Raw genomic sequence first — 72089 nt, 5'->3', positions numbered from 1 at the left:
CTATCATAACAAAGTCAGCAAATGGCAGTCTCCTTCAGCAGAAGACAGTTTGCTCACTTTCTTTCATGACAGGGTCGACAAATGGCAGTCTCTCCCAGTAGAAGACAGTTTGCTCCCCTAGCGATTGGCAAATGGCAGTCTTTTCCCAAGAAAAGACAATTTGCCTGTTAAATACTCAAGAGATCGACAAATGGCAGTTTCTTCAAACAGTTTGTCTGTTTCTGGGATGTTTAACTCCCCACAGAGTCGATGAATGGCAGTTTTCCTCTTAGGAAAACAGTTCGTTGATTCCCCAGGCATCAGTTGACGAATGGCAGTTTTCACCCCGAAAACAGTTCGTCCGCCTTCAAACAAAGTCATTAGCCCCTCAAAAGATCATGAGGCCATATGACATTCTTTCAAAGACGTCAAGTCAAAAGGGAAGATGGTGAAGTTTCTTTATTACCATCAAATGGTATCTCATCTCCAAGTGATGGTAAGAAGTTTGACGAGGAAACAAACCTTTGAAGTTTCTTTACTACCATCAAATGGCGTCTCGTCTCCAAGTGCTGATGAGAAGTTTGATGAGGAAACAAACCTTTGGAAATTTTCTCTTTATCTGAGATATTGTCCAAACGCAACTGAGACCAGTTTCGAGATTTAGACATCCGGAACGAGAGGAGGTTGTTTACCTTTTTCTAAGTGTTAACACTTAGTTAAGGAAGATGGGTTGCGCATCCTACACTGCCATCCATTCTCCAGAATCCACATCAAGTATTTCTACAGGAGTTTGTCTCCTCATCCCCCGCCAAGTGCGACAACGGGATCAAATCATGCAAAGATTTTATCATCTCAGGAGCGCCCAAAATTCGGGCATTCTTTGATATTTAAGTCTCTTTTACGCAGGAGAGATCGAGATCTCAATCTCTCTCCCTCCAGATAAAAGAAACTTAAATAGGGGCATCTGTCATACCCTAATTTTTGACCCCCCTGAGATGACATATCTTCAGGATTTTCATCAAGTCAAAGCAAGTACCCAGAGCAGCCTGACATTCAATCGAGGGTGTTCAAAGACAAGAAAACTCAGGCAAAGGATCAATCAATAGGAGGATTAGTCTCTAACACAATCATGAGACTCAAGAGCTTCATTATTTCACCTATGATTGATTAAGACACCCAGTCATCTAAACACAGAATTACTCAGATCCACAGACTAGGGTTTTGAGCCTTATCAAGGACTAAAATCAGGGATCACCTTTGGGAAACCATAAAAAGCCCCAGGGGATCATTCAAAGACATCAATCATCTTCAAATAACCCATATGACAAGATCCACTGGACATCACACCTCAATTCAAAGTCTACAGTCATCATTCTCATCTGGTCGACAATTAGGGTTTTTGACCTAATTCCCCAAGATAGTTGACTTTTTTTTAATCAGGGCATGAATCCAAAACTCAAGACATGATTCAAGAGTCTCTACTACCTCAATATAATCCATTTACATCATTCATTTGAGGAAAAGATGTTGTTTCTACACAAAAGCCCAAAAATTCACTTTGTCAGGAAAAGTCAACTGTGTGGGATCATCATTGACTTTTAAGGTTTCTGGTCAAAAAATGACTTTCAAAGATCAATATCATCAATATATGGATGTCAAAGCCATTTGACCAAAGAAATTCAAAGAAATTCATCAAGGAGCAAAAAGTCGGGAATTAGGGTTTTTGAGGGCATGGTGAGAACTCAAAATTTCACCTACACAACTCAAAAAACTTCCAACATGAAAGTTGTAGATCTTGCAAAATAAAACAACATCTCACATAAGAACTTTTTTCAAAAGATCAACCATTTAAGGGTTTTGAAAATTTTGAAGTTTTAGGTCATAAACACTTAGAAAATTTTCTAAGTGTTTTAACCTAGTTTTCATCCAACTTTGGGCTCATTTTTCACAAATTTCCCAAATGATTCTGAAGAAGACATAAACTAATGATTTGAAGTAGATGTTTAGGGCTTTCCAAATTGTGTTCAACCTTCTCCAAATTCAATTTGAGCTAAGAGTTATGCTTGTTCAAAGTTGGCCTCATGAAGTAAAATTATAGGTCATGCATCATTTTTGAACTTTGAAATTTTGTGCACATGACCTCAATTATGGATGCTACACGACCCATAACATATCTGAAACAATGCCATGCATTCATTTTCACCATGCCATAAGAATTGAAGAAGATTCTAAAAACAAGAACATGTGATTATGTAATGATTACATTTGTGAATTTATGGCAAATTGATGAATCACCCAAGGAATCTTCTCACCAACCAATTAGAGCTTATTTCTGGCTCAGAATTGTCCCCTAAGATCAAGCAAAATCGAGGGCTAGGGGATTGATCAAATGGAATCAAAATTCTCATCATTGCACTTGGGATATTCTTTGAATTTCTTCATGGCTAAGAAACCAAAACTCTCCCACTAAGCAAGCTCACTCTCTCAATCAGTACTGAACCAATTGCCTATAAATAGAGGCATCATTCTCATTCAAAAAACACACCAAAGCAACAGAATTCTTGCTTTCTCTTTTCTTTCTTCATACTTAGTTTTTTCAAAGGTCCTTTGGCAAGAAGACTCGGATTCTTCAAACCAAAGCTCTCTCTTTGAAAATAAGTATTCAAACACATTGAGGGAGGCATTTAGAGGTGATCCAAACCTCTGGAACACTTCTGGGCGTGGAGAATCATCACCTCCACCTCTCATTTGGAGCACTTGCAGTTGGAGGACCATGGAGTAATTCAGGAGGTTTCAAGCCAAGCCAATCATCCAGGCACACTCCTCAGGTCATAGTGAAGCTAACCAGATGGCTGCAGCTCATCTGTAACTCCAAATTCAACAACCTCCATGTCTACTTGAAGCTTAAATCGAGGGAGGTCCATAGAGCAATTCAGAAGGATTCAAGCTCCAATAAGCATTCAGTTAGCATCATTGAGTCTCAAGGAAGCTATTGAGATCATTCATTCAAACCCAGGTGCTCTCAATCATCCTCACGACCTCCATTTTCAGAGGTAAGTTCCTGAACTTCACTTCTTTAATTTAAGCACTCTTTGAGTTAAAGCTCGATTCTATCTTGTTTAGCATCATCAGAGGATTGAAAACCCTCTATCATCATTCATTTATCTTTCAGTATAGCCATTTAATTTGATTTTTAAGTTTTAGGGTTCTTCACGATTTCTGGTAAATTAGTTAGATGTAGTTAATATCAGTCTATGTTAGTTACATATTTAGAATCGTGAGTGAATTTAGAACAAGTTTCATCTTTATATCGCTGCAAATGGTTGAGAATTGAGAGAGTTCAGAAATCCAAATCGTTGGAGCTTGAGGAAGAAGATGACAATGGTGGTGGCGCGCAAATTTCAAACCTCAGGGTAGAGTTTATTTTATATTTAATGATAGGTGTTTTATAAACGACTGAATAACTTGCCCCAGTGGCCACACATGCGCTCTTAGTCTCCTCATGCCCAAAGTCTGGGGTTCGAATCCCCCTCGCCCCAGACTTTTTATTCCTTTTATTTTTTTCATGATTTACACGCTTATCTGAAAATATAATGTGTTGGATGTGTATCACTATCACCATGCGCGCGCTGGCCCAGTGGTTTGGTTTTGGGTATGTGACCTAAAGGGCGTGAGTTCAAGCCTTGGTGAAGACATTCCTAATTTTTTATCACTTGTCACACCTATTTTCTTCACAACTTCACACAATTAATTCACCTATCAAATTAAATCATTTTCACTTCATTTTTCATACACCTATTATTTAATATATCTATTTTGTGAATAGTCAAAAAAATCATAAAAATATTATTTATTTCATGTATTTTAATTAGGTTTAAAATAGTATGTTTTTAAGTGTTTTCTTAAATACTTTAAATATATATTGTCACTTTGTTTTAACCTAATCATTTTGTAAATAATTTTATGATAAAACCCTAATTGTTTAGGTCTTAATTAGGTAAAAATCTTTATTTTTACCTTAATTAAGTTGACTTTTTGTCAATTTTCAAAACTGTTTTCAATCTCCGAATAAATCAAATGATTAAGGTTTTCAAACAACAGAACCTTATATCATTTACAAATCATTTTCAAATTGCTCTCATAACCAGTACTGTAAAGTACTGGGCCTCTAATAGAGTGTAAGTCCCAAAAACCTTCTCTTCTTAGCTTGTTTTCAAAACTGTATTTTCAAAATCTTCTTTCTGTTTTCAAAACATTCTTCTGGTATTTGAAGGGCATTATTCCCGGTGAAACTCTTCAGATACCTATGTGACCTTTGTCCATCTTCACTTCTTCTGTTTTCAAAAACCCTTAACTGTTTATCATATATATATTCAACTATTATCAACAAAACAACAAAAATTATTGTTGAGGCCCTGTACATACTTCTCCAAAGGCCTCCACTCCATCCAGGTTAGGCTTTACAAGCTTTCAATTTACAGTCTTTATTTAAATTACTGTCAAATATAAACTGTGCATATATATATTAGTTTAGAACTACGTTTGAGTATAAACCTTAGGACAGTTAAACTATATATATATATATATATATTATAGGAATATGACCTAGGATTGAGAATGTCTTCCCGGTGAAGGCTCTTTCCTAATTAGAGATCTGTAGTTCAAACCCCCAAGATGAATTATTCCCGGTGAAACATCTTGGTAAAAACCTTAGAATCCAAATAATTGGACACATCCACCCAAAGAGGAATTATTCCCGGTGAAACCTCTTACCCATTTGCTTAGAGCCAAAATAAGTTCAAAACTACATAGCTTTCTCTTGTGCTATAACAAGGACCCTCGATTAGCCTCCTCTTGGGCTTTGTACAAGGACCCACAGGCTTCTTAAAAGCATTTCCAACTTCCTCTTGAGCTTGTATACAAGGACCCATCAGGTTTCTTATAAACATAGGAACAGGTCTTTAGTCACCTTTTAGCCTACCCTGGTGAGTTTCTTCTAATTTAAACCAGACTTTAAACAAGCTAAGTTTGTCTCAATTTTGCATTGAGTACACCTTTTGGAATGAGAGACATGGACAGTCTCTGTCACCCTTATCTTCATCAATCTTCCTTAGCAGAGTCTAGGATCTATGTTTATTTTCTCCTCAGCATGTGTCAGCCTTCATCTTGGGCTTTAAACAAGAAGTCTCCATTAGATAATCTTTCTGCCAATCATTTCAATCATAAATTCCCTGGAAAGGGTTAGCTTCCACACATTCTTTCATTTTTAATAAAATCCCTGGAAAGGGTTAGCCTCCAAAGTCAATTAAAATCAATCCATCATTTCAATAAAATCCCTGGAAAGGGTTAGCCTCCAAAGTCAATTAATAAAAATGTCAAAAAAAATAAAGATTCATTTCTCTTAGGAGATAATTTCCCCAAAAGAGTCAAAACCCCTGGAAAGGGTCAGCCTCCAAAAACATGATAAAGTCAGTCTTTTACTAAATAATTTCTCCAGCTGAGTCAAAATCCCTGGAAAGGGTTAGCTTCCAAAGAAAAACAGTCTTTCAATAAATAAAATCTCCTCAGTAGAGTCAAAACCAACAAAAAATAGTTAGCCTCAACCTTGGGCTTCATACAAGGCACCAAACAATAAAACTCCCCTGTCAAGAGTCAGCCTCAACCTTGGGCATTGTACAAGGCAGATAATAGAGTCCCCCCAGTGAGTTCTTCATCATTTAGTAGCCACAACCTTGGGCTTTGTACAAGGCAGATAAACCATACTTTCATGTGTCAAAGATTCCTAACACCTAGGATCTTTTCCCCATAGAGTCATCCATACTCAGTTTATTTAAGAGTCTGCCACAACCTTGGGTTTTGTACAAGGCAGAAAATAATGTTTTCCCTAGCTAGAGTCAGCCACAACCTTGGGCTTTGTACAAGGCACACAAAATAGAGTCATTCATAGTCTCAAAAATTCAGTTATCCTCAGCAGTTAGCCACAACCTTGGGCTTTGTACAAGGCACACAAATAGAGTCTCCCTAAATAGAGTCAGCCTCAATTCTGGGCTTTGTACATAACACAAAAACACAAAAATACCCTGTAATTAATCCCCAGTGGAGCCATCTCCCAAAGTCAATAATAATTAATAAGTCAATCAAAAAGCCTCAAGCTTGGGCCTCATACAAGCCAGCTAAATTCAAATCTTTTATACAGTAGATAGACATAACTTATCTCTATAGAGAGATATTTTTACTACTCTACCACATTCAAACAAACAAACATTTCAATTTCAATTTCATTCAAAGTCTCCCATTTAGGACTCTGAAAGACATGCTCTGGCACATCCCCAGACTTGTACACTTTCCCTAATTTGGATGAGCATCTTTCTTTCATTTTAGAGGCACGATGGCTGTCATACTTGATCAACCAAGTAGACTCCCCTCTTAATGAAACATCATTTTTTTTAGCTTTTCTGTCACTTTTAAATGTTTGTGGTAGAATAGTACAAATACCTCTCTGTAAAGATGATTTCATGTCTCTTTACTGTAAACAGAGATTTAATTCCAAGCTTCAACCTTGAGCTTCAAGCAAGGCACCAAAAAATAATTAATTTCCCTAGTTAGTTCCCCGAACTACATTAAGCTCTGACTTCCACTAGGGATATGTAGGCATGAGGTTCACAAGGAATCTCAGCGAGCTAATAAAATACCAAAAATAGTCAGTCTGTCTATCTGTCTGTCCTTCTTTAATCAATTCAATTCTCTCTCCTAACACAAAGGAGAAACTTTCCCAATCATTAGCAGCAAACACAATCACAATGACACAGAGAAGGTTCCTGTAGAGTACTACAGATATGTAGGGTGTTTAAACACTTCCCTATGTATAACCGACCGCCCGGACTCCAGAATTTCTAGTCTAGGTGAAATCCCCACACTTAGCAAACTCCTAGGGTTTAGTTGAGATCTTTTTTTCCCTTTCCTACTCGTAGGACCAATAAGAAAGTTCGTGTAATATCGTAGGAAGAACTGAAACAAAATTCATCCCACCACGGGCGCATTCTCCTTCCAAATTTCGCGTGAAGGGTCTAGCGTGCCGTCCTCCCAAGTGAAACGGGGAGGTAAAGAAAACGACACCACAACATGACACAGAGAATTGTTGGCCGTATACAATGGGCATGGCCCGCTTTGTCCGATCGATCTGGAGCAATCAAGTCAAGATTCGAAGAATCTCTCAAATGCCAAAAAGGCATACATCCCAAGTGGATTTCAAACTATTTCCCAATCAATCTGGGGCAATCCAGTCAAGAATCGAAGAATTTCTCAAAAAACCAAACAGTCAGGGGCATCATCCTAAGTTTACGATTACCAGGGGCATGTCGCCTATAGTACAGACTTCATAAAGTCCTCGCGAGGTGAATCTCTTCAAGTTCCGACTGGCTGGGGCAAAGTTATACAAGGCATGTTCAACGCTTCGATCAATATTCATTGGTGTTTTCCAATCAATACGAGTCCAGGAATGGCAAGTGCTATAATCACTGGGGGCAATGTTCAAGGCATCCATGCTTCTCCACAGAGTCGACTTCACAAGATCATACCCCCACAGAGTAATCCTCAAAAAGATATCTTCAAACATACTCGTCCAATAAAAGGCATAGCTCCTCAACAGAGTTTACCTCTTCAACATTGCCGATTCCCCGACACCTTTCTCTTCTCCAACATGGGCTACTAATACTTTTTGTCCCCAATCAGGGTACATCAAAGTTACTGATCATCCCCAAGCAAGAATCATAAATCCCCAGCTGAGCATCTTCAAAATAAGATCAGACATCAAAATCACAAAGACGAATAGATTTATTTTCTCAATCGAGATACTTCAAAAAAGCATAAATCATGTTCATACATCATATATCATAGTGAATTCATAACATACATACGTGTCATTGAATATGCATAACACTCTCATCCATTTCAAAAAAAAATTTACGATACATGCACCACGACATTGCATAAAACTAATGTTTCTCTTGCAGTCTACTTTTACAATCAAATAAACATTATCTTCCAGATATAGTGCAGAGATAATCAAGTCAACGATTTAATTCTGACGCTCATTCAAGACAGAGATTTAATTCTGATACTTAATTTTGGATATCTTCCAGAGATAGTTCAGAGATAATCAAGACCGAGATTTAATTCTGATACTTAATTTTGGATATCTTCCAGAGATAGTTCAGAGATTAACAAGACCGAGATTTAATGCTGATACTTAGTTCCGGGTATTCTCCAGATATAGTTCAGAGATAATCCAAACAAAGATTTAATGCTGATACTTAGTTCCGGGTATTCTCACGCTTTGATTTTTGCCCGATCTTTTACCTGTAAAATATAAACAAAAGAGGCAAAATACATATTTTTGGATTTTGGTTAGTATATGTCATACCCCAAAATTTTCCCATCATATTTATTCATATTTCAGTCCCTCCGACTTTTCAAAATACTCAAAGATATACAAGAAGGAAGCATGCAGTCTCTCTCCTACACAACAACCCTCAAACTAGGGTTTTGATCTTCTCAAAGTAAAATCAGTTTCTGATACCTCAAGTGGATCCCATGGTCTCTCATATGCCTCAAAGGACCCTCCTTCCAACTTTTAAGCTCTGAATCAAAAGATTGCTCATCCAATGGCCCAAACAATCAATAATCGACTGGTTGACCTAAAAGTCAAACTATGGTCAAACCACAGTGAAAACTTCTGATTTTTGGTCAACATCCTCATTATGAAGTATCATTCATCATTTGATCAAGGACTGATCATTACTCATCAAGGAAAGCTCTAAAATCATCAAAACCTAAGTTTCTAAATTAGGGTTTTTAAGGAGAAAGTCAACCCAACTTTGACCAGCCATAACTTTTACATGGAGTATCAGAAATTTCCCATCCAAATCTCATTTTGAAGGAAATTGATTTCTCTACAATTTTGTCTCTCACAAGCCAAGTCCAAAATGCTTCATTTGAGAGATATGTGTACATGAACATGGAAACTTCAATGAAGATGAAACCAAAAGGAGTGTTTAAAGGACCCTTTGAGCTTTCTAAAATGATCAAGAACACCTTCATAGGGTTAAAATTGAGAGAGATACGCATCGTTGAAGTCAGGCAATTTTTAGAAAAATGCATGAAGCCAATTTGGAGCAATTTTGGATTTCTTTTCAAATGAGCCATAACTTTTGAATCACCCACAAGATTTTAAGCTTGTAGGAGGCCCAAGGATCATTTGATGATTATTTTATCATTTTTATTATATTTATTTTGGATTTATTCATATAAATTCAATTTAAATCAAATAAAATGAAAATAAAATCAAATCAAATAATGCAAAAGATACCATTCATTGAGTCAAGACTAATTCACATCCTAAGGCCAAATAACACGTGAAAAAAGTTGGAAAATAGATTCAATCCAAAAAGGAAAGATTTTATACAAGAATCAAAGGAAATAATTTTCACTCAAATCTCATGCTCTCTCTCCAATATTTTAAAACCCTAATCCACCTCATATATATACACATTGCTATAGCATCAAAGGACACGAAAAAATCAGGAGAAAAAGGCAAGAGCACAAGGATTCAAAGTTGACAAAAGAATCAAAGAAAGAGTGCAAATTCGTACCCTTCACTCCAGCCACTCTCAATCATTTTCAAGGATCACATAAATCTCCTTGACATCCCAGGAGCCAAACCACGCGTTCTCCATGGCTTGCAGCGTACACAATGGCCTCCATTATCACTCACGGTTTGCACACATTCTTTAAGTTTCATACCTTGAATTCATGTCGTTTAAAGTGTTTCAATATGTGCATATGTGTTTATTATGATGTTTAGACTTGTTTTGAACCATCGTGCATGAGGTTTGGTACAAAAATCAGGTTCCACCATTAGTAGGGTTTCAAAGATGTGAACCATCATTTTCCATGTACAAGCCAATGTTAATTCAAGGCGAGGATACCATCGTACTCAGGACGTCCCAAATAGGTGATCTGGGCGCTTTACTTATTGCATTAACGTGTTTTCTCCGAGTTTTAATTGTATGCAGAATCCAAAGGATTTTTCGCAACAAAAATCGCAGCTGAAGCCATGGAAAAATCCGCAGGAAATCTGGGCTCAGATTTTGTTGAAGACAATGAATAGTAGGGGAACACGCGTGGCACAGAACTACTCGCTGGTCAACAAGTCCACTCCCTCTCTCCACGCGTGTGTTGCGCTGATTGGGGGGTCAATCTGTACGCGCCCTCTCTCCACCTCTGATTGGTTTATCCATGCCCCAGGGGCCCACGGTTGACTGCATGTTTGAATTATTCCATTTAAAGAAATAGTTAATATATATATTATTTGTTTTGTATTCCCTTACTGAATGAAGCGTGTGGCACAAACGTTGAGGTGAAGAATTCACTATCCTCAAAGACCTGGGTTCGATACCCAGGGAAGATGTTTTTTTCTTTTACGTTTTTCAAGTTGTATATCCAGTGCGTGTGATCTCTTCAACTCAGCATACCACCTTCACACATCAGCCGCAAGATTTCCATAAAGCTTAATCCAGTGTCCCTGGAAGCGCAGGACTACCATGGACCTGCAGGGCCATACCACACAGGATCGCATACCAGGTTTTTTTATTGTTTTTTATGTTTGTTATATAATTTTTGTTTTTTTATTCAATTTAGTTTTAAATATAGTTTCTTAGGCTTTTAATTATAAAACCTTTTTATAACTTTTTCTCTTTATCATAAAATCAACATAGTTTATTTGTTGTTTTTAGGTTAGTAATAATATTTATTTAGGTTAAAAATAATTAGACATAGGTTAATTAATCAATTTTTATTTTCTTATTCTCTTATATAAATAATTTAATTAGACTTAGGATTTCACTTAATTTCTAAATTCCATTTTCTCGCGATCTTCTTTCTCATCTCCACTCTATGATTGTCGCATGCGTGTTTTAATTTTTAAATCTCTGTCATTTAAATTCTGCCATTATTTAATTTTTACCTTTATTTATTTAGTTATTTATTTATTTATGATATCTATTTATTTATTTATTTTCTGTCATTTAAATTCTAGAAACTATGTATAGGTCGCAAGGTTTTTTTGATGTAATAGTAATTAGGGCTTTTATACTTTCCGCATTTTATTTTCCGTACACTATAACTGCTATTTTATTTTCCGTAAATATTAACTGCGTGGTTAGTAAAATAGGGAGTGCAAGATAATTAATTGGACGTAGCTCACTAACAATACAAGATAAATATAACTGAATACAATCACGTGATTGCTGCACACACCCACCTTTAGGGTAACTCCTCTCACTGTTGCCTTTCAATCAGAATAGTCAAGTCCCTTCGAGCGTAAGGACTCCTTAGCCTGTTGCCTTTGATAAAGTCATCATAGTCCCTCGATATAAAGATCATAGTCCATTCGAGTTGCCTACGATAAATATGATCTCGTCCCTCGATGTTGCCTCGATAAATGATGATCGTCCCTTCGAATGCTAGGGAGTCTTTACATGTTGCCTAAATGACTATTATATCCTTCCCTTAGACTACCTGCCCCCTTTATGGTAGAGACAGTCTTATGGCGAACGATCCTCTCGATGACCCGATCACATCCAATTGAAAGACTTCCTGCCCTCTCATGGTATGGATAGATCCTTTCGCCTGAAAGACTTAAAGAACACGAAAGACAAACTTAGGGTAGGTAGTTCTCAATTGCTTGATCATTTCAAACAAATCCAAAATACTTTTCACACCTCCTTTCAAAACTATTCAAAACAAGGCTACGCTTATTTACAAGCTAAAGTCCTTAACGAAATCTTTTACTACTCACACACGACACTTCAAACTTTTCAAACAAACAAGTGAGCTAAGCAATTAAGAGCCCATGGATAACCATGGATGCAAAGGATGCCTTACACCTTCCCTTTGTATAACCTACCCCCCGAACTCAAAATCTTTCAAAGGTCTTTCCTGTTCTTTTTGCCTTTCCAATTGGATAAAATAAAAGTCGGTGGCGACTCTTGCTATCCGCAACATTTTAAAAAGTTAATTCACCGTATTACAGAACTGGCGACTCTGCTGGGGATTTTTCGATTAAAAGAGGGGTTACCTTAAAAGTTTAGGAATCACTTAAATGTTTTCTATTGTTTGCTTTGCTTGTTTTATTTTTCAGGGCTGTTTTGGGAAATAAATGAAGGACGAATCCTATTCCCAGATTCAAGAACACTTAAGATTAGGAGCGGCATAGTCATGGAGACCCCCCTTGTGCATGCTTGGGGTTGGTCAAAGTGAAGTTCGCGCTTGAGTTAGGCCTCCACTGGTTATTGTGTACCTCTTTTGCATGAGAGAGGTTTATGCATGTATCTTTGGGTGCGTCGGAGCGCAGGGACCTTTAGTCACCTTTAACCCATCTTAAATTTGAGGAACGTAGTGGGGGGGCTATTCTTGGTGCATGCCAAGTTATGGTCGCTACCCGATACTACAGCTCAGATAGGTTTCTTCCTAAAGTATCATTGCGTGGTATGCATGTACCATGTTCGAGGGTGCTTTAGAGGGGGCTGACAATTCTGAGTCACTTGGTAGAACCCGTTGCTGATATCATCCTTATCCTTAGAAATACCTTTGGGGAAGGGTATCTCACATGATCTAGACTCCATGCAAGCCGATCCTAAGGAAATTGTGTGACTTGTGTGACTTGTTTGTGTTTGCTACTAACCTTCGTTTCCTTGCAGGTTCTGTTAAAAGGACTTGTTTGTCCTTACTATCCCACTATGCCTAATGAACTGCATTCGCATAACATCATGACATCATGACATCATAAGCATAACATGATTTAGCTAACCCTTTCAAGGATATTAGGGATTTAGGGCGCACAATTTCAGGTGCCCTTAACATGGACTAAATTCTCATCAAGGGGCAAGAGGATTTATTTTCCTCTAGCCACATACCTTCCAATTCAAAGACTCAGTACCTAGCAAGGGGTAAGAGGTTTTATTTTCCTCTAGCCATGTACCTTCAAATTCTAAAGTATCCCCGAATCAGAGGCTATGACCCACTCGATATGGTGAGCTTGATTCTCAAAGAAAGACGTTCAAAGACAAAATTCAGATTTCTTCAAACAAAGACGCGACCAAATCATTTTCTAATGTTGCTAACTAAATGCCTAAAGATCCTTGAAAACATTGCATTTTCACTCATAACATCGCATAACAGGTTTCTTATAATAGGTCTCTCATCCGTCCTCGCTGTTTATTTCAGCATCATGAATCTCGAACAATCAGTTAAGGATCTCCAAGCTCAAAATGCTGAATTCCAAGCCTTGATTCTGAATTTGTCCAAGGGGCAAGATGAGTTGAAGTTGTAACATCCCGAAAATTCTTATTTAATTAATTTAATAAAGTTTTAAATTAATTATGGGAAATTAACATTTTGTTGAATTATGTGGAAAAATAATAAAATGTTAAGTTATTGGGCCATGCGGTGGAATTAGTAAAGTGGAGGTGTAATTGTGTAAGAGCCCATTTCTAATTTTATGTTTTTCATAAAATAAAGGAAAACAAGAGGAGAAGGGAAAAATTAGAACGTGAAAACCAGAAGCTGTGAGAAGAGGAACTGAAGAACGTAAAGGGAGAACCAAAGAGGAAGAGGAACCAATTCAGGAATTTGGCTAAGGTAAGGGGGGACTTGTCTAATTATCATCTATTATCAGGTTAGGGGTTGATAATACTGAATAGATGTGGAATTCGGGTCGATTGAGTCATATGATAGGTTTAGGGATTGAGTCAAATTGTATGATGTTTGATCTCTATGTTTGAATCTATGATGTCTGCGTTGTTATGGTCTCAATTGATGTGTAAATGGTGTATTATGAGATGTATTTTGTGTTGTTTGTGCATTCGATTTCCCTAGGTTCGTACTGGTATGAATTGGATGAGTTTGGATTGTATAGAATGCTGTTTTCTGCAGGTTGGGGTTTCTGAAATCGCCGGTTCGCGCCGCGTGCATAGGGTTGGCGCCGCGAACAGGTGGGCAGAATGCCAAGAGGTTGTGATACGCTCAGGTCGCGCCGCGTACCTGTGTTCGCGCCGCGAAGGCGTAACTTTTTCTCGCTTCGCGCCACGTGCAGATGTTTGCGCCGCGAACAGCTTGGCAGAGAGCCAAGGAATTCTTGGAACGCTCAGTTTGCGCCGCGAACTGGTGATGGCGCCGCGTGCTATTGGTGTTTTGAGATATTTTTGAAAGTTCAAAGATGCATAACTTTTTAACTGTTGGTCCGTTTGATGCGCTGTTTCGAGCTAAACGAACCTTATAGACTAATCTATGTGATTATGATTGATTGGTTTTTGGAATGATGAAAATGCATGTATGCTATTCTAATTGAGTATGATGATTGATGCAAATACGTGTATGTTTTGTATATGATGATGATGGAATTGTGATTGAATGATGTTAATATATATGAACATACTTGAATGATGATGATGATGTTGATGATTGATGATGATGATGGTATAAGTATGTTGTATATGTTGCATTCATTCATGTTCATTGATGATACTGTATCCATAAGGGTGTGTTGGATCAGTGAAGGGCATGATTCCCATTGTGTGGAATCTGTGCTGGTAGGGCCGTATCTTGGATGATGTTGGATCGGTCATGGGTTATCCCCATTTGATGATGTTGGTACCACATGCATAGTGTCAGTTCATACATATGCATAATTTATAACATGATTGGATGCATTCCAGTGTTGTAAATGTTGATGATGTGTTGATTGTTGTTTGATTGTTTGAATGTCTGTTTATGAAACAATTGGGTGAATGATACAACTGTGATGTGTTATTGCCTTATAACCTTATAACATTTGTTAATTATGATGAGACTCACCCTTACATGTTGTCATTTTCAGATTGAGGATAGCGGCTGTTCGACTCGGTGAGGATTAGCTCATGAGTCAGTGGTTTAGTAGCGTCAGGTGTCATGCTCTGATAGTTGTAACACTGGGGACGCGATTGTTTAGAGTTTATGATTATGACTCTAGTTATGTTTTGATGTTTTGAAGGATAAGTTTTAAAGATGTTAAACTTAGTCCGTTTTTGATAAATTTCCGCTGTGTGAACATGAAACGTTTTAATTTAGGATGATTACCTCAGTGAATGCATGACATGACTGAATGATGTTTGTTTATTATGAATTGTGGCACCCTTATTTCATGTACTCTGAATAATTGTTTTAAAATTGCCGCGGGGTTAGTAAAGGGTGTTACAATAGTGGTATCAGAGAATAGTCGGTCGTTATGACCAGAGTCTTAGTGTCAGTTTTGTTTCCTGTGTATGCGACTAGTAAGAGTTAACTGTCGATACTTCTGTTCTGATTAAATTGGTTGTGATTTAAGCAGAACAATGGCTGGAAGAGGAGGAAGAAACGATGATGCTATCGTTGAGGCTCTGGGCATGATTGCTGGTGTGCTGGGAGGAAATGCCAATGGAGCTGCGATTGGTGCTGACAGGCAGCTGAACAGTTTTCAAAAGAACAATCCTCCATTGTTCAAGGGCACGCATGATCCTGAAGGTGCTCAAAAGTGGCTTAAGGAGATCGAGAGAATCTTCAGAGTCATCGATTGTGCTGAAGATCTAAAGGTGAGATATGGCACTCACATGTTGTCTGAAGAAGCTGACGACTGGTGGATGACTACCAGGACTGAATTGGAAGCTGATGGTGTGGCTATTTCTTGGGCTGTGTTCAAGAGGGAATTTTTGAGAAGGTACTTCCCTGAAGACGTAAGAGGTCGAAAGGAAATTGAATTTCTGGAACTAGTCCAAGGTAGCATGACAGTACCAGAGTATGCTTCGAAGTTTGTTGAGTTGGCGAAGTACTACGTTCACTACAACAACGATGAAGCTAGTGAATTCTCGAAATGCATCAAGTTCGAGAACGGTCTCCGTGATGAGATTAAGCAGGGTATCAGATATCAGAGAATCCGGAGATTTGTAGACTTGGTGGACTGTAGTAGGATCTTCGAGGAAGATAATCTCAAGCTGAAGTCATCTCACTCTCGTGAGTTAGTTGACAGAAAAGGGAATAAGCCTATGGATAAGGGTAAGCCATATGGTAGAGGTAATCCAAAGACTGGTGGTTGGAAGAAGCCTAGAGGGGGAGACTCTAGTGCTTTTGTCAGGTGCTATAACTGTGGTGAGGTCGGGCACCGTAGGAATGAGTGCAAGCTGAATCAGAAGAAGTGCTTCAAGTGTGAAGAAGTGGGTCATGTTGCCGCTGATTGTAAGAAGAAGATTGTGACTTGTTACAATTGTGGTGAAGAGGGTCACATTAGCCCACAGTGTCCTAAACCGAAGAAGAACCAAGCTGGAGGAAAGGTCTTTGCTTTGTCTGGATCGGAAACCACTCCGGAGGATAGACTAATTAAAGGTACGTGTTTTATTCATGGCACACCTTTAGTTGCGATTATTGATACTGGCGCAACTCATTCTTTTATTTCTTTGGATTGTGCTAAGAGGTTGAATTTGGAAATATCTGAAATAAATGGAAGTATGGTTATTGATACTCCAGCGTCGGGTTCAGTAACTACTTCGTCCGCATGCTTGAATTGTCCGGTTGACATTTTTGGTAGAGAATTCGGAATGGACTTAGTGTGCCTTCCGTTGAAACAACTCGATGTAATCCTGGGGATGAACTGGTTAGAATTTAACCGTGTTCACATCAACTGTTTTTCGAAGACAGTAATCTTTCTTGAAGAAGTTCATTCTGATGATCTGGAGATGACGGCTAGACAAGTGGATGAAGCTATCAAGGATGGTGCAACAGTGTTTATGTTATATGCATTGACAAATTCGAAAGAAAGAGTAGTAAGTAGCGAACTACCAGTGGTATGTGAGTTTCTAGAAGTTTTCCGGAAGAAGTGAATGAATTACCACCAGAGAGAGAAGTAGAGTTTTCCATTGAATTGATTCCAGGAACTAGTCCAGTGTCAATGGCACCGTATCGTATGTCACCGTCTGAGCTGACCGAACTGAAGAAGCAGTTGGAAGAATTACTTGAGAAGAAGTTCATTCGTCCTAGCGTTTCTCCGTGGGGTGCACCTGTGTTGCTAGTGAAGAAGAAGGAGGGTTCAATGAGTTGTGTGTGGATTACAGACAACTGAACAAGGTTACTATCAAGAATCGGTATCCCTTGCCGAGGATTGATGATTTGATGGATCAGTTGGTTGGAGCGAGTGTGTTTAGCAAAATTGATTTGAGGTCTGGGTATCACCAGATTCGTGTGAAAGACGATGATATTCAGAAGACCGCTTTCAGAACAAGGTATGGACATTATGAGTATTCGGCAATGCCGTTTGGAGTTACTAACGCACCTGGTGTATTTATGGAGTATATGAATAGGATATTTCATCCTTATCTCGATAAGTTCGTGGTGGTGTTTATAGATGATATCCTAATATATTCTAAGAATGAGGAAGAACATGCAGAACATCTCAGAATTGTGTTGGAGTTGTTAAAAGAGAAGCAACTTTTTGCCAAACTGTCGAAGTGTGAATTTTGGTTAGAAGAGGTCAGTTTTCTTGGACATGTAATTTCTAAGAATGGTATTGTTGTCGATCCTACTAAGATAGAGGTTGTATCTCAGTGGGAAGCGCCGAAGTCAGTGTCAGAGATTCGTAGTTTTCTTGGTCTTGCAGGTTATTACAGGAAGTTCATTGAAGGATTTTCAAAGTTAGCATTGCCGTTAACTAAATTAACCAGAAAGGGTCAGGCTTTTATTTGGGATGTAAAATGCGAGGAAGGATTCCAAGAGCTGAAGAAGAGGTTGACTAGTGCTCCTATTTTGATTTTGCCGAATCCGACAGAATCATTTGTGGTTTATTGTGATGCTTCGTTGATGGGTTTAGGTGGTGTACTGATGCAGAACCAACAAGTGGTCGCGTCGAGACAACTCAAAGTGCATGAAAGGAATTATCCGACTCATGATTTGGAGTTGGCAGCGGTGGTTTTTGTCTTGAAGTTGTGGCGACATTATTTGTATGGGTCGAGATTCGAAGTGTTCAGTGATCATAAGAGTCTGAAATATCTCTTTGACCAGAAGGAACTGAATATGAGGCAGAGAAGGTGGTTAGAATTCCTTAAAGACTATGATTTTAGTTTGAATTACCATCCGGGTAAGGCAAACGTAGTTGCTGATGCTTTAAGTAGGAAGACTTTGCATATGTCTATGCTAATGGTGAAGGAATTGGATTTGATTGAACAATTCAGAGACTTGAGTTTGGTATGTGAAGGTACTCCTACTAGTGTTAAGTTGGGAATGTTGAAGCTGACCAGTGGTATTCTTGAAGAGATCAGAGAGGGCCAGAAGGCTGATGTCGAATTAGTCGACAAGTTGACTTTGATTAACCAAGGCAAGAGCGGTGAATTCAGAGTTGACGAGAATGGTATACTGAGGTTTGGAGACAGAGTTTGTGTTCTTGATGTTGCTGAACTCCGAAGAAATATTTTAGAAGAAGGACACCGTAGTGGATTAAGTATTCATCCTGGTGCTACCAAGATGTATCATGATTTGAGAAAGCTATTTTGGTGGCCTGGAATGAAGAAAGAAATTGTTGAGTTTGTGTATTCCTGTTTGACTTGTCAGAAGTCAAAGGTTGAACATCAGAAGCCATCTGGATTTATGCAACCGATGTTTATTCCTGAGTGGAAATGGGATAGCATATCAATGGATTTTGTTTCGGGTTTGCCGAGAACTGTTAAGAATTGTGAAGCTATCTGGGTCGTGGTAGACAGGTTGACAAAGTCTGCACATTTCATACCGGTAAGAATGGATTATCCGATGGAAAAGCTGGCTCAATTGTATATTGAGAAGATAGTTAGTCTACATGGTATTCCTTCGAGTATCGTGTCAGACAGAGATCCGAGATTTACGTCTAAGTTCTGGGAAGGTTTGCAGAAGGCTTTGGGTACTAAGCTGAGACTGAGTTCTGCTTATCATCCGCAGACGGATGGACAGACTGAGAGGACAATTCAGTCGTTAGAAGACTTGTTACGTGCTTGTGTGTTAGAAAAAGGAGGTGCTTGGGATAGTTATCTGCCTTTGATTGAATTTACCTACAACAACAGTTTTCATTCGAGTATAGGTATGGCTCCGTTTGAGGCATTGTATGGTAGGAGATGTAGAACTCCATTGTGTTGGTACGAATCCGGTGAGAGTGTTGTAATTGGACCAGAAATTGTACAACAAACTACGGAGAAGATTAAGATTTTTCAAGAGAAGATGAAAGCTTCTCAGAGTCGTCAAAAGAGTTATTATGATAAAAGGAGGAAGACACTTGAATTTCAAGAGGGAGATCATGTGTTTATGAAGGTTACTCCTATGACGGGTATTGGTCGAGCTTTGAAGTCAAAGAAGTTGACTCCGCGTTTTATTGGACCATTCCAAATTTTGGAAAGAGTGGGAGAAGTGGCATATCGTATTGCGTTACCGCCGATGCTTGCCAACTTGCATGATGTATTCCATGTGTCGCAACTGAGGAGATACATTTCAGATCCGTCCCACGTGATCCAAGTGGATGATGTGCAGATTAAAGACAACTTAACGGTTGAAACGTTACCTGTGAGGATTGAAGATAGAAGACTGAAGCAATTGCGGGGCAAGGAAATAGCTTTAGTCAGAGTAGCTTGGGGAGGACCAGCTGATGGAAACGTCACCTGGGAGTTAGAAAGCCAGATGAAAGATTCCTATCCGGAACTATTTGCTTGAGGTATGTTTTCGAGGACGAAAACTCTTTAGTGGGGGAGAGTTGTAACATCCCGAAAATTCTTATTTAATTAATTTAATCAAGTTTTAAATTAATTATGGGAATTAACATTTTGTTGAATTATGTGGAAAAATAATAAAATGTTAAGTTATTGGGCCATGCGGTGGAATTAGTAAAATGGAGGTGTAATTGTGTAAGAGCCCATTTCTAATTTTATGTTTTTCATAAAATAAAGGAAAACAAGAGGAGAAGGGAAAAATTAGAACGTGAAAACCAGAAGCTGTGAGAAGAGGGACTGAAGAACGTAAAGGGAGAACCAAAGAGGAAGAGGAACCAATTCAGGAATTTGGCTAAGGTAAGGGGGGACTTGTCTAATTATCATCTATTATCGGGTTAGGGGTTGATAATACTGAATAGATGTGGAATTCGGGTCGATTGAGTCATATGATAGGTTTAGGGATTGAGTCAAATTGTATGATGTTTGATCTCTATGTTTGAATCTATGATGTCTGCGTTGTTATGGTCTCAATTGATGTGTAAATGGTGTATTATGAGATGTATTTTGTGTTGTTTGTGCATTCGATTTCCCTAGGTTCGTACTGGTATGAATTGAATGAGTTTGGATTGTATAGAATGCTGTTTTCTGCAGGTTGGGGTTTCTGAAATCGCCGGTTCGCGCCGCGTGCATAGGGTTGGCGCCGCGAACAGGTGGGCAGAATGCCAAGAGGTTGTGATACGCTCAGGTCGCGCCGCGTACCTGTGTTCGCGCTGCGAAGGCGTAACTTTTTCTCGCTTCGCGCCGCGTGCAGATGTTTGCGCCGCGAACAGCTTGGCAGAGAGCCAAGGAATTCTTGGAACGCTCAGTTCGCGCCGCGAACTGGTGATGGCGCCGTGTGCTGTTGGTGTTTTGAGATATTTTTGAAAGTTCAAAGATGCATAACTTTTTAACTGTTGGTCCGTTTGATGCGCCGTTTCGAGCTAAACGAACCTTATAGACTAATCTATGTGATTATGATTGATTGGTTTTTGGAATGATGAAAATGCATGTATGCTATTCTAATTGAGTATGATGATTGATGCAAATACGTGTATGTTTTGTATATGATGATGATGGAATTGTGATTGAATGATGTTAATATATATGAACATACTTGAATGATGATGATGATGTTGATGATTGATGATGATGATGGTATAAGTATGTTGTATATGTTGCATTCATTCATGTTCATTGATGATACTGTATCCATAAGTGTGTGTTGGATCAGTGAAGGGCATGATTCCCATTGTGTGGAATCTGTGCTGGCAGAGCCGTATCTTGGATGATGTTGGATCGGTCATGGGTTATCCCCATTTGATGATGTTGGTACCACATGCATAGTGTCAGTTCATACATATGCATAATTTATAACATGATTGGATGCATTCCAGTGTTGTAAATGTTGATGATGTGTTGATTGTTGTTTGATTGTTTGAATGTCTATTTATGAAACAATTGGGTGAATGATACAACTGTGATGTGTTATTGCCTTATAACCTTATAACATTTGTTAATTATGATGAGACTCACCCTTACATGTTGTCATTTTCAGATTGAGGATAGCGGCTGTTCGACTCGGTGAGGATTAGCTCATGAGTCAGTGGTTTAGTAGCGTCAGGTGTCATGCTCTGATAGTTGTAACACTGGGGACGCGATTGTTTAGAGTTTATGATTATGACTCTAGTTATGTTTTGATGTTTTGAAGGATAAGTTTTAAAGATGTTAAACTTAGTCCGTTTTTGATAAATTTCCGCTGTGTGAACATGAAACGTTTTAATTTAGGATGATTACCTCAGTGAATGCATGACATGACTGAATGATGTTTGTTTATTATGAATTGTGGCACCCTTATTTCATGTACTCTGAATAATTGTTTTAAAATTGCGGCGGGGTTAGTAAGGGGTGTTACAGAAATCCCTTCTGACTAAGAAGGAAAAGAAGACCAAGAAACCTAAAGGTGTTCTCAATCTGGGAAGAAGGTTCAAAGGCCCTCTCAAAAAGGTTGAAGAAGCTGAAACTCCCAAAGAGGGCAAGAAGACTCTGGGGAAAAGGCTTAGACCGATCTTGCAACTCAGGGATGCTGAAGCCTCTGAAGACAGTGACGAAGATGAGCAAGATGATGATGCTAGTATCAAGACTGAGGCAAAAAGTAACCATGATTCTTCCAAGCCCTCTGAAGAAGAAGAGGACTATTACCATGAGGATGAACATCCTGATGACAAATACAAGTTGCTGGAGGAGCGTATGAAAGCCATGGAAATTCAGAAGATACCTGGACTGGATTTCGAAGAGCTAGGACTCATCTCTGGAGTTGTTATCCCTCCCAAATTCAAGACTCCGACCTTTGCTAAGTATAATGGAATCTCCTATCCTAAACTACACTTGAGGTCTTATGTAAGGAAGATTCAACCTCATACTGCCGATAAGAAGCTCTGGATCCACTTTTTCCAAGAGAGCTTATCTGGAACTCAACTCGAATGGTACTATCAACTGGAGAGTACCCACATCCGTACCTGGGAAGATTTGGTTGTTGCTTTTTATCAGCAATACCAATACAACGCTGACCTCGCACCAACTCGCATGCAACTACAAAGCATGTCTATGGGACCCGAGGAAAGTTTCAAGGAGTATGCTCAAAAATGGAGAGATCTAGCTGGAAGAGTCAAACCCTCTTTAGCTGACAGAGAATTGGTCAATATGTTTATGAGTACACTGACTGGTCCTTTCTATAGTCATTTGCTGGGAAGTTCAGCATCTGGATTCACTGAACTCATACTGATTGGGGAACGTGTCGAGAGTGGCATTTGAAGTGGTAAGATTCAAGCGGCTACATCCTCAGGTACTACAAAGAAGCATTTCAATGGGAGGTCAGATTCCAATGCAGTGTATGGGCAGAAAAGGATAAACCATGATCAATCTGTTGGGGCAGTTCTGAGCTCCACACCGACGCCTCAACAAGGTCGTCAAAACAAACAGGATGCACCCAGACGTCAATTCACAAAGATCAATATGTCGCTAGCTCAAGCCTTACAACATCTGCTAAAGGAAAATTTGATCACCCTGAGGGATCCTCCTAAGAATCCTAACACCTCTGCTCCTAGTTACAAGCCCAGTGCAAGGTGCGCATATCATTCTAATAGTCCTGGACATGACACAGAGAATTGTTGGCCGTTGAAGAATAAGATCCAAGATATGATCGACGCTGGTGAAATTGAGTTCGACCCTCCTGCAACTCCTAATGTGATCACTGCTCCCATGCCTAATCACAACAAGATTGCTAATGCTGTGGATGGCTAGAAAGATAGACTTTTAGATCATTAGTTTTACTTTAAGTTTGCAATTTCTATTCTGTTTGTTTAAACATTCGACTTATGATAGACATTATATGTTTTAATAATCATCATCAGGGCATTGCATATGTTTGTCTTGAATAAACTATTTCGTTATCACTCATTTAAATTATGTCTTTACTTTGCATATGTTTTTGTGATACTCAACTCCTGCTAAGCTGTAAGCCTTTTTAGGGAGGATGACGAAAACGATATCGTAACCTCATACAGTATGCTTTTGAACGGACTATGTTGACGATGTACAGGCATTGTTTCAATTCCCAAACAGTGGAGATATAAGGATGTTAATCCCTCATCAACCCCTTTTTAGCCTAAGAAGTAGAAGTTTTCTTTCTTGTACTAATTAAAACCCTTGATCATAACCAGGGGCAGGGTAGTTCTCAGTTAATTTAGCTGTGCATTCTATTTTAAGAGAATCATTCAGTACACCTTTCAACAAAGGTTTCAATCACAAGCGTTCATCCGCACACATCAAAGAAGTGTTGGAGATATCAATCAAAAGTCAATGATGGTTCATCAGTCATTAAGCAAGGCAGTCAATATCTTTCAAAAAAAATGAAAAAACATATATACAAAGAAAAGCCTGCTAAGTCAAAATCAAGAGATGACTTAGGCAAAAATCAAGGCATCCCGCTGACTGTAAGCTCAAAATAGACAGTTCAGGCAAAAGTTAGGGGTATCATAAAGATGAAAAAAGATAAGTCAATAAATTCCTGATCAACACAATGTTGTGACTACCAAAAGGAAGAAGTGACTGCCATCTCAAAAGTTCTCTTTGCTTAGGAACCATCATCATTATCAAAGGTGCAAATCCAAGAGTCTCTGGGAACCTGAATGCATAAGTTGAATTAACAGAGCTTAGGACTGAAGAACATCACGAGGATGGGGATGGGTATAAATAAATTTTTGAGCCATTATCCTTTGTTTCTTAAACCGTGAACCAAGCCATGTTACAACCCTTGAAAGTCCTAACTGAAGCATGGTTAGTTCGAAAGCATGCTGTCACCAAAAAGGTATCCTGACTCCTTAAGGTTTACCAAAAATGCTGAGTTGATATTTCATTTTTACAAACATCACGAATATCACGCTTTTACATCTCCTGTTTTAATGTTTTTCAAAAACTCAAGACAGACGTATGCATTGCATCTCATGTATTCATTATTAAACATATTTTGCTACATAATTTCAAATGTTAGCATCAGAATGAATTTGCACAGTATATGGCTAATGACTCAAAGTTATCTCGACAGACAAAAACATTTCAGAAGCATCGCCTCCTACGTATACAAGGGGCATGGCCCGCTATGTCCGATCGATCTGGAGCAATCAAGTCAAGATTCGAAGAATCTCTCAAATGCCAAAAAGGCATACATCCCAAGTGGATTTCAAACTATTTCCCAATCAATCTGGGGCAATCCAGTCAAGATTCGAAGAATCTCTCAAAAAGCCAAACAGTCAGGGGCATCATCCTAAGTTTACGATTACCAGGGGCATGTCGCCTATAGTACACACTTCATAAATTCCTCGCGAGGTGAATCTCTTCAAGTTCCTACTGGCTGGGGCAAAGTTATACAAGGCATGTTCAACGCTTCGATCAATATTCATTGGTGTTTTCCAATCAATACGAGTCCAGGAATGGCAAGTGCTATAATCACTGGGGGCAATGTTCAAGGCATCCATGCTTCTCCACAGAGTCGACTTCACAAGATCATAGCCCCACAGAGTAATCCTCAAAAAGATATCTTCAAACATACTCGTCCAACAAAAGGCATAGCTCCTCAACAGAGTTTACCTCTTCAACATTGCCGGTTCCCCGAAACCTTTCTCTTCTCCAACATGGGCTACTAATACTTTTTGTCCCCAATCAGGGTACATCAAAGTTACTGATCATCCCCAAGCAAGAATCATAAATCCCCAGCTGAGCATCTTCAAAATAAGATCAGACATCAAAATCACAAAGACGAATAGATTTATTTTCTCAATCGAGATACTTCAAAATAGCATAAATCATGTTCATACATCATATATCATAGTGAATTCATAACATACATATGTGTCATTGAATATGCATAACACTCTCATCCATTTCAAAAAAAAATTTACGATACATGCACCACGACATTTCATAAAACTAATGTTTCTCTTGCAGTCTACTTCTACAATCAAATAAACATTATCTTCCAGATATAGCGCAGAGATAATCAAGTCAACGATTTAATTCTGACGCTCATTCAAGACAGAGATTTAATTCTGATACTTAATTTTGGATATCTTCCAGAGATAGTTCAGAGATAATCAAGACCGAGATTTAATTCTGATACTTAATTTTGGATATCTTCCAGAGATAGTTCAGAGATAATCAAGACCGAGATTTAATGCTGATACTTAGTTTCGGGTATTCTCCAGAGATAGTTCAGAGATAATCCAAACAAAGATTTAATGCTGATACTTAGTTCCGGGTATTCTCACGCTTTGATTTTTGCCCGATCTTTTACCTGTAAAATATAAACAAAAGAGGCAAAATACATATTTTTGGATTTTTGTTAGTATATGTCATACCCCAAAATTTGCCCATCATATTTATTCATATTTCAGTCCCTCCGACTTTTCAAAATACTCAAAGATATACAAGAAGGAAGCATGCAATCTCTCTCCTACACAACAACCCTCAAACTAGGGTTTTGATCTTCTCAAAGTAAAATCAGTTTCTGATACCTCAAGTGGATCCCATGGTCTCTCATATGCCTCAAAGGACCCTCCTTCCAACTTTTAAGCTCTGAATCAAAAGATTGCTCATCCAATGGCCCAAACAATCAATAATCGACTGGTTAACCTAAAAGTCAAACTATGGTCAAACCACAGTCAAAACTTCTGATTTTTGGTCAACATCCTCATTATGAAGTATCATTCATCATTTGATCAAGGACTGATCATTACTCATCAAGGAAAGCTCTAAAATCATCAAAACCTAAGTTTCTAAATTAGGGTTTTTAAGGAGAAAGTCAACCCAACTTTGACCAGCCATAACTTTTACATGGAGTATCGGAAATTTCCCATCCAAATCTCATTTTGAAGGAAATTGATTTCTCTACAATTTTGACTCTCACAAGCCAAGTCCAAAAATGCTTCATTTGAGAGATATGTGTACATGAACATGGAAACTTCAATGAATATGAAACCAAAAGGAGTGTTTAAAGGACCCTTTGAGCTTTCTAAAATGATCAAGAACACCTTCATAGGGTTAAAATTGAGAGAGATACGCATCGTTGAAGTCGGGAAATTTTTAGAAAAATGCATGAAGCTAATTTGGAGCAATTTTGGATTTCTTTTCAAATGAGCCATAACTTTTGAATCACCCACAAGATTTTAAGCTTGTAGGAGGCCCAAGGATCATTTGATGATTATTTTATCATTTTTATTATATTTATTTTGGATTTATTTATATAAATTCAATTTAAATCAAATAAAATGAAAATAAAATAAAATCAAATAATGCAAAAGATACCATTCATTGAATCAAGACTAATTCACATCCTAAGGCCAAATAACACGTGAAAAAAGTTGGAAAATAGATTCAATCCAAAAAGGAAAGATTTTATACAAGAATCAAAGGAAATAATTTTCACTCAAATCTCATGCTCTCTCTCCAATATTTTAAAACCCTAATCCACCTCATATATATACACATTGTTGTAGCATCAAAGGACACGGAAAAATCAGGAGAAGAAGGCAAGAGCACAAGGATTCAAAGTTGACAAAAGAATCAAAGAAAGAGTGCAAATTCGTACCCTTCACTCCAGCCACTCTCAATCATTTTCAAGGATCACATAAATCTCCTTGACATCCCAGGAGCCAAACCACGCGTTCTCCATGGCTTACAGCGTACACAATGGCCTCCATTATCACTCACGGTTTGCACACATTCTTTAAGTTTCATACCTTGAATTCATGTCGTTTAAAGTGTTTCAATATGTGCATATGTGTTTATTATGATGTTTAGACTTGTTTTGAACCATCGTGCATGAGGTTTGGCACAAAAATCAGGTTCCACCATTAGTAGGGTTTCAAAGATGTGAACCATCATTTTCCATGTACAAGCCAATGTTAATTCAAGGCGAGGATACCATTGTACTCAGGACGTTCCAAATAGGTGATCTGGGCGCTTTACTTATTGCATTAACGTGTTTTCTCCGAGTTTTAATTGTATGCAGAATCCAAAGGATTTTTCACAAGAAAAATCGCAGCTGAAGCCATGGAAAAATCAGCAGGAAATCTGTGCTCAGATTTTGTTGAAGACAATGAACAGTAGGGGAACACGCGTGGCGCAAAACTACTCGCTGGTCAACAAGTCCACTCCCTCTCTCCACGCGTGCGTTGCGCTGATTGGGGGGTCAATCTATACGCGCCCTCTCTCCACCTCTGATTGGTTTATCCATGCCCCAGGGGCCCACGGTTGACTGCATGTTTGAATTATTCCATTTAAAGAAATAGTTAATATATATTATTTGTTTTGTATTCCCTTACTGAATGAAGCGTGTGGCACAGACGTTGAGGTGAAGAAGTCACTATCCTCAAAGACATGGGTTCGATACCCAGGGAAGATGTTTTTTACTTTTACGTTTTTCAGGTTGTAGATCCAGTGCATGTGATCTCTTCAACTCAGCATACCACCTTCACACATCAGCCGTCAGATTTCCATAAAGCTTAATCCAGTGTCCCTGGAAGCGCAGGACTACCATGGACCTGCAGGGCCATACCACACGGGATCGCATACCAGGTTTTTTTATTGTTTTTTATGTTTGTTATATAATTTTTGTTTTTTTATTCAATTTAGTTTTAAATATAGTTTCTTAGGCTTTTAATTATAAAACCTTTTAATAACTTTTTCTCTTTATCATAAAATCAACATAGTTTATTTGTTGTTTTTAGGTTAGTAATAATATTTATTTAGGTTAAAAATAATTAGACATAGGTTAATTAATCAATTTTTATTTTCTTATTCTCTTATATAAATAATTTAATTAGACTTAGGATTTCACTTAATTTCTAAATTCCAATTTCTCGCGATCTTCTTTCTCATGTCCACTCTATGATTGTCGCATGCGTGTTTTAATTTTTAAATCTCTATCATTTAAATTCTGCCATTATTTAATTTTTACCTTTATTTATTTAGTTATTTATTTATTTATGCTATCTATTTATTTATTTATTTATTTTTTGTCATTTAAATTCTAGAAACTATGTATAGGTCGCAAGGTTTTTTTGATGTAATAGTAATTAGGGCCTTTATACTTTCCGCATTTTATTTTCCGTACACTATAACTGCTATTTTATTTTCCGTAAATATTAACTGCGTGGTTAGTAAAATAGGGAGTGCAAGATAATTAATTGGACGTAGCTCACTAACAATACAAGATAAATATAACTGAATACAATCACGTGATTGCTGCACACACCCACCTTTAGGGTAACTCCTCTCACTGTTGCCTTTCAATCAGAATAGTCAAGTCCCTTCGAGCGTAAGGACTCCTTAGTCTGTTGCCTTCGATAAAGTCATCATAGTCCCTCGATATAAAGATCATAGTCCATTCGAGTTGCCTACGATAAATATGATCTCTTCCCTCGATGTTGCCTCGATAAATGATGATCGTCCCTTCGAATGCTAGGGAGTCTTTACATGTTGCCTAAATGACTATTATATCCTTCCCTTAGACTACCTGACCCCTTTATGGTAGAGACAGTCTTATGGCGAACGATCATCTCGATGACCCGATCACATCCAATTGAAAGACTTCCTGCCCTCTCATGGTATGGATAGATCCTTTCGCCTGAAAGACTTAAAGAACACGAAAGACAAACTTAGGGTAGGTAGTTCTCAATTGCTTGCTCATTTCAAACAAATCCAAAATACTTTTCACACCTCCTTTCAAAACTATTCAAAACAAGGCTACGCTTATTTACAAGCTAAAGTCCTTAACGAAATCTTTTACTATTCACACACGACACTTCAAACTTTTCAAACAAACAAGTGAGCTAAGCAATTAAGAGCCCATGGATAACCATGGATGCAAAGGGTGCCTTACACCTTCCCTTTGTATAACCTACCCCCCGAACTCAAAATCTTTCAAAGGTCTTTCCTGTTCTTTTTGCCTTTCCAATTGGATAAAATAAAAGTCGGTGGCGACTCTTGCTATCCGCAACATTTTAAAAAGTTAGTTCACTGTATTACAGTATAAAACAAATAAAAAGCTAGAAATGTTTGATGGTTCCCCTCAAAGACAAAATGATACCTCAAGATTGTGATCTTGATTGATGATTGAAATGCAAATGATGTATGATCTTAGGGTCAAAAATTGAGGTATGACAGATAGGAACATATATCTCTTCCCACTACGCCAAATTTAAGCTGTAGCAGCGCAGCTACTAAAGCGCTTTTAGCAAAAGCGCTCTCGTAGGGTTCGCTAAAAACAAAATTAATAAACAAAGGGAAAATGATGCAAAAAAAGCGCTCTGGTAGGGGGGTATGAGAGCGCTTTTAAAAAGCGCTCTGGTAGGGGGTGTATGAGAGCGCTTTTAAAAAGTGCTCTGGTAAGGGGGGGTATGAGAGCGCTTTTCAAAAGCGCTCTGGTAGGGTTGTCTATTAAAGCGCTTTTCAAAGCGCTGGTATAGGGGGGTTTAATGAGAGCGCTTTTTAGTCAAAAGCGCTGGTATAGACCAGGCTATGAGAGCGCTTTTCAGAAGCGCTTTAGTAGCCTTTATTACTAAAAAACCAAAAACACGCTTCTCACCGGTTACTGTTTCTCACTTTCTCTCTTTCGTTTTCTATTCTCTGCACGCGAAAAACCCTCACTGTATCTTCATCATCCTCCATCGCCCTTCCGTCCACCACCATCGATGCCATCCACCACCGTCGGCGTCCCTCCGTCTACACTCGTTTTCTCCTCCGTCTTCATCCAGAACCTCACCGCCGGTGAGTTTTAGGCTTCATTTTCTTTTGTTATTTTTCTATCACTTATTTTTTCAGTGAAAATTTTGGTATCAAAGATTGGACTTCTGCCTGCAACTTGTTTGATGAAATGCCTGAAAGAAATTTGATAGCATTTCTATAGTAAAACAAATGTATTCATATTAAGTTTATTTTCATATTTAGTTTATATTCCAAGTTGAAATTTGATATAATCCATCAGTTTAGTTTAGTTTAGTTCAGAGATTGGGAATGATTTATGGGTTTAGTTTTAAGGGTTTCAACTAAGGGATGTTGTTTTTCTTTACCTTGCACAGTTGCACTGCAATTTGAGAATGAAGCATATTACATGTTTGATTAAATGTCTTTAGAGTGTATTGTTGAGTTTGAATGATATTGTGCTTCTCTTTGAGTTTTGGTTTTGGTTCATGTTCATGGCTGCCCGAGTTCGTTGTGTAAGACATGTTTGAAGTGAACTTAAGTATGTGTTAATAGGTTGGTGTAGTGGCTTCCCGGTTTCTAAGTTAATTGATTCAAAGGTGGTTGGAATTGATCTCATGTTTTGAAGTGGAATTAAGTCATATTTTGTATTGATATTATTTGATTTTGATAGCTTACGGTTATAAAATAATTTTGTAGTCATCTTAGATTTGGTTATAAAATAATATTGTATTAAAGAATTCAACACAAGTTTTCCTCAAATTTATTGGTTGTTGTGTTTCATGTGTTTGTTGATATGAGGTATTGCCTTCAAATTTGTGATGCTCTCTAAACTTTAGACATGTTTTTTGAACTGATTTGTTTTGCAATTTCATTTTATAAATAGAAGAAGTGGCTTTTAAATCACCCTAAATTGGTGCAGTTTCTACTAATAGTGGTGTGATGTTGGTGGGTCCAAAGAAGGGTATCGTAGTTGCTCGCTTTTGCGACAACTTTTTGTGTGCTTTCTCGTTAGACATTAATGCTGCCCCGTTATGAAAATACATGCTAAATTGTTGTTTTCTCATGAGATATAATTGCTCCACCTTGATTTCTCCATTTGTATGACTCGACTATGATTTGTGGTCGTTTTCACGCCGTTGTTTTGACATGCGTAGTTGCTGCCCCGGTTTCTAAGTAGTTGTTAAACTTTGATTTGCGGTACTATGTATCTAGAATTGCTATAACATCTAGGTGATGATTATTTTTCAGGGGATATTAAAGATTTTTTAAAAGAATATCACTAGAGACATCAGATTAGCTTACGGTGTGTGGTTCCAGAAGTTTCTGAATTTCTCTAAAGGTAATTAGTTATTCTTTTGCTATAGTTTCTGAATTTCTCTAAAGGGGACTGAATACTAATAGTTTATTTTTAGATTATATTAAGTAATACTCATTTTTGTTTGGTACAGTGGATATTTGTATTTAACTGCATCGTGTGTGTGTGTTTAATTTTAGAGTTACTTTGAAGTCTCTGGTTTCTACTTGTACAACACCGATTCAAACCTACCCATCTCCCACATCAAGTCTAACTCAGGTTACTATCCCTTTCTTATTGCTTATAGTTTGTTATTTTCTGCTTATAGTTTATTGTTTATGGTTCTATTTAATATCAATTTAGTGTCTCTCAACCAGTTTTTTGGTTTGTGGACTTATATTACCTTGAAATAAGGTAATGTCTTCTTTAAGAAATCGGGTATTCTGATTAGGTATTCTGATTAGGTATTCTATTATGATGATAGCTATTTATTATCTTGACAGAATTCCTTAGTACCTGATAGAGAAACCAAGAAGCATTTGTTTAGCTTAATTAAGACATGGATAAGACATGGATGAATTCAAACCGATTGTCGAAAGAGTACGAGAAAGGGGTATGGGAATTCGTTGAGTTTGCGGTTGCGCACTCCGAAGACCCGCTTCGAATGCCGTGTCCTTGCTTGGGTTGCTGTTATGGGGGTAAGGTTGACGGGAATAAGTTGGCATCCCATTTACTACGGTTTGGAATTGATAGAAGTTATACATGTTGGACAATGCATGGTGAGAAAAGTAACGGGAATGCTGAGTCGAGTTGTAATAGGAAGTATGCTTCAAACGACGATTGCACAGACACATACGAGTGCGATCGAGTCGAAGAGATTGCAGAAGCGCTTGAAGAAGATCTTGCGGATTGTCCCAAAATGTTTGAGAGGTTGGTAAGCGATGCAGAGAAACCGTTGTATGATGGTTGTTCAAAATTCACAAGATTGTCTGCGGTGTTAAAGTTGTACAACTTAAAGGCGGACAATGGATGGTCGGATAAAAGTTTCACAGAGTTATTAGCCCTTATGAAAGATATGCTACCAAAGGATAATGTTCTTCCCAATCGAATGTATGAAGCCAAAAAGATGTTGTCCTCTATTGGCATGAGCTATGATAAGATACATGCATGTCCAAACGATTGCGTTTTGTTTCGAAACGAGTATGCAGCGTTGAATGAGTGTCCTAAATGTGGTGCCCCTCGATATAAGAAAAAGTTGTCTCCTGCTAAAGTCTTATGGTATTTTCCTATAATTCCGAGATTTAGACGCATGTATCGTAGTGAGACCGATTCAAGACACTTGACTTGGCATGCAGATGAAAGAATTATTGATGGAAAGTTGCGACATCCGGCAGACTCACCACAATGGATGAAAGTTGATACTGATTATCCTGAATTTGGAAAAGAAGCAAGAAACCTTCGGTTGTCATTGTCTACTGATGGAATGAACCCGCATGGTATTCAAAGTATCTCGCATAGCACATGGCCTGTGATTCTTATGATTTATAACCTACCTCTGTGGCTATGCATGAAGCGTAAGTACATGATGTTATCTATGCTAATTTCTGGGCCTAAACAACCAGGGAATGACATAGACGTATACTTGGCACCGTTAATCGAAGATTTAAAGTTTTTGTGGGAGAACGGTGTGGAGGTTTACGATGGGTATAGGAAGGAAAGTTTCAACTTGAGGGCGATGTTGTTTGGAACAATTAATGATTTTCCAGCATACGGAAATCTATCCGGGTACAGCAATAAAGGTCAAAAGGCGTGTCCTGTTTGTGAAGATGAAACCGATACGACACGATTGGAGCTTTGTCAGAAGAATGTCTTTCTCGGCCATCGTAGATTCTTAAATTCTAATCATCACTACCGTGGGTGGAGAAAAGCATTCAATGGAAAGGCCGAACATCGTACAGCCCCGCCTTTTTTGTCAGGTGATCAAATTTTTGAAAAGGTGAAAGATGTGAGCACTCAGTTTGGCAAGCCTTTTGCACATTCACTTGTCAAGGGTGGGTGGAAGAAGAAGTCAATTTTTTTTGAACTTCCATATTGGAAGTCGTTGTACGTAAGACATTTCCTGGATGTTATGCATATTGAAAAAAATGTATTTGACAGCGTCATAGGTACGTTACTCAATATACAAGGAACGTCTAAGGATGGCCTCAACATAAGGAAGGACATGGTAAACATGGGAATGAGAACAGAATTGGGACCCGTGACGAAAGGAAAACGAACATATCTGCCACCTGCTGTTTACACTCTATCTAGAAAGGAGAAGAAAACATTGTGTAAGTTCCTCAGTGAAGTTAAAGTTCCAGAAGGCTACTCTTCAGATATTAGAAGACTTGTGTCCATGAAAGACCTCAAGTTAAAGAGTTTGAAGACGCGTGATTGCCATGTTATAATGGAACACTTTTTACCAATAGGTATACGTTCTATTCTGCCAGAAAAAGTAAGAAGCGCAATAACTAAGCTGTGTTTCTTCTTCAGGTCAATTTGCAGTAAGGTGGTCGATCCCGCGATCTTACCAACATTGCAAAAAGAGATAGTTGTTACTTTATGTGATTTTGAAATGTATTTTCCTCCCTCGTTTTTTGACATAATGGTTCATCTAGTCGTTCATCTTGTGAAAGAGACACAATTGTGCGGACCAGCTTATATGAGATGGATGTACCCTGCTGAACGTTATATGAAAATATTAAAAGGGTACGTGAAAAACAGAAGTCGACCGGAGGGTTGTATTGCCGAACGATACGTTGTTGAAGAAGCGGTTGAGTTTTGTACTGAATATCTGTCAAATGTTCAATCAATTGGACTCCCCAAATCTCATATTGTCGAAAAAAAAGAAGGAAAAAGGCTAATTGGAAATAAAGTTGTGACAGTATCAATGGTCGAACGGGATCAAGCGCACTTGTATGTTCTGCACAATGAGATTGAGGTTGAGCCGTATGTTGAAATGCACAAGGTTGTTCTCCGAGATTTAAATCCAAATAGAAATGAGAACTGGATAGTACGAGAGCACAATCGAAGTTTCATACCGTGGTTTAGGGATCATATTTATTCAAAGTATCATTCAGATCCTGCTTCAGTAACAGAAAGGTTGAGATGTCTAGCCTATGGTCCAAGTGTAATTGTGCTTTCTTATAGCGCATACGCAATTAATGGATACACATTTTATACCAAAGAACTGGATGATAAAAGTACTATGCAAAATAGTGGTGTTACCTTGGTAGCTGAAGCAATGCACATATCAAGTGCGAATGACTTAAATCCGAAATTTGCAAATTTGTCATATTTTGGGGTTATCGAGCGTATTTTGGTGTTTGATTACGCGAAGTTTCAAATTCCTGTATTTGGTTGCAAGTGGGTTGAAAATAATAGTGGCATACGAATGGATAAGTCAAGATTTTTGCAAGTGGATCTCAATAGGGTAGGGTACAAAGATGAGCCTTTCATTCTAGCCTCTCAAGCTAAACAAGTGTTCTATGTCAATGATCCGACAAGTACGAAATGGTCTATAGTGCTTTTATCTAACAAAATAGTTGATGAAAACATTGAAGATCAAGGTGATATTGGTGTTGGCATTGAATCTTGTACAAGAAACGATCAAAATGAGAATGAATCGTGTACTAGAAATGATCATAATGAGGGTATTTGGATCAATCCAACCGTCCGCGTTGTTAAGAGACGCGTAGAACACAATCCTACCAAGAAAAGAAAGAGACGTTAGTGATAAAGGTAATAGTATACATATTCCGACTAATTTGCTTTATTCAATTTGTACCGATTGTTTTATTCAATAGTATAGTACTTATTCAATTTTGGTGCATATTCTCGTTTTGTACATAACTTTTGAACCATGTATCCGTTTGTTGACTTCTTTACATGTAACTATACTATTTTGACGATTCCGGAGCTGCTCATGCACTTATCTTTACATTTCGGGACTGTTTTTTTATCGGTTTTGCTTCTGCCCGTAATCAAAAGTCGGGCTTAGGGTCTGAATTTCGGAAAACCGACTTTATTTTTGAGTCCGTGGGGACGTTTTACCATAGCCATGTAAATTTCGTTCAATTCCGACAACTTTCTTTTTTGACGCTTATTTTGATTTGTACCGATTTCGTTTCCGATTTACTTGTACATGCATGGTTTGACTTCCATTTGACTTGTATAGATTGTTAGCTTATTAATAGTGTACTAATGTGCTTTAGTTTGTTTGATACAGGTTCAATGGCTCCGGATAGAGATGCTCCACCTGAAAACTCACAAGAAAACTCACAAGAAAGAGATGCTCAAGAAGGAGATGCCACGGATACAAATGCTCCACCTGATACTGAAGCAAAAGAAGTTGCACGAGGCATCACCATTATGAAGGGAATCATTCGACATAGAGACCAAGGATTAGTATACCATTTGGATTGGAATTCTGATAAACAAGCAATTGGTCCTAATTCTGCAAAGTTGACAAGCTATATTGGTACACTTGTTCGTATGCATATTCCGGTCTCCATAGCTAAATGGAATCTGAAAAGCGAAGAGTTGGATGCGAAAAAAAAAGCGATTTGGGACGAGCTTCAGGTATATATCATATATGGTTAATTGTTGTTATTATCTTGACGATAAATTGTTTAAATTACTTATACTAACACACTATGCGTATGTTTTTTTGCAGAGGACTTTTGAGATACCAGATGATCGTAGACGCTACATACTTAGTTTGGCCGGCAAAAGATATAGAGGGTGGAAAGCTTTTTTGACAAACACCTATCTTAAGGATAAAGATGGAAACTTTCTTGAAGAGGAACCGGGACGACCAAAAAAGTATGAGATCTTCATTGATGAAAAAGATTGGGCTGAGTTTGTAAAGCAAAGAGATGAAGATTTTCGGAAAAGGAGTGCCACGAATAGTGCGAGAGCATCCAAACCCGCGTATCCATACAAAAAAGGGCGTTTGGGATATGCACGCTTAGAGGATAAAATTGTAAGTAAATAGAAATACGTTTTAATTAATTGTCTAAATGTGCATGTTTTATTTGACGATTTTATCATTTGTGTCAATGCATAGTTAGAGGAGACTAAAAGTGAGGAAACTTCACTTCCTGTACATGTGTTGTGGAAGGAAGCTCGTGTGGGCAAGAATCAAGCTGTCGATCCCGATGTTCAGAGAGTTTATACTGAATGTGTAAGTATAATGCTGTGTCTTTAATTAAATCAAATGTCTTTTAATATATAAATGATTTTTTATCTCCACTAATAATTATTGAAATGTAAATGAATTACAGGAGACCTTGTCGCAATCGGTATCCACCGGTGAGGGGAGCGTACTTAGTAGAGCACTAGATGCTCCTGAGTATCCCGGTCGGGTGAGGGGTAAGGGTCATGGTGTGACTCCAACCTCTTTTTACAAGATTCCTAGGAGAAGATCAAATCTTACCAATGAAGAAGTGTTGCAAAAGTTGCAGGAATTGCAAGCACAAGTCTCTGAATTGCAAAGAGATAAAGATATGTATATGAGAGAAAAGTGCAACACTTCATCGGTGAAAGAAACTAGTGATAAGGCTAGTATCAACTGTCAAAGGAAATTTCCCGAGGTAATTATAAATTTTTTTCCTTACAAATTGTTCTATTTTATTAATGATAATGACTTTATATTTACTATTGGTTTAGGGCATTTCATCTTGCCAACTATACTTATCGTCACCGAATTATCGACTAGTTGGCAAGGGAAAAGTGCACAACACTTTGGGAGATTTACTTCACCATAGACCGCTCCCGGATGGGCACCTGAAAGTATCGGTGGATGTTGTATTAGATCATGATGCGATGCTACCGGTACCTGACATGGTCTTAGAGACGACATTGCTGCGAGATGCAATAGGATCATTTGTTGCATGGCCCTCGGAGCTCATTACCATTAGTGATGAGGTATATTGAAAACGATTATGAATCATTTAGTTTTCGAATGTCAATTCTAAACCGTTTATTAATTATGTTTTACATTTTAATTTTAGACTGCTCCTATAAAACCCGCAATTAAGGGTAAAGGGATTTTACAGGAGGAGGAGTCTGTTGCATCACTAAAAGAGGTACATTTAAAGTGTTAATATATAATCTGAATCTAAATCTGCATGATTTTTTATTTTACCTAACTTATATGATTTTTAGGCATCCGCTCGGGAGTCACAACAAGTGACGCAGCAAGTTCGTAGCGTACCACCCACTGGTCCTCCGAAGATAGCGGCAAAAAAAGGCGGTGCTTTTGTGGCTCGGTACCGGACGACGCTCGCAACAATGGTTGATATGTCCAATTTGAAGGATGGTGCTTTACGTGAAATCAATATGGATGAAAGTGTCTTCGGTATTGAATTCAAGTCACATATTGCAATTGATGACTTGGAAGAGATTTTTACGCATGAACAACTAGGCGTCGGTAATATGCACTCATACATCCGGTAATATTCACTCATCCGATATATTATTTAATTAGTCCCACAATATAATTTATTTACACATTTCAATGAAAATAATCTAATGTTTATTATGTTTTTATTTAAGGTTGTTGTATGACAGAGTGTTGCGCGGGACTGTATTGTCTAACAGATTCTGTTTCGTGTCTTCCGCCCATTGCAGCGGAATGGCAATTGCTTCGGAACCGGAATCAGTTAGACAGCTCTTAGTCGATAGATTCATGTCCACCGGCAATTCAGAAAGTCTGCATCTTTGGGCGTATAATACCCGACCAGTAGGGTTAGTTTCTCATTCTTGGTTCATCTAATCTCTGTTTCTTTTATGTATAGCAAAATTTTCATATAACCTATTGTTTTAATTTATAGAGCACACTGGTTGTTGCTTGCTATCAACCCTATAAGAGAAGTCGTGTATTATCTGAATTCGGTAAATGGTGACTGGACCAATTATCCGGCTATGAAGGAAATCGTTGATTTGTAAGTGGGATCGTTCTAAATATTCGTGTATATTTATATATTTACTTATTTGTGGGATTGATCTAAACATGCTTTTATATATTTGTTAATTAGATCAATACAAGTGTTCCGAAGTCAACAGGACGCACAGGTATCCCGGACTAAATCAAACAATATTACTTGGATCAAAGTGCAGGTACATTATTTTTCACAATTTTGCTTATAATATTTATGCTACTTGATAAAACAAGACAACTATAAAATCTTATTTGTTTTTCTATGTAGTGTCCGCAACAGCGAAACAGTTCAGATTGCGGATACTTTGTTTTGAGGTTTATGAAAGAAATCCTTCAGGCGAATCAATTAGAGATTCCGCTCACGGTATGAATTTATAACTTAAGATAATTTCATATAATTTATTACATTTAACTAAATATATCATTCATATTATGTTTTTGTTTTGTAGTACCTTGACGAATTCCGTGCTGCTGGGAACCCGAGACTTAAGTTGGAAGAAATCAAAGAGGATTTGTGTCACTTTTATATTAAGCAATTTTTCATGTAGGATTTGTGTCGATTTGAACTATAATATTATTGATGTTGTAATGATGTATATATATAATTTTGGATATTATAATGGTATTATATTAGTATATATATATTGTCTTACTGATGGCTGAAATTATATCGTCGAAAATATATTACAGGTCGAAAATATTACAGGTTGAAAACATATTACAGGTCGAAAATATTACAGGTCGACTGGGAGGATTAAATTACATGCTGCACATTAAAATACCTCATTTAGCAACGACAGCGCTTTTAAAAAGCGCTCTTAAAGGTCCACCTACAAAAGCGCTTCTTAGTAAAAGCGCTGCCAAAGAATAATAAAAAAGCATAAAAAATAAAAAATAAAACGCAACATACGAAAGCGCTTTTGGAAAAGCGCTCTTATAGGGGGGGCTACCAGAGCGCTTTTTCCAGAAAAGCGCTCTTATAGGGGGGCCTACCAGAGCGCTTTTTCCAGAAAAGCGCTCTTATAGGGGGGCCTACCAGAGTGCTTTCTGAAGCGCTTTTGTTACCTACGCCAGCGCAGGCTTTCACAGCGCTTTTAAGCGCTTTTAAAGCCCATAAAAAGCGCTTTTAAAGCTCTTCCGTGTTGTAGTGTCCGAACTGTGTACGCCAGGTAAAGAAAACGTCTTCAACTGATAGTTAGGCATCAGGACTGGGCAGACGAGTTCTTCTTCTGAATGAACTAAATCGTCAGGGAGTAGATATTTCCAACTGATCTAATGTATCAAATGGCTTGCTCCTTTGGAAGATCGACGGAGATCCGGAGGCGGTTCCTTCAAAACTGAACTGAATATCAGGATAGGAACAAATATCTTCCACCGATCTGGGGGCATCGGGAATAGGAATGTCTTTGAACTGATCTGAGCTGCATCAGAAAATAAGTAGAACAATCCTCTTCTGATTCGAAACATCAGGATAAGCGCCTGTAATGACTAGGAGAATATTGCTCTTTGGGGAGCACTCGTATCTTAATAACTTTCCTGCAGAAAGAAAACATATATGATATGATTTGAGCATGATGCATGTATGAATGTTTGTGTAATAACGTTCCCGAGAAGGAAGACGCTATACGCTTTTTAGTATGTTATGCAAATGATGCATGATTCGGACGCTGCGTAGGGAGACAGCGGAGGAGCACTGAATTGTTGAAGAAATCCTGGAGAGAGTAGGGAACTCTGCGGGGAGGACAAAATGAGTGACCAAGGGTCATCATTGCAAGCTGACAAAGATGGATCAGAAATCTGCTGGAGACGATCAAATCTAGACGCGAGCTCAGGCTGGGGAATAAATCCTACTTGGGGATATGAACATCCCAATTAACTGCTTAGGGAATACCCTAGCAACTTCATTGGAGAAGCAAATTCTCGACACTCTAGGGATATGGAGATAAAGGGCAAGTTATGGAGACAACTCTGATGGGAAGTGACCAACTTGCTTGTGCAGGACGCATTCTGCTGGGGAAACCCTTGACGGGAACAAATTCTGATGAGGATGCATGTGAATCTCTGCTGAGAAAAGATTCAGTAGGGAAGATGAACACTTCTGCATAACGTCCCGCTGAGGAGGAAAGGCTAGGGATAAGGAATCTGTCATAAGAACCTTTTGCTGAAGCAACTCCAACGGAGAATAAGATAACTCTCCTGGGGAAACAGGTCAATCTATTGGAGAGAATGCTCTACTGGGGAAATGAGGGTCTCGGGCAAGGAACCTCATTAAGAGCTTGCTGGAGAATCAGATACTATTCCATCATGATTCAACTGGGGAAAAGACATTCCACCGGGGAACAAGAATTTCTGAAGCACGGAAATTGCACTAAGATGTGCTTTGCTGAGGAGATGAGGATCTTGGAACAAAAGAAAACCTCATCTAGGTGCCCTCAGCTGGGGAATAAGAATATGTCCCCTGGCTAGATCCGCCGATGCGCTGACATGGCGCACTTGAAAGGATGTACCTGCAAGGTCAACAAATGAACATGCCCAGGATATAACATGACATCTTTGCCTGCCATCTTAGTTATACAAAATTTTGAAGCAAATTCAAAGGTTTCATCATTTCTAATCATGTATTGTAAAAGCAATGCAGTTTTTATATGCAAAATTAACACAAACTCAGGACGTTTTATGCAAACAAAATAGTAAAAGAAAGCAGCTTTTGAGATGAAAAGAACTTTATTAATTGATATGCAATTCCTAGTAAGAGGTAACTGCACATTATTGAATACAAGAAGAAATGGCAATGTGAAACGGATATCCATTAGTTTCGATCCTGCTATCACTCTTATAACCTTGACGCACTCATCTCCTTGCTTTGGAAGACCGTACTTATTAGGATTGATCACTGCCCGACTTTATGACCGATTGATGTAACACAACGGAGCTTGTGGACCCGACTGGGGTTTGCAAATGCTTTAGGTATTTGAGTTGCCAACAATGCAAACTCAAGAACACGGAGTCTTGCTTATCCCTCGGTCGGGAGCCCTAAACACAACGGCTGAAGTTTGTGAATGCTTTAGGGATTTGAGTTGCCAGTAGTGCGAACTCAAGAACACAGAGTCTTGCTTATCCCTCAGCCGGGAGCCCTAAACATTTCAAACATGTATGAAGAGTGATTGCCAAGGTGGCATGCGAGATGTAGTCGTCCGCTTTTGTCCCTTTTTTGCCTAAGTCGCCCTTTCGGATTTTCAACTTAGCGGGTATATTTGTTTCTTTTTCATTCTTTTGCCTGATTCATTTTCTTTTTTTCTTTTTTTTTTCTTTTTTTTCTTTTTTTCTTTTTTTTATCTTTTTTTTTCATCAGGTCTATGTGAAGTATTTTTTTACTACATCTGCGTTCACGGGGTGCGGAAAGTTCTCGCCATCCATTGTTGCAAGCATCATGGCACCGACAGAGAATACTTTCTGCACAACAAAGGGGCCTTCATATGTCGGAGTCCACTTGCCTCGAGGATCTCCCTGAGGAAGGATGATTCTCTTGAGTACCAGGTCACCTGGCTTATAGCTTTGGTGTCGCACCCGCTTGTCAAACGCTTTTCTCATCTTCTTTTGGTACACCTGACCATGACCAATAGCCGCTAAACGCTTCTCATCAATGAGATTTAACTGATCCAATCGATTCTGTACCCATTCTGACTCGTCAAGCTCGACGTCTTTCATAACCCTCAGGGAAGGAATCTCAACTTCAACAGGCAGTACCACTTCCATACCATAAACAAGTGAGAAAGGAGTTGCCCCAGTCGATGTACGCACAGAGGTGTGGTAACCATGCAAAAAGGCAGTATCTCGTGCCAATCTTGGTAGGTTACTACCATCTTCTGCACAATCTTCTTAATGTTCTTGTTGGCCGCTTCAACAGCGCCATTCATCTTTGGACGATACGGAGAAGAATTGTGATGCTTAATCTTGAAGGACTCACAAAGCTCCTTCATCATCTTGTTATTGAGATTTGATCCATTATCAGTAATGATCTTCTCAGGAATCCCATAACGACAAATTATGTTATGCTTGATAAAACGAGTAATCACTTGCTTGGTGACATTCGCATAAGATGCGGCTTCAACACACTTGGTGAAGTAATCGATAGCAACCAAAATGAAGCGATGCCCATTGGAAGCAGTAGGCTTAATCTCTCCAATCATGTCAATGCCCCACATTGCAAAAGGCCACGGAGAAGTCAAGACATTCAAAGGCACAGGCGGTACGTGCACTTTATCAGTATAGATCTGGCACTTGTGACAAATTCTGACATGGTTATGACAATCAGTCTCCATGGTGGACCAATAGTAACCAGCCCTCAAGATCTTCTTAGCCATTGTATGCCCACTAGAATGGGTACCAAACTCGCCTTCGTGCATTTCCTCTATGATTTTCGAAGCTTCTTCCTTAACGACACATCGGAGTAACACACTGTCATGATGCCTCTTGTACAAAACCCCACCGTTAAGGTAGAACTTAGCTGCGAACCTTCTCAAAAACTTCTTCTCCGTTACCTACGCTTCGGGCAGATACTCTTGAGTTTCGAGGAAATTTTTGATATCATGATACCAGGGATTGTCGTCCAGTTCGACATCAGCCTCAAAGCAAAACGCTGGTTTGTCCAACCTGTTGATGGTGATGTTAGGCGCTTCATTGGCCCATTTCACTTTGAACATGGAAGCCAAAGTAGCGAGAGCGTCAGCAAGATTGTTCTCTTCTCTAGAAATGTGCTCGAATGTGATCTCATTGAAATACGAAATGAGTCTCATCACATGCTCCCTGTATGGAATCAGATTCTGATGGCGAGTTTCCCAATCTCCATTGATCTGACTAATGACAAGATTGGAATCCCCATAAACTTTCAAGTACTTGATTCGCAAATCGATCGCAGCTTCGATACCATAAATGCAGGCTTCATACTTAGCCATATTATTAGTGCAATCAAAACAGATTTTGGCTGTAAAAGGAATATGAAATCCTGATGGAGAAGTAATTACAGCTCCAACACCATTCCCAAGTGCATTAGAGGCACCATCGAACACGAGCGTCCATCGCGATCCTGGTTCGGGTCCTTCCTCTGGTCCGGGAATGTTACAATCTCTGATGTACAGGACATCCTCATCGGGAAATTCAAACTTCATCGGTTCATAATCTTCGACAGGATGATGCGCAAGATAATCCGCCAACACACTACCTTTGATGGTTTTCTGGGTACTATACTGGATATCATATTCAGTCAAAATCATTTGCCACCTGGCTACTCTTCCGGAAAGAGCGGGCTTCTCAAAGACATACTTAATAGGATCCATCTTGGAAATTAATAAGGTGGTGTGAACCAATATATACTGCCTCAGCCGGCGAGCAACCCACACCAAAGCACAACAAGTTTTCTCGAGCAGTGAGTATCGGGATTCACAGTCGGTAAACTTTTTGCCAAGGTAGCATATTGCATGCTCTTTTCGGCCAGACTCGTCATGTTGACCCAGCACACATCCCATTGAGTTTCTAAGAACTGTGAGGTACATAATCAAAGGCCTTCCTGGAACTGGAGGCATTAGTATCGGAGGTTCCTGCAGATACTCTTTCACTTTTTCGAATGCTTTTTGACAATCATTATTCCACCTGGTCGTCTGATATTTTCTTATCAATTTGAATATTGGTTCACAAGTGGCCGTAAGATGAGAGATGAGTCTAGCAATGTAGTTCAATCTCCCTAAGAAACCATGAACCTCTTTTTCTGTTCTCGGCTCAGGCATCTCTTGTATGGCTCTTATTTTTGCGGGATCGACCTCAATACCTTTACCACTAACAACAAAGCTCAATAACTTTTTAGATCAAACTCCAAAAGTGCATTTGTTTGGATTTAACCTCAGTCTGAATTCCCGAAGCCTTTCAAACAACTTTTGCAAATGAACTAAGTGCTCTTCTTTAGTTTAAGACTTTGCAATCATGTCGTCTACATACACTTCAATCTCTTTGTGAATCATGTCGTGAAAAAGAGTCACCATGGCGCGCTGATACGTTGCCCCTGCATTTTTCAACCCAAAAGGCATGACTTTATAGCAGAACGTCCCCCACGGTATGATAAACGTTGTTTTCTCCATGTCTTCTTGTACCATCTTGATCTGATTATAACCAGAGAAACCATCCATGAAAGAAAACACCTTGAAAGAAGTCGTATTATCCACCAGCACATCAATATGGGGAAGAGGAAAATCATCTTTCAGACTCGCCCTATTCAGATCTCTGTAATCAACACACATCCTGACCTTTCCGTCCTTCTTAGGTACAGGAACAATATTCGCAACCCACGGCGGGTAATTCACAACTTGCAAGAAGCCAACATCGAACTGTTTCTAATCTTTGAACGCTGATCACATCTTTGAACACGTTGAGTTTCAAGACATACCATTCAGTGTTTGTAATTCAAATGGTATTTTGCAATCTGCTTGTATTTCATTTCAATTTTTATTTTATTGTAAATTGTAATCATTGTGATTTAGTAATACAATAACTTAGTTTCAAACTCTAATGTGAGGTAATTGTTATATACTTCTCTCATTCAACTACAACAGACCTTCATTTTGATGTCCAGCTGCTTGGTTTAATATTATTACAAGTTTTTGAAATCTTATTATTAAAGTGTGAATTCTATTCTGCATACTACTTGGCTTATGTAACTCATTATTTTTTCTTATAAATTTGTATGTCCGTAAGACTTTTATGATAATTTGTGCTTTTTTCTCATAAATTTCTTCATTATGTATACAATTATCCATGTAATATGTTAATTACTTCTTAATAGGTGCATATTAAACCATATTTGATAATGTTTTATTACATTAATTGATTTGATTGACTACAAGTTAGCCAAATTTGATGAATCATATAAATGGAATAGTAGTTACTTAACATCTAATGGTAATTATGGTAGTGCTTTTGTTGGAATGAAATTTGTTTGGATTCTCTTAGGCCAAAGGTTTTAGCAAGTAAGTAGGTTATTATCGTTATGCTGATGTTGCACTTATTCTTACTAATCATCTTGCTTCTATCCTGCATGTTCAATGAAAAGCCAAATAAATCTCTTCAATTTTGCACAGGTTTTTGTTGTTCAACGTGATAATGGAGCAAAGCTGGACATTGCTAAATCTGATTTGGTTGAAGAAATAAAAAAGTTGCTGGTTAATATTCAACAAAATATTATTAATATTGTAAAACAAAAAAGAGATGAATGTATTCAAATCATACATACATAAGATGAGTTTGTAGAAGAAAGATGATCTTAGCTCTTTGGTATGGAGAAGGTAGAAATTATATATTTTTGAGAATTTCTTTCCTGACCCCCCTATGGGGGTGACCCCCAGCGAAATTCCAAACTTGCCCCTGCTTTGGAGATGTATCTCCGAAGTAATTTTTTAAAGATTTTTCCAGACTTCAGAAATGCATATCCGAAAACACCAATTTTTTGGTGTTTTCGAAGATGCATCTCCGAAATGCATGAAAATTCAAAATATACGATTTTAACAGTCAGGTATTATTTCGGAAGTACATTTCCGAGATAATCTGTTCATATACCATTTTCCCTCCTTCACTATTTCATCATTTTTATCAAAAACAAACTCAAACCATCTGCAAAACTTCCATCAATATCAATCCATTTTTCGTCTCAAAATAGAGTTTCAAACGGTTGATCACGTTAAAGGGAGCATAGAAAGCTACAATTTGAGGTAAACATCACTTATTTTATCCCCTATTTCACTACATTGTTGCTGATTCAAGAGATGAAAACTCCGTCAGTTTGGAAGTTCATTTCCGAAATAAGTCACCTAACAAATTTCGAAAATGTACTTCCAAAATAATGTTTGGCAGAATTAAAAAAAACAATTTTGACCATTTTAGCATATTTTTGCATATGTTAGGTATGGTGCATCTGGACAACATTGTCGCTGATGACGTAGTAGTTCCAGAAGATGTCAACATTAATAACAAGCCGGTTAACAATGTCAAAGCCATGATCGATGCGGTGGATGTATGACAACAATTTACAAATGATAGGAGCTTCGCTTGTCGTGAACAATTGCTTTATTGGGTTCGTAGTGAAGCTAGTAAACTTGGATTTGACATTGTTATAATAAGGTCCGACAATGGAAATAGTAGACGGAAAACTTTTGTCGTTTTGAATTGCGAGAGGGGTGGGAGGTATGTACCAACAAACCGGGTGTTAAAACACGAAGACACGGGATCGAGAAAGTGTGGGTGTCCGTTTAAGTTGCGCATGACTCGGAGGATTGATGATTTGTGGCGTTTAAGCGTCATTTGTGGAATTCATAATCATGCCTTGGAAGCCAAGATACATGGGCATCCAATGGCGTGTCAGTTGTCCCGCGAAGAGAAGAATGTTATTTCAGATTTATCGATAATCAAAGTGGAGCCGAAAAACATACTTGCCAATTTGAAGCGAAAAAAACTGGATAGTGTTTCAAATATCAAGCAAGTATACAATGAACGGCATAATCCTAAAGTCTTAAAAATGGGCCCGAGGTCAGAAATGCAACAACTTTTGAAACTATTAGGCGATAACCAATACATTTCAAGCTTCTGAACGTGTGAGGACAAAGTTATGGTGCGTGACATTTTTTGGACTCATCCCGAAAGTATCAAATTGTTCAACACATTTCCAACCGTTCTTGTGATGGATTCGACGTACAAGACCAACAAGTATATGTTTCCGCTTCTAGAGATTGTCGGTTTGACCTCGACAGACAAGACATTTTCGGTTGGATTTGCTTTTTTAGAATGTGAAAAAGAAGATAACTTTACATGGGCTTTGGGAATATGCAAGTCTTTGTTGGTTGATCAAAAGAATATGCCAAGTGTCATTGTTATCGACCGAGACGATGCTTTGATGAATGCGGTCAATACCGTCTTCCCGATATCGACCGCATTACTTTGTCGGTATCACATAACATGCAACGTGAGAAGTAAGCTCAAACCCGAGGTTGGCATGAAATATAGACCGGATGAAAATGCTAAAGTCATCAAAGCCGGTGTTGTGGTGGATAAGATTATGGCCGCATGGAGGGAGATTTTAGATGCACGTTTCGAAGAGTTGTATATCGAGAAATTGATACACTTTAGGTCTTTGTGTGTTTCTATTAAGACTTTTTGTCATTATGTCGAATCCACTATCCTTGACAAAGTAAAGGAAAAAGTTGTTTGTGCTTGGACGGATTGAGTAAGACATTTTGGTTGCACTACAATCAACCGAGTTGAATCCGCACATGCGGCGTTGAAGAGATGGTTGGGTGATAGTAAGGGGGATTTGTGTCGGGGATGAGACACAATGAAATTCAAACATCTTTTGGTCGGAGCAAGACGGTTACGGAACACCAGTTTAAGGGCCAAAATCTATTCTCGCAATTGATTTACAACATATCCCGTTCGAGATTGAATTTTATGTTTCGTGAGGCGAAGCGGGCGGGGACAACGGGTCCGGATAGTTCTAAATGCGGGTGCACAATTAGAAAAACATACGGGCTTCCATGTGCTTGTATACTTTCTAAAAAGATGAAGTTGAATTCACCAATACGCATGGATGAAGTAATAGACCATTGGAAAAAGCTTTGTTTTGATGATTTCGAGCCGCCGAAAGAAAATGATTCCAAAATCACCATATCCAACGAGTTGGAAGTGATAATGAATAAGTTTGCTAAAGCGGATGACACCACGAAATTGCACATAAAAAACAATTGCAAAAAATTACATTTCTGGAGACCACCGATTTGAAACCGCCATCTCAACCGGTTAAAACCAAAGGTGCGCCAAAAAACCCGAAAAAGTACCCAAGAAGATACATCAACCAAACGATCTCCTTCCTACTTTGAACATGTTGATACATTGATCCCGGATTCACCAACACCAAAGTCCAAGTGTAGTGCTAACAAAGTGTGGTGTCGTTTTTTTTACCTCCCTGTTTCACTTGGGAGGACGGCACGCTAGACCCTTCACGCGAAATTTGGAAGGAGAATGCGCCCGTGGTGGGATGAATTTTATTTCAGTTCTTCCTACGATATCACACGAACTTTCTTATTTGTCCTACGAGTGGGAAAGGGGAAAAAAGATCTCAACTAAACCCTAGGAGTTTGCTAAGTGTGGGGATTCACCTAGACTAGAAATTCTGGAGTCCGGGAGGTCGGTTATACATAGGGAAGTGTTTAAACACCCTACATATCTGTAGTACTCTACAGGAACCTTCTCTGTGTCATTGTGTTTGTGTATACTGCTAATGATTGGGAAAGTTTCTCCTTTGTGTTAGGAGAAGGAATTGAATTGAATAAAAGAAAGACAGACAGACAGACTGACTATTTTTGGTATTTTATTAGCTCGCTGAGGTTCCTTGTGAACCTCATGCCTACATATCCCTAATGGAAGTCAGAGCTTAATGTAGTTCGGGGAACTAATTGATTATTAATTGTTTTTGGGTGCCTTGCTTGAAGCTCAAGGTTGAAGCTTGAATTAAATCTCTGTTTACAGTAAAGAGACATGAAGTCATCTTTATAGAGAGGTATTTCTACTATTCCACCACAAACATTTTGAAAGAGTGACAAAATAACTGGATTCATTTCATTAAGAGAGTGACCTTACTTGTGTGTTTGCAAGTATGCTAGTATCTCTTGAATGAAAGAAAGATGCTCGTCCAAATTAGGGAAAGTGTACAAGTCTGGGGATGTGCCAGAGCATGTCTTTCAGAGTCCTAAATGGGAGACTTTGATTGAAATTGAAATTGAAATTGAAATGTTGAAATGTTTGTTTGTTTGAATGTGGTGAGATAGAGGAAAGATCTCTCTATAGAGATAAGCTATGTCTATCTACTGTATAAAAGATTTGATTTTTTTTAACTGGCTTGTATGAGGCCCAAGCTTGAGGCTTTTTGATTGATTGATTGTTTATTGACCCTGGGAGAAAACTCCACTGGGGATTAATTTACAAGGGATTTTTATGTTCTGTACAAAGCCCAGAATTGAGGCTGACTCTACTTGGGGAGAATCTATTTTGATGGGTTTTATTTGGTGTTCTATACAAAGCCCAGAATTGAGGCTGACTCTAGCTAGGGAAAACATTATTTTCTGCCTTGTACAAAGCCCAAGGTTGTGGCTACTGAATAATGAAGGACTCACTAGGGGAGACTCTATTATCTGCCTTGTACAGTGCCCAAGGTTGAGGCTGACTATTAACAGGGAGTTTTATTGTTTTGGTGCCTTGTATGAAGCCCAAGGTTGAGGCTAACTATTTTTGTGGGATTTTGACTCTATTGAAGGATTTATTTAGAAAGACTGATTTTTGGAAGCTAACCCTTTCCAGGGATTTTGACTCAGCTGGTAGAATTGTCTGTTAAAAGACTGATTTTTGTCATGTTTTTGGAGGCTGACCCTTTCCAGGGGTTTTGACTCTTTTGGGGAAATTATCTCCTAAGAGAAATGAATCTTTGGTTTTTGAAGAAGTGATTTTGGAGGCTAACCCTTTCCAGGGGTTTTTATTAAGATGAAAGAATGATTTGGAGGCTAACCCTTTCCAGGGGTTTTTGTTAAGATGAAAGAATGATTTGGAGGCTAACCCTTTCCAGGGGTTTTTGTTAAAATGAAAGAATGTGTGGAGGCTAACCCTTTCCAGGGGTTTTTATTAAGATGAAGGAATGTTTGGAGGCTAACCCTTTCCAGGGGTTTTTGTTAAAATGAATGGCAGAAAGATTATCTAGTGAAGACTTCTTGTTTAAAGCCCAAGATGAAGGCTGACACTGACTGAGGATAAGCAAACATGGATCCTAGACTCTGCTAAGGAAGATTGATGAGGATAAGGGTGACAGAGACTGTCCATGTCTCTCATTCCAAAAGGTGTATTCAATGTAAAATTGAGACAAACTTAGCTTGTTTAAAGTCTGGTTTAAATTGGAAGAAACTCACCAGGGTATGTTAGAAGGTGACTAAAGACCTGTTCCTATGTTTATAAGAAACATGATGGGTCCTTGTATACAAGCTCAAGAGGAAGCTGGAAATGCTTTTAAGAAGCCTGTGGGTCCTTGTATAAAGCCCAAGAGGAGGCTAATCGAGGGTCATCGAGGGTCCTTGTTATAGCACAAGAGAAAGCTATGTAGTTTTGAACTTATTTTGGCTCTAAGTAAATGGGTAAGAGGTTTCACCGGGAATAATTCCTCTTTGGGTGGATGTGTCCTATTTTTTGGATTCTAAGGTTTTTGCCAAGATGTTTCACCGGGAATAATTCATCTTGGGGGTTTGAACTACAGATCTCTAATTAGGAAAGAGCCTTCACCGGGAAGACATTCTCAATCCTAGGCCATATTCCTATAATATATATATATAGTTTAACTGTCCTAGGGTTTACACTCAAATATAGTTCTAAACAAATATATGCACAATTTATATTTGACAGTAATTTAAATAAAGACTATAAATTGAAAGCTGGTAAAGCCTAACCTGGATGGAGTGGAGGCCTTTGAAGAAGTATGTACAAAGCCTTACCAGCAATTGATGGATAACAGTTGAATATATATGATAAACAGTAAAGGGTTTTTGAAAACAGAAGAAGTGAAGATGGACAAAGGTCACATAGGTATCTGAAGAGTTTCACCGGGAATAATGCCCTTCAAATACCAGAAGAATGTTTTGAAAACAGAAAGGAGATTTTGAAAATACAGTTTTTGAAAACAAACTATGAAAAGAAAAAGGTGTTGGGACTTACACTCTATTAGAGGCCCACTTAAAAAAATGATTTACTGTTTATGAGAAACAGTTGAAAATGATTGAAATGATATAAGGTTTTGTTGTTTGAAAACCTTAATCATCTGTTTAATCGGAGATTGAAAACAGTTTTGAATATTGACAAAAGTCAACTTAATTAAGGCAAAGATGAAATCTATACCTAATTAAGACCTAAACAATTAGGGTTTTATCATAAAATTATTCACAAAGTAATTAGGTTAAAATAAAATGAAAATATATATTTTAAAGTGTTTAAGAAAACATTTAAAACATACTATTTTAAACCTAATTAAAATACATGAAATAAATAATATTTTTATGATTTTTTTTATTATTCATAAAATAGGTATATTAAATAACAAGTGTGTGAAAAATGAAGTGAAAATGAATTAATTTGATAGGTGAATTAATTGTGTGAAGTTGTGAAGAAAATGAAAAGGAAAAGTGATAAAAAAATAATATTTTGGCCTCACCATGGTTTGAACCCACGCCCTTGAAGCCAACAATCAAAACACACACCAACCAGCCAACGTGCGCATGGTGTTATAGAGGGGATTTCATTGCAATATGTGTGTTGTCTAGTGCATAGAGTGGAAAAAAGAAAATAAAATCAAAAGGTCTGAGGCGAGGGGGATTCGAACCCCAGACCTTGGGCATGAGGAGACTTTGGACGCGCGCTGTAACCATTGAGCCATTACGATGAATTCGTAAATAACACAACTACCACTAAATTTATTTTAAACTTAAACCTAAGAATTCAAAAAAATGGCGCCACCACCATTACCATCTTCAACCTCTAGCTCCTCCATCTTGGATTTCTGAGCTCTCTCATCTCTCAACCATTTTAAATGATTCAAACATCAAACTTGCTCGTTTTCAAACGAGGAACATGATCATGATCTCAGAATTTATTTATTCTAAGTGTACTTAAAGAATTTCAGTATGAACATGAAGAACACATAAACCCTAATTTTAAAATTAAATGATGCACAAGATGAATAAATGAATGATGATAGAGGGTTTTCAATCCTCTGATGGTGCTGAACAAGATAGAATCGAGTTTTACCACAAAGAGTGCTTAAATTAAAGAGGTGGAGTTCAGAAACTTACCTCTGAAAATGGAGGTCGTGAGGATGGTAGAGAGCACCTGGGCTTGTATGAATGATCCCAAAAGCTTCCTTGGGACTCAGTGATGCTAACTGAATGCTTATTGTAACTTCAATTCTCCTGAATTGCTCTATGGACCTCCCTCGATTTGAGCTTCAAGTGAACATGGAGGATGATGAATCTGCAGTTACAGATGAGCTGCGACCATCTGGATAGCTCCACTACCTCCTATGGAATGTGCCTGGATGCTTGGCTTTGTTGGAAACCTTCTGAATTGCTCTATGGACCTCCAACTGCAACAGCTCCAAAGTGTGAGCAACAATGGCGTTCCTCCACTTACAGAAGTGATCCAGGTGCTTGGATCACCTCAAATGAACCTCCTTGAGATGTTAGAATGCTTACTTCCCAAAGATAAGCTCTGGTTTGAAGAAAACGATTCTTCTTGCCAAAGAACTTTGAAAAACAATAAGCATGAGAAGAGAAAGAGAAAGCAAGGAATATGGTTGCTTTGGTGTGTTTTTCTACTGAGGTATGCTCTCCTATTTATAGGCAAATGATTCAGTACTGATTGAGAGAGTGAGCTTGCTTAGTGAAGTGAATTTGGTTTCTTAGCCATGAAGAAATTTCAAAGAATATCCAAGTGTGATCATTGCATTTTCGAGCCAGCTCCCTATCCATTGATTCTATCTGATCTTAGGGAACATTTCAGATACAAAGTGAGCTCTAATTGGTTGGTGAGAAGATTCCTTGGGTGATTCATCAATTTGCCATAAATTCTCAAATGTAATCATTACATAATCACATGTTCTTGTTTTAGGAATCTTCCTCAATTATCATGGCATGGTGAAAATGAATGCATGGCATGTTTTCAGATGTGTTATGGGTCGTGTAGCATCCATAATTGAGGTCATGTGCACAAAATTGCAAAGTTCAAAAATGATGCATGACCTATAATTTCACTTCATGAGGCCAACTTTGAACAAGCATAACTCCTAGCTCAAAATGAATTTGGAGAAGGTTGAACACAATTTGGAAAGCCCTAAACATCTACTTCAAATCATTAGTTTGGAGTTTCTTCAGAATCCTTTGGCAAATTTGTGAAAAATGAGGCCAAAGTTGGAAGAAAACTAGGTTAAAACACTTAGAAAATTTTCTAAGTGTTTATTACCTAAAACTTCAAAATTTCCAAAACTCTTAAATGATTGATCTTTTGAAAAAAGTTCCATTGTAAGATGTTGTTTTATTTTGCAAGATCTACAACTTTCATGTTGGAAGTTTTTTGAGTTGTGTAGGTGAAATTTTGAGTTCCCATAATGCCCTCAAAAACCCTAATTCCCGACTTTTTGCTCCTTGAAGATTCTTCTTGAATTTCTTTGGTCAAATGACTTTAATATCCATATATTGATGATATTGATCCTTGAAAGTCATGGTTTGACCAAAAATCTTAAAAGTCAAAGGTGATCCCATACAGTTGACTTTTTCCAGATAAGGTGAGATTTGGACTTTTGTGTAGAATCAAGATCTTCTCCTCAAATGAGTGATGTAAATGGGTTATATTGAGGTGGTAAAAGTTCTTGAATCATGTCTTGAGTTTTGGATCCATGCCTCTGATTAAAAGTCAACTATCCTGGTGAATTAGGTCAAAAACCCTAATTGTCGACCAGATGAAAATGATGACTGTAGACTTTGAATTGAGGTGTAATGTCCAGTGGATCTTGTTATATGGGCTATTTGAAGATGATTGATGTCTTTGAATGATCCCCTGGGGCTTTTTAGGGTTTCCCAAAGGTGATCCCTGATTTTAGTCCTTGATAGGCTCAAAAAAACCCTAGTCTGGTGACCTGAGTAAATCTGTATTCAGAGGACTGGGTATCTAATCAATCATAGGTGAGAAAATGAAGCTCTTGAGTCCTATGATTATGTTAGAGACTAATCCTTCTACTGATTGATCCTTTGCCTGAGTTTTCTTGTCTTTGAACATCCTTGATTGAATGCCAGATGAAGAAGTGACTGCTTTGGGCACTAGTTTTGACCTGATGAAAATCCTGAAGATATGTCATCTCAGGGGGGTCAAAAATTAGGGTATGACAGATGCCCCTATTTAAGTTTCTTTTATCTGGAGGGAGAGAGATTGATATCTCGATCTCTCCTGCGTGAAAGAGACTTAAATATCAAAGAATGCCCGAATTTTGGGCGCTCCTGAGATGTTGTAATTGATAAAATCCTTGCATGACTTGATCCCGTTGTCGCACTTGGCGGGGAATGAGGAGACAAACTCCTGTAGAAATACTTGATGTGGACTCTGGTGAATGGATGGCAATGTAGGATGCGCAATCCATCTTCTTTAACTAAGTGTTGACACTTAGAAAAAAGGTAAACAACCTCCCCCTTGTTTCGGATGTCCATATCTCGAAACTGGTCTCAGTCGTGTTTGGACAAAATCTCAGATAAAGAGAAAAATTTCCAAAGATTCGTTTCCTCATCAAACTTCTCATCAGTACTTGGAGATGAGATGCCATTTGATGGTAGTAAAGAAACTTCAAAGGTTTGTTTCCTCATCAAACTTCTCATCAGCACTTGGAGATGAGACGCCATTTGATGGTAGTAGAGAAACTTCAAAGGTTTGTTTCCTCATCAAACTCCTCATCAGCACTTGGAGATGAGACGCCATTTGATGGTAGTAGAGAAACTTCAAAGGTTTGTTTCCTCATCAAACTTCTCATCAGCACTTGGAGATGAGACGCCATTTGATGGTAGTAGAGAAACTTCAAAGGTTTGTTTCCTTATCAAACTTCTCATCAGCACTTGGAGATGAGACGCCATTTGATGGTAGTAGAGAAACTTCACCATCTTCCCTTTTGACTTGACGTCTTGAAAGAATGTCATATGGCCTCATGATCTTTTGAGGGGCTAATGACTTTGCTTGAAAGCAGACAAACTGTTTTCTGGGTGAAAACCAACATTCATCGACTTATGCCAGGGAATTAACAAACTGTTTTCCTAAGAGGAAAAACTGCCATTTGTCGACTCATGCGGGGGAATCAACAAACTGTTTTTCTTAAGAGGAAAACTGCCATTTGTCGACTCTGAGGGGAATTAACAAACTGTTTTCCTAGGAGGAAAACTGCCATTTGTCAACTCTGAAGGGGATGAAACATCCCAAAAACAGACAAACTGTTTAAAGAAACTGCCATTTGTCGATTTCTTGAGTGTTTAACAGACAAACTGCCTTTCCTTGGGGAAAGACTGCCATTTGCCAATTGCTAGGGGAACAAACTGTCTTCTACTTGGAGAGACTGCCATTTGTTGATCCTGTCGTGAAAGAAAGTGAGCAAACTGTCTTCTGCTGAAAGAGACTGCCATTTGCTGACTTTGTTGAGGAATCTTTAAGCGAAATAAACTGTCTTCATGAAGAAGGCTGCTATTCGTTATTTTTGTCCGAAAAAGTGAGTGAACTGTCTTTTGCCGAAAGAGACTGCCATTCACTGACTTCGCTGGGGATCATTCGTCGATCTGTTGGGGAGATTCCCAATTATTTTCTTTGGCGAAGAGTGGCATCTCTTGACCCTGCTGGGGAAATACCAAACTGTCTCCTTTGACGAAGAGTGGCATCTCTTGACCCTGTTGGGGAAATACCAAACTGTTTTCCAGGAGGAAAAACTAACACTTGTCGATTATGTCAGGGAATCCACACTACTTGGAGAAAAGAACCGCTCATCGACCCTGTAGGGAATTCCAAAATGCGAAACAAACTATCTTATTTGAAGAAGATTGTCGAGCGTCGCTCTGCAGGAGATTCTCAGTTGGGGAATTCCAAAAGTGAACAAACTATCTCTTTAGAGGAGATTGCCATTTGTTGACTTGCTTGGGGAATTTGGGTGTATGAACCTTCTTTATGAAGAAGAAAAACCCTTTCACATCTTTGCAGGGGAATCTTGAGTATATGCTTTAATGACTCGGGCATTCACATGATCAAAGCCTGACTCGACTATGCAGTTATAATGTATGCATGAATATTATGACAAATATAAAATGTAAAGTGAATGTGAATAGAATTGTCGCGGATGTAAAATCCTATGATACGACTTGAATCTTGTTGATCAGAAGATGTCTTCTTCTTGTAGTTCGAACTCTGTCAGGAATACCTGGTTATCAGTTGTCCGCTGTCCGAAGTGAGTAATATGAATTGAAGTGAAAATCCGTCATCGGGAGATGTTCGCAAAGTGACCTCATGGGGAAATCTTGGTTCCCGGAGTCTCAACCGTTCTCGGAGTAGCTGTTTGCATTCTTCCTATTGTTTGTAAACCTTAGAAAGAAAATTTCACCTCTATTTTTTTGTAAATTCATTTTATTTTATGAAAACATTTGTTTCAAGAAAATGACTGTTTAAACTTAAAATGCATTTCAAGAAACTGAAAAAGACTCGATTTGCAAAGAAAGCACAAGGCTCAAATTATTATATATGGAATGGTAATCAGCCAAATGCTTGATTCCATGGAGTATTTACAAAGTTAGAAATTGGTAATTTTTCGGGAAAAGGGCTACGATGAAACGTGACGACCGTTATCTTTCCCTTCCACTCCGAGTTACGCTGTATTCGTGCTTCGTAGAAGATGACCTACTGCTGATGAATACTCCGCTATGGATTTTTGAATGATCAAGTTTGTCCTGAACACAGTTACTTGCCATATATCCCTAACTTTTGCGTAAACTACCCCTTTCGGGTTTTAAGTCTACCGGGATTGGTTATTTATTTTTTATGTCTCTAACTTTTGCCTGAATCGCCCTTTCGGGTTTTCGATTCACCGAGACGCTCTTTTTTGCCTAAGCCGCTCTTTGCGAGTTTTCAACTTAGCGAGCTGTTCTTTTGTTTATTTAGGCGAAGTATTTCTTGACTGCGTCGACGTTCACAGGACGGGTGAATTCTTCTCCATCCATAGTCGTGAGTATTAAGGCTCCTCCTGAGAAAGCTCTCTTGACCACGTAGGGGCCGTCATAATTGGGAGTCCATTTCCCTCTCGAATCTGTGAGAAAAGATTGAATCTTTTTGAGTACAAGGTCGCCTTCTTTGATTGTGCTAGGTCGAACCTTTTTGTCGAAAGCTTTCTTCATTCTTTGTTGATATAGCTGACCGTGGCATAAAGCTGTCATGCGTTTTTCTTCGATTAGGTTCAATTCATTGAATCTGCTTTGACACCCCTCGGCTTCTGTTAATTTTGCCTCCATCAAGACTCTCATTGATGGAATCTCAACCTCTATAGGTAGGACTGCCTCCATGCCATATACAAGGGAGAAAGGAGTTGCTCCAGTCGAAGTACGTACTGATGTACGGTAACCATGAAGTGCATATGGGAGCATTTCATGCCAATCTTTGTAAGTGATGACCATCTTCTGAACGATTTTCTTGATGTTTTTGTTAGCTGCTTCTACAGCTCCATTCATCTTTGGTCTGTAAGGAGATGAGTTGTGATGCTCAATCTTGAATTCTTCACAAAGCTCCTTCATCATTTTGTTATTCAAATTTGACCCATTGTCAGTGATTATCTTGCTAGGAATGCCGTAGCGACAGATGATGTGATTCTTGATAAACCTGACGACAACTTGTCTTGTAACGCTTGCATATGAAGCTGCTTCAACCCATTTGGTGAAATAGTCTATAGCTACCAAGATGAAGCGATGTCCGTTGGACGCTTTTGGCTCGATCATTCCAATCATGTCGATTCCCCACATGGAGAAAGGCCAAGGGGAAGAGAGTATGTTGAGAAGAGATGGTGGCACATGAATTCTATCGGCGTAGATCTGACATTTGTGACACCTCTTTGCGTACTGGTAGCAATCTGACTCCATCGTCAGCCAATAATATCCTGCTCTCAGTATTTTCCTTGTCATGGTATGTCCATTGGTGTGAGTACCAAAGGAACCTTCATGTATTTCTCTCATGAGTACTTCTGCTTCTTTTCTGTCAACGCATCTGAGCAGAACTATGTCGAAGTTTCTCTTGTACAGAACATCTTCATTCAGGAAGAATCTACAAGCTAACCTTCTCAAAGTCTTTCTATCTTTCTTTGACGCCCCAAGAGGGTACTCTTACTTTTGAAGAAAGTTCTTGATGTCGTGATACCACGGTTTGTCGTCGATGATTGCTTCTACTGTGAAAACATGAGCGGGCCTATCCAGGCGCATAACATCGATCCGAGGAATGTCATTCCAATGATTTATCCTAATCATGGAAGAGAGTGTGGCTAATGCATCAGCCAAGTTGTTTTCTTCACAAGGAATGTGATGAAAATCTACTATGTCGAAGAATGGTAACAATCTTCTCGCGTAGTCTTTGTAAGGAATTAGCCCTGGTTGGCGTGTTTCCCATTCTCCTTTGATTTGATTGATGACCAAAGCAGAATCCCCGTATACATCCAAGTGTTTGATTCTTAGATCAACGGCTTCTTCGAGACCCATGATGCAAGCTTCATATTCGGCCTCATTGTTTGTGCACTTGAAAGTTAATCTGGCAGTAAATGGAATATGGGTACCCTGAGGTGTAACAATGATTGCCCTAATTCCTCGTCCATAAGCATTGACAGCTCCGTCAAAGATTAAGCCCCACTGGGATCCTATCTCAGGTCCTTCGTCTGGTAGTGGCTCGTCGCAATCTTTCATCTTGAGGTACATGACGTCCTCGTCCGGAAAGTCAAAACTGGTTGATTCATGACCATTGAGTGGGTGGTGAGCCAGGTGCTCAGCTAGGATACTTCCTTTCACGGCTTTCTGAGCGTGATACTCAATGTCATATTCTGATAGCAACATCTGCCAATGGGCAATTCTCCCAGTTAAGGCAGGCTTCTTAAAGATGTACTTGATTGGATCCATATGAGAGATCAAACAAGTAGTATGTCGAATCATGTACTGGCGGAGACGCTTGGCAGCCCAGGCCAAAGCACAACACGTCTTCTCGAGCATGGAGTAGCGGGATTCACAGTCAGTGAATTTCTTGCTTAGGTAGTAAATGGCATGCTCTTTTCTTTTCGTCTCGTCTTGCTGACCAAGTACACAACCCATGGAATCTTCTAAGACGGTTAAGTACATTATCAAAGGTCTTCCTTCCACTGGAGGAGACAAGATGGGTGGTTCGAGCAGATATTCTTTAATGCTGTCGAACGCTTTCTGACAATCGTCTGTCCAGACGCAACTTTGATTTTTCCGTAGAAGTTTGAAAATAGGAGCGCAAGTTGCAGTCATGAGATATATGAATCTCGAGATGTAATTCAGACGTCCAAGAAATCCTCTAACTTGTTTCTCGGTTCTGGGTGAAGGCATTTCTTGAATTGCCTTGACTTTGTCTGGATCTACTTCAATTCCTCGTTTGCTGACGATGAAACCAAGGAGTTTTCCTGAGTAGACACCAAAGGTGCACTTGTTGGGGTTCAGGCGAAGCTGAAACTTCCGTAAGCGTTGAAATAACTTTGTCAGATTTTGTATATGATCTTCTTCATTTTCTGATTTGGCAATCATGTCGTCCACATAGACTTCCACTTCTTTATGCATCATGTCGTGGAAAAGCGTAGTCATGGCTCTTTGATAAGTTGCCCCTGCGTTCTTTAGTCCAAAAGGCATAACACGATAGCAGAATGTGCCCCAGGGGGTGATGAAAGCTGTTTTCTCCATGTCTTCAGGTGCCATTTTGATTTGGTTGTATCCTGAAAATCTGTCCATGAACGAGAAAACTTTGGATTTTGCTGTACTGTCTACCAACATATCAATATGTGGTAAAGGAAAATCATCCTTAGGGCTAGCTTTGTTCAAATCTCTGTAGTCGACGCACATGCGGACTTTTCCGTCTTTCTTAGGAACGGGAACAATGTTAGCTAACCACTGAGGGTATTCTGAAGTGACGAGGAAACCTGCGTTGATCTGCTTTTGAACTTCCTCTTTGATTTTCATGGCCATCTCCGGATGAGTTCTTCTCAATTTTTGCTTGACCGGAGGGCATTCTGCTTTTAATGGCAAGTGATGCTCCACTATACTGGTATCCAACCCTGGCATATCTTGATAAGACCAAGCGAAGACATCTGAGAATTCTTTGAGCAGTTGTATCAAACTCTCTCTGATCTCTGAACTAAGCGAAGCTCCAATCTTAACCTCTTTTCTGTTTCCATTGGAACCAAGGTTAATGATCTCTAGAGGCTCATTGTATGGCTGAATGGCCTCTTCCTTTTGTTGAAGTAATCGTGAAATTTCCTTTGATATTTCTTCGTCTTCTTCTTCCTCTGCCTCGAATACAGGAAACTCAAAGCTTGGAGAAGTCATACGATCGCACGTTTCAACGGGGTATTTTATGATTAATCTGCATATGTGTGATAAGTTTTATTTAGACAACGAGGGAAGACTCGGTGTATGCAGTTAATGGAATTTTTGATGTTTTTTAAGGGTGTTTTTTAGGATTACCAATTTCCGAAAAAGAGAAAAGGAAAAACTAAATGAAGGAACAGAATGACATTTTTATTTATCGACAGTCATTTCTTGAAACAAAGACCCTATAAAACAAAACTCTATTGCTTTGGGCGAAGCAAAGAGGGACATTTTCCTAAGAAATAGTAAAATGCAAAGCCCTATGAAACATCTCTTCACCCTGGGCTATGGTGAGAGGATAAAATAACGGTGAAAGTTCCTACTTAGGAGTGCGAACAACAGTTGAAACTTCAACAGCTGTCCAATAGTGGCGAACCCCATTGTGCACTAAGTAATCTGGAACCTTAGGCTTAAGCTGGCCTGTGGTAGGTCTTGATTTACCAACCACTGTCTTTGCAACACTCAGACGATCTTCTTCTACTTCAGCAGACTGAGCGGTGTGAGCATACCCATTTCCAAGTGGAGTATGTCGAACTTTCTTTTGAGGAAACTTCCAATCTTCTGAATGGAGAGACTCGTTGTCGGAGACACTTTCGAGATCATCCTCTTCTGTATTTTGGTCTTGCTCTTCTCCCAAGATGGCATTGACCAGGTATGTATACTCTAGATCCATATCCCCGGAAGGTGACTTGGGGATATAATCCTCAATGATGATTTCACCAGTCGATGATGATGAATAGCAAGGGTTATACATCTCTTTTGGCTGAGAGAGGTACTCAAAATCACTGTTCCATCCAGTTGGAACAATATCTTCAAGAGAGATTCTTGAACTTTCAGGAGCGGAGTATTTCACCATGTAGTCGAATTTTCCGCTTGGTTCTCCTAATGTATCCCAAGTCTCTTCGGGGATAGGAGGAACTTCTTCTGATGAACCATGACTTCTGGTGGTGAAGCTGTCAGTAACTTCATCACTGCTTGGTCGAGTCTTACTTTCAGATCCCTTAGTCGGATAACAACAAGGTGATTCAGACTCTGATAGGGCTATGTATCCTGCCTCGAGAAGGTAGGACATACATTCCACTTCAAAATTCTCATCGGTGTCTTCCGTACCGATGGTATTGACTGTTTGTTGAACAGGTTGAAGAAAACCTCCACTTCGGAAAGTTTCTTGAATGGGAAGAACTACCTCAATTCCTGGAATAGTCTTTGATGATGTTGGAAAGAATCCAACTCCTGTTCTGTTCTTGTTGTTGGCAGGAATATTAATGTGCCCCCAACCACTGGTAGTGCCATCCTTTACAACTTGGATCGCATCTCTGTAGGAAGAAATAGACGCTGCTTTCTCCTTTCCTTTGTCCAAGGAAAGTGCTTGGAATTTAGTTCCAACAACTTCTTTTGGTTCTATGTCGGAGAATGACGACAGGTTACTGACGATCAGAGCTCGTTCTCCACATACGGTTACCAATTTGTCATTTCTTATGAACTTCAGTTTCTGATGAAGTGTTGAAGTAATTGCCCCAGCCTCATGAATCCATGGGCGACCTAGCAAACAACTGTATTGTGCTGGAATATCCATAACTTGGAAAGTGATTTTGAACGTCTGAGGTCCAATAGTTATGGGAAGATCCACTTCTCCAAAAACTGACTTCCTTGATCCATCAAATGCTTTGACGATGACATGACTTTTTCTTAGAGGGTAATCTTCGAAAGATAATTTTGACAATGTTGATTTCGGCATGACGTTGAGAGAGGATCCGTTATCTATTAGGACTCCTGTGAGTGTATCACCCATGCAGCCAACTGAGATGTGAAGTGGAAGATTATGGTCCACTCCTTCTTCAGGAAGATCTTCGTCACAAAAACTTAGGTTAGTTCCCGCGGAGATGTTGGCAACGATGTTGTTGAATTGGCTTATTGTAACGCCAGGTTCTACAAAAGCTTGTTCCAAAACTTTCTGTAGAGCTTCCCTATGAGCTTCAGAACTCAATAGCAGGGAGACGACAGAAATCCTAGACGGAGTATGTAGTAATTGATCTACAATGTTGTATTCACTCCTCTGGATTAACTTCAAGATCTCATCATTTTCTTTCGCTTGAACAGCATTGGTCGGATAATTGTCTTGCCTATGTGGTACTTCTTCCGAAGGTTTCTCCACATTTTCTGTTGTTCTGTTGAAGACTCGTCCACTTCTGGTGACTCGACTGACATCAGCAATGTTGACAACAGACGGTAATGGTATTTCCTTACCATTTTCAATGAATGTAGCGTTGTACTTGTATGGTATAGCCTTGCTGGACTCATACGGTACAGGACCTGGTAAGTAGATGACTAGTGGAGCAACTGCTGTCTTCCTGCTATCATACTTAACTTGCATTGGTTCAACTTGATTAATTTGAGGAGATACGGTAAAGACTTCATCATCTTCTCTGTTGGCAAGAACAGTAATGGTATTGTCATCTATCAGCTTTTGAATGTCGTTGTGAACACGCAAACATCCTCGTGAATTTCTTCGACAAATTCTGCATCTACTGTAAGCGTGGAAATCTGTTCCAAAGTAGGCAAGTCCATTTAAAGTTTTATGGAACCTGACTACCGATCCTTCGAGATCTTCAACTTTGTGGATTTTGTATTCTCCTGGACATCCTTGAACCATGTTGATGTCATGTTCAGTTCTGACTCGGATATGTTGAATCCATCCTAAATCCATTTGTTCTTGTAATGCAGCTTGAACTACGGCACATCCTTGATCATTCTTTGGACAAATATCGCATGTGAAGTAGTTGTGAGGCGGTACATGGCCGTGCCCAGCTTGTTTAGCGTGTATCTTGACAAGATTTTCCCCTATCTAACGAATGTCGTAGATTTGAATGACGTTAGGGTGTTGATCTATCAGATTTACTGAAGCTTCTTTATGCTGCGGCAAAGGATTTGCTTGGACGTTTGGACTAGTATCTTTGAAGGATAGCATTCCGCTCTTCACTAATCGTTGGAGGTCAATCTTGAAAGAGAAACAGTTCTCAATATTGTGACCTGGTGCCCCCTGATGATAGGGACAAGATTGGTCAGCCTTATACCATGGTGAGGAACTGTTTGTAGGATTTGGAGGACTTCTTGTCTGAATGAGTCCTTTTGCCAGTAATGTTGGAAACAATTCCGCATACGGCATTGGTACGGGGTCAAAGGCAGGATACCTTGGAGCCTGATTGTTGTAATTTAGAGGTCGAACCTGCTGCTGAGGTTGCTGCGACCTTTGTTGAATTTGTTGTTGCGAAACCTGAGGTTGATAAGCTGGCGCTGAGTTAACAACCGGAGTTATTGCTGCAACTTGAGGTTGAAATTTCTTCTTGATTTTGTGCAAGACATTGCTGACATCTTGATCCTTTTTCTTCTGGAAAGAACTTCCATACTTCCTTGGACCAATAGAAGATTCTGGTTCTTTGTTCAAGCGTCCTTCTCGAACTGCTTCTTCTAAACGTACACCCATGTTTACCATCTCGGTAAAGTCACTTGGTGCACTTGCAACCATTCGTCCGTAGTAAAATGGACTCAAAGTTTTGAGATAGATTTTTGTCATTTCTTTCTCTTCAAGTGGTGGACAAATTTGAGCAGCAACTTCACGCCATCTCTGAGCGTATTCCTTGAAGCTTTCTCTATCCTTTTGAGTCATGGCCCGGAGTTGATCTCTGTCGGGAGCCATATCCAGATTGTACTTATACTGTTTGACGAAGGCCTCTCCGAGGTCTCGAAAAGTACGAATCTCTGAACTGTCCAAGTTCATGTACCATTTGAGTGCAGCACCAGTCAGGCTATCTTGAAAATAATGAATGAGCAATTGTTGATTATCAGTCTGAGTTGACATTCTTCGAGCGTACATCACGAGGTGACTTTGTGGGCATGAATTCCCTTTGTACTTCTCGAAATCTGGTACTTTGAATTTGTGAGTAATCTTAACATTTGGAACCAGACAGAGGTCTGCAGCATTCTTTCCAAATAGATCTTGTCCTCGGAGAGTCTTGAGTTCCTTCTGCATTTACAGAAACTGTTCCTGGAACTCGTCCAATCTTTCATACACGCCAGCGTCCTCATTGGGAGCGTGATGATATACTTGTCCGCCCTGTGGAGGAAAAGTATGCATAATAGGTTGTGGAGAAGCCATGACAGCAGATCTTGGAATCTCAGCATTCTGTTGTGTGAAACCCATTGTCGTTGCTCTTGGAACTTCAATTTCCAGAGGTTTGTAACCCTCCGGTGGTTGTATCTCCATTGTAGCTCTTGGAACTTCAGAATCTGGGGTATGTACCATTCTGGAATAAAGTTATACGGCATGCCCCAAGGTCGGTTGGGTGGCATGGTATACTGAGGAATAGGAGTAGAAACAATCTCGGAAACCACAGTTCTTTGCGGTTCTTCTGGCGTTGGTCGATTCTGTGCAACTACCAGGGCTTCTACCATGCTATTGAGCCTTTCAATAGCACCTTTGAGAGTAGTAATCTCTTCTCCGAGTTCTCCATTCTCTTGCTCAAAGTCTTCCATTCTTTTCTTGCGACTTGAACGAGTGTTGTATGGATGAGACAGCTTGAAAGTCTTGGTTCACCTCCTTCTCCTCCTCTCTTTCTGGAGAAAGGAAAGTGACTATTAGATCTGCGACAATTCTCGTGTCAGTGCGTACGACTAAAGCGATGTATGATATGCAACTAAGTTATTATTTTTCAAGGAAACACCATAATTACGTTATGAAACATCAAACTTTTATTAATTAAGCGAAAACGCCGTTTTTACACACTTTGAAAAAGAAATACAGAGAAACTGAGAGAAAGGACTCTAAAACTTTGACGAAGAGCCGACTTCACGTTCTAGCATCTTCTTATGTTTCTTGAGCTGAGCGTTCTCTGACGTGAGCTGATCAATAATCCAGGAAGCAGGAGGGATATGATGAGAAAGTGATGTTTGTGACACTTGTCGATCGAGCACTTCAAGTAACTCATCCTTCCTTCTTAGGATGTTTTGAATCTCAACATTTTCCGTGTTGATGATTCGATACTTGTTCCTCCAAGCATTCCTTTCTTGGCATACCTTGTTTAATGCCGCTTGTAATTTTTCAACATCGGTGGAGAAAAGGTATATTGGTTCCCTTAGGGGAATAGGTTCTTGATGTTGATATGGCATCCTGAGTTTGAATGCTCTGACGCGTACCCATTGAAGGTAAGGATCCAGGGAGATGCAAAGATGTTTTCCTAACAATCTTCTCCCTTTGCTGTGAACAAGACGCCAGGCTTGGACAATTTCCTTCTTCAGCATGTTGCCATGATCGTCGATGTTCTTGAAGAACAGACCCTCCAATTGGATGTTACTTGGTATATTTTTCATGGGATAGCCGTATTGACGACGGGCTAAAGCTGGATTGTAACTGATTCCTCCCTTAGTTCCAATAAGGGGTATGTTGGGAAAACTTCCGCAACTGAAAATGATCTTGGTTTCGTCGTTGTCAGGACTACACCAATCAATGTCCGTATGAGTGAGAGACATGATTTTCTGTGACCAGTAAAGGCCATCCCTCATGTTCCAGAAAGTTCTAGACTTCGGCAGGTGCGAAACGAACCATTCGTATAACAACGGTACGCAGCATGCGATTAATCCTCCTCGCTGCAGGTTTCTTGAATGCACAGAGTGATAAGCATCCGCAAGCAAGGTTGGAACTGGATTTCCAATTAAGAAGATTTTAATTGCGTCGATGTCGACGAAATCGTTAATGTTAGGGAACAAAAACAATCCGTAGATAAGCAAAGCCAAGATTTCCTCAAAAAGCGCTCATATCTTGGATGCTGACAAAGTACCGAGCTTGATCAAACAGGAATTTGGAGGGCAATCCTTGAACTCCTCCTCTACTCACCATATGAGTTCTGATGTCGACTACGTTCAAAGGAGTAGTTGCAGCAATGATAACGTCGTCAGGATTCTTTTCCAAACCGGAGTACGGATCTTGCGCGTACACGGGTATTCCAATCAGACGAGAGTACTCCTCCAACGTAGGCATGAGCTGATAATCTGGAAAGGTGAAGCAGTGATACGTTGGATCGTAAAACTGTACCAAGGTGGGAAGGATCCCATCCACAATGTTGGTATTGAGCAAAGGCAGAAGTTTTCCATACTTCTCCTTGAAAGCCTGGGGGTTGACCACCAGTTTTCCGAGCTTTCCCAGTTCCTCGACCTGGGGAATCTTGAAAGTGTATTTCCTAGCTCTCTTTCTTCCGTAATCCATGGTATAGATCCTTAAGTCCTTTCTCCGTTTCTCTCTTTCTATGAAGTTCAAAACGTTCGTTATTTAGTTTCCTTGAAAAACGACTCGAAAAAGACTCTTTTGTTTTAGTTGTTATTAATGAATGATGCATGAATGCATGAATGCACACACAAGAGTTTTTAAACAAACATGGCGTTTGAAGGGTATAGTGGTCATGAAGTCAAAACGCAAACCTCGCCCCAATGGTAAACTAAGGATAAGGATTTTTGTACCTGTAGAACGGGTTCTAGGGGTCTCAGAGTTTTTGCTCAACCTTAAAGATACGTTGATTGGTATCTATAAGAGAGTTTTCTCTGAGTGTAGTATCTGCGTGACAATTACTTTCGTAATCACCGCTCTACGTCCTAAAAAAGGCTTTAAGTGGGGTTAATGTGTTTCTAGGTCCTCCTGGTACAAATCAGTCTCGGAATGCAGTGGCGCAGTTAATCACAACCAGCCAGGCAAATCCCAAGAGTAGACTTGGAAACCAAGATTAGAGGGCCTTCACCGGGAAGACATCCTCCATCCTATCTTATGTTGCACTCAAATCCGGGTATAGGATTTCTCACCACAAGGGGGAATCAAGCCCTTTCCCGATACAGAATAAACAAAATAAACAAATATAAATGCAGCAAACACATGAAATGACACAGAGGTTAGGCAGGACCTCTCTTGTTTGAGGGGGAATTTGGCATCCCTAATTCCTCATTGGGGCTGGACCAGCAACAGGTCAACCATTGGTAGGCTCAAAAAAACCCTAGTCTGGTGACCTGAGTAAATCTGTATTCAGAGGACTGGGTATCTAATCAATCATAGGTGAGAAAATGAAGCTCTTGAGTCCTATGATTATGTTAGAGACTAATCCTTCTACTGATTGATCCTTTGCCTGAGTTTTCTTGTCTTTGAACATCCTTGATTGAATGCCAGATGAAGAAGTGACTGCTTTGGGCACTAGTTTTGACCTGATGAAAATCCTGAAGATATGTCATCTCAGGGGGGTCAAAAATTAGGGTATGACACAAAGGAGCCCGTATTTCGAAGGCGCTACGCACACCTCCGATCAAAAAATCTCCAATGATCTATGTAACACGGTGAACTGACTTTTATTTTTTTATAAGCAACAATGTTGCGGTGAGTAAGAGTCGCCACCGACTTTTATTTTATCCAATTAGGAAAGGTATAAAAGAACAGGAAAGACCTTCTTTAAAAAGAGATTGAGTTCGGGGGTAGGTTATGAAAAGGGAAGGTGTAAGCACCCTTTTCATCCGTATTTATCTACGGGCTCTTAATTTGCTTAGTTCACTTGTTTTGTTTGAAAGTCAAAGTGTGGGTGTGTGTGAGTTAGATTCGATTATCTTATCTTGAATTAAGGTGAACTACGATTGTTTTTAGTCTTACCATACACACCTAATTACTAACAGTTAATATATTTACAGAAAATAAATTGCGGAAATTAAATCCTACGCTATTACATGGCTTCGGGATGGGGATACACAACCAATAAACGGGGATAAAAAAAATAATTACAAACCCAAATAGAAATAAAAATAATATTGCAAGCGTCTATGTCCAGTGCCTCAATGATAATACCTCGCAAAAATCAAGAAAGTGTTAGTAACATAGAATAATGTATATAAAAAAAACGGGAGAAGTACAAATAAATGTTAGTCGAAAAAGAACTAGAATTTAATATGTGAAACAAATGTTTTTGGTAATTTTAATAATTTGATGAAAATAAAATTCTAATGCTAACCTATTTAATATGAGAAAATATTTTTTATATTGTTATTTTTAATTAAAAATAAAACCAAATTGTAGGAATTAAAAATTGACAAACAAAAATAAAATAAATAAAACAAACTCAACAAAAGATTGGGCCAGTGAATGTGCCGCTGGGGTGCAAAGTGTGGCATCAATTGGGCCCTATAAGTCCATTTTAGATCCACAAAGAAACAGGTATGCATAAAAAAAGAACTAATAACCCTAAAGTACCAAACCGAACCGCCCCCTCATGTTCTCAAACCACCTTCATCTCTCTGCTTATTCTATCAATATCAAACTCTCTGTTAGATCCTTCCCATGAATCAAGCAAACAAATGTTCATGTCAACACAATCAACTCAACGCATTCGCCCAGACTCAAACAAAAATCGTAATCACAACTTAATAGTAAAGCATATAAACAACAAATGCAACCATAATGTGGAGATACAAAATGTTACCGATTCATTCTGATACGAGATGTTGCGTCTTGTGTTGCGGACGTGTTGTTGATTTGCAGGTGCGATATGGAGAAGATGATGTGTGATCCGGATCTCTGTGTACAGGTTTAATGGATCGGTGACGTATGTTGACATTGTTGAGTTGAAGATCGACACGTTCTTATGCTATTTGTGTATTTATATTTCGTCGCGAGTGGATCGTTTCGACTTGATGAAGATGATGATGATCTGAGTTTGTAGCTATTCGCGGGGGTGGCTTCGAGGTTGTTGAGGGCGGCAGAGTTTCGCTCTGAGCAGGAGGTTTCACCAGTACCTAAAAACAAAACAAATCGATCATTGCAAGTGACTTTGTTAGTTTTGTAATAACAGGTTTGTTAGTATGAATAGAAAATTAATGGTGATGGCTATGATTAATAATGACTGATGGTTGCTTGCTGCAGAAAGTTTGTTCGTGATTTCGTTTCAGCACTACATGTGACCCAATTTCGATGCCGCAATTGCTGAAGGTGAATTGGAGCTGTGATGCTTCGAAATGGCAGTGTCGGTGTTATGCGGAATTGTGATGAGGTCACAAGATTTCGTCGGAGAATCTACGGCGGCTGTTGGTGTTGATGAATGTTGCGATGTGGTGCTGTCGTGCAGTCGTATGTGTGAAGTGAACATGATGAGTTCTTGTTTATGGTTTGAATAGTTGTGTTAGACTTTCTTCTGTTCAGAACCTGCACTAGTATCCTTTTAATTATGTTGTTAGTATGAAGAATGAACAACTAATATGTATGATATATAGAATTTGCATGGAAAACTCTATGGAACATCGAACTATGGACAAAAGTTGAAATAAATTGGGCCATTGACAAAGTACGTACAATTGAGAAAATAAATTGAAATATTTTTTGTTAATTAATTTGAAAAGTATGTACAAAATATGTTAGAAATTATCATCATTTTATACATAAACATGAATATAAATGTGTATGTGAGTAAATGATTATGAGAAAAGTGTATGATAATTAGATGATCTATGATCAAAATAACCATTAGATAATTATCATCATGTGGTTGAAAACATAAATTGGAGACCTCATATAAAAATCATCGGCAGAAAGTTTGAGAAAAAAAGTTTTTAAAACGAGAAGGCCTCATAGATTAATCATCGGCCAAAAACAAAGGTTTTGAAATATACCAAATTATTAACTAAAACATGTATTAAAAGAGGAAAACATTTTGAAAAGAGGGTGGCCTCAGGTATCATCATTGGCCAAAAGTTAAAACAAAATGAAAACTTTTGAAAAGAAATTGAAAAAGTGTATGAGAAAAAGTTTGTAAAAATTGTTGGTTAATTGTTGTTGGAGGCGGGAGAGAATGAGAATTGTTGATGAAGAATGAGGATGAGAGGTGTCCACAAGGTTAAGAACCTGGACATACTTGTGTCCAGGTGCAAAAAAAGATAAAAAAATAGTTTAAAAAACATAGAAATGCACCAAGCGGGAATTGAACCCGTGACCTTCTGTTTGCAACCCTTTCATTCTTACCAATTGTGCTATTTTATTTATTTGAAATAAAAAGTCAATTGAAAGTATGTGAGGCATTGGTCAACATTTTTCTATTTATTAAAATATAACAATTTAATAGTAAATTATTATATTTTAAAATAGACTTTAAATTGAATATTTATAAAATTCCAGATGTAAATGAATCCAAGATTTTTATAAAACCCAATTTTTAAAATAATTTTGAAAATTTTAGTCACTAAAAAGTGTGGGCAAATTTTGGGGTATGACAGCTGCCCCTGTTCAATCTTCTTAAACCTGAAGAGGTAGATTGGCGCATCCGCCAATCGTGATCTGAAGGTGGAAGAGGATTGAACACTAGAATACCCAGAAATTTGCGCTTGCTGTTGCAGAGAGTAATATTGGGGATGGGCTTAAAGATGCCACCCAGATGTTTGACAAGATGTTTGTCTAAAGCAAAATGCTTTTCAGACTGGATCATATGCATTGACTGTGTTTGAAGGAGAGATTCATGAAAATGAAGTAATGTCTTACAAAAGACTATCTTGAGAGGTTCCTGGAAAGGGTAGATCACTGGTTTAAGGAAGGTCGTGATAAGAGACGTCTTAGAGGAAACTACCTGAATAGGTTCAAACAAAGGATAGAAAACTGATGTAAAGAAGATTAGGCTTTAGACAAAGCTCGGGAAGAATTATCTTAGAGAAAACTGACGAAAAAGCTCCTTGAAAGTGCAAGATATGTCTTAGAAAAGATTGGATAAATATTTGAAGAATATTACCTAAAGAGGTTGAGATATGTCTTAAACAAGACTAACCTAGAAAGGCTCCTAGAAAGGATATGAAACGTCTTAAACAAGACTACCTAGAAACGTTCCTAGAAAGGATATGAAACGTCTTAGAAAAGACTACCTAGAAAGGCTGATAAACGTCTTAGAAAAGACTACCTAGAAAGGCTGATAAACGTCTTAGAAAAGACTACCTAGAAAGGTTGATAAATGTCTTAGAAAAGACTACCTAGAAAGGTTCCTATAAAGGATGAGAAATTCTTTGAATTATCTTTGGAGAAAGACTTGGAATGAAGCATCAGAATCGTATTTATGTCTTGAATGAGCGTTAAGATTGAATTGTTGATACAATCGCCTTTGCACTGTATCTGGATGATAATGTTCTTTTGATTGTGGAATGACCTGAAAAGGCAAAATAAGTTTTATGCAATGTCATGATGCATGTATTGGTGAGGTTCTCGAAATAAACGAGAATGTTGTATGTTATGTATGTAATGTGAATGAGTTTCTCAAAATAAACGAGAATGTTGTATGTTATGTATGTGTTGGTGAGGTTCTCGAAATAAACGAGAATGTTGTATGTTATGTATGTAATGTGAATGAGATTCTCGAAATAAACGAGAATGTTGTATGTTATGTATGTATTGTGGATGATGCATGGATGGACTATATAGTCGAAGCATATTGGTAACTCTGTATATT

General features: G+C 38.7%; 1 protein-coding gene and 1 long non-coding RNA gene across 2 annotated transcripts; both read left to right on the top strand.

Annotated features, from left to right (window-relative positions):
* The first annotated feature begins 37719 nt into the window (after positions 1–37719).
* LOC131646129 (uncharacterized) lies at positions 37720–38957 on the top strand. The gene is made up of 6 exons (XM_058916268.1): positions 37720–37850; positions 37954–38145; positions 38232–38342; positions 38436–38517; positions 38607–38702; positions 38788–38957. The coding sequence occupies exons 1-6, from the start codon at positions 37738–37740 to the stop codon at positions 38884–38886; spliced, it is 693 nt and encodes a 230-aa protein (XP_058772251.1). The 5' UTR covers positions 37720–37737; the 3' UTR covers positions 38887–38957.
* Positions 38958–68853: 29896 nt separating this feature from the next.
* Positions 68854–69992, top strand: LOC131646128 (uncharacterized). Its single transcript, XR_009297302.1, has 2 exons — positions 68854–69461; positions 69533–69992. It is a non-coding gene; the product is annotated as an uncharacterized LOC131646128 (long non-coding RNA).
* Positions 69993–72089: the final 2097 nt, after the last annotated feature.

This window comes from Vicia villosa, linkage group LG2, assembly GCF_029867415.1.
Source record: "Vicia villosa cultivar HV-30 ecotype Madison, WI linkage group LG2, Vvil1.0, whole genome shotgun sequence".
Lineage (NCBI taxonomy): Eukaryota > Viridiplantae > Streptophyta > Magnoliopsida > Fabales > Fabaceae > Vicia > Vicia villosa.
Note: the sequence above shows the minus strand (reverse complement) of the source record. Positions and strands in the feature narration are given on the sequence as shown.

What these genes read in the sequence shown, in the direction of transcription:
- LOC131646129 (XM_058916268.1), top strand. Translation starts at nt 37,738, where the DNA reads ATGGATGAAAGTGTCTTCGGTATTGAATTCAAGTCACATATTGCAATT. An exon ending in TATAATACCCGACCAGTAGG is followed by an intron (nt 38,146 to 38,231) that starts GTTAGTTTCTCA and finishes TTTAATTTATAG; the next exon opens with AGCACACTGGTTGTTGCTTG. An exon ending in ATGAAGGAAATCGTTGATTT is followed by an intron (nt 38,343 to 38,435) that starts GTAAGTGGGATC and finishes TTTGTTAATTAG; the next exon opens with ATCAATACAAGTGTTCCGAA.